The sequence below is a fragment of the Phodopus roborovskii genome, unplaced genomic scaffold, assembly GCF_943737965.1.
Source record: "Phodopus roborovskii unplaced genomic scaffold, PHOROB, whole genome shotgun sequence".
In the NCBI taxonomy this organism is placed as follows: domain Eukaryota; kingdom Metazoa; phylum Chordata; class Mammalia; order Rodentia; family Cricetidae; genus Phodopus; species Phodopus roborovskii.
The window spans coordinates 2,441,348-2,513,064 of NW_026126434.1; the positions used below are offsets into that span (position 1 = coordinate 2,441,348).

Below are 71,717 nucleotides of genomic sequence, written 5' to 3' on the forward strand. Positions count from 1 at the left end.
CCTTGTACCAGGCTTTTTCTTTTGGGACACTACCCAGCTCCCAAATCATGACACAGAGACTTATTATTAGTTTTGCATCCTTGGCCTACCTTAAACTCATTTCTGTCTAGCTCTTTTAATTTAAACCAACCTATTTCTCTTTATCTACCTTTTTGCCCTGGGGATTATTACCTTTCTTACTTCTGTATATCTTAATTTTACTGCTTCTCTGTGCCTGTCTGTCTGTCATCTCTCTGGCTTCTGGCCCCAGGCTTCTCCCTCATTCTCTCCTTCCTCTCTTCTCACTAGAACTTAGATTTCTCCTATTCCTTTTTCTGCCTGCGAGCCCTGCCTATCTTTTCTCTGCCTAGCTATTGGCCATTAAGCTCTTTATCAGACCAATAAAGTGTTTCACCTTCCAGAGAAGGTGAAAACAAATGCAACACATCTTTACATAATTAAACATCATTAAACAAATGGAGCATAAACAAACGCAACACTTCTTTGCCCAGATAAAATACTGTTCCACAACATGACATGGCCATGGTGACCTCACTGCAGGTGTAGTTATTTGCATTTGATAGAGTCAACAAGATCAGTCAACATTTCAACAGGCAGCACTAATTGAACAACCAAAAATAAGGAGTGGCTATAAAGGGGCAAGGCGGAGATGCTGGGCATGGGACAGGGCAGTGAGGGGAGAGTCTCATATGATCAAGATGCATTGTTTACATGTGTGAACTTGTCAAAGAATAAATTAAAGATACTCTACTTTTTAAAAAGGCAGTGGGGCTGGGGAGATGGCTGAGCAATTAAGAGGGACAATTTGCTGCTCTTCCAGAGGACCTGAATTTGGTTCCCAGCACCCATGTCAGGCAACACATAACCATCTGTAACTCCACGTCCAGGGGATCTGTGTTGATTAATTTTTGTTAGCTTGACACCAGCTATAGTCATATGGAAAAAAGGAACTATCTTGGCCAGTTATGTCAACTTGACACAAGATAGAGTCAATTGGGAAAATGACCCCCTATATATGTCTGTAGGAAAATCTGTAATGCCATTTTCTTAATTAGTGATTGATGTGGAAGGGTCTAGCTCATGGCAGGTGGGGTCATCCCTGGACTGGTGGTTTAGGTTTCTATAAGAAAGGAGCAAGGCAGTAAACAGTACTTCTCATGGCTTCTGCTTCAGCTCCTGCCTCCAGATTCCTGCCCTGCTTGAGTTCCTGTCCTGACTTCCTTTAGTGCTAGACTAGCTATGTTGGTAAGTTCTGGGTTTGATTGACTGACCTTGCCTTTATTGGATAAAGTAAATGTGCAATTGATGGGAGATGTCATTATGTAAATATGTTTCTTTTATTGGTTGATGAATAAAGCATTGTTGGCCAATAGGAAAGCTAGGCGGGACTAGGAGACAAGGAGGATTTGGGAAGAGGTAGGATTGAGTCTCAACATGTAGGACCAACAGGGTAGAACTCCTGATCCTCTCTCCGGTAAGATAAGACCACATGGAAATACTTATATTAATAGAAATGGGTTAATATTTAAGACAGAGCTAGCCAGTAAGACATTCTAGTAACAGGCCAACAGCTTTATATCTAATACAGTGTCTCTGTGTATTATTTGGGGCTGGCGCGGCTCTGGGACCAGGCCAGTGGGAAAACCTGCTTATAACAAAATGGTGCTGCAATGTGACTACTAAAAATTTCCACTTAAAAACTTGACAAAAGCTTTAAAAAGGGGTTTTAGAAACAAAAGAGCAGAGACAAGCAAGGCTTCTTAGTAGCAACAGTTTTCTTGGTTGGACTGTTTTGCTAGAGACAAGCAGATATTTGCACAGCTCCTTTAAGGAAGGTTTCCTGACTCAGTATAGAGGTAAAAAACTGCATGGCTTTTAAGAAGCACTGCTAACAATTCAATGGTGTGTATGAGCAGCTGGAGAGAGTAGCTGAGTGTGGTGGTGCATGCCTTTAATTCCAGCACTCGGGAGGCAGAGGCAAACAAATATCTGTGATTTCAAAGTGAACCTGGTACACAGAATTAATTCCAGGACAGGCAAAAGTCCCTGTCTCAACAAATAAAAAATAGAAATAAAAGAAATAGAATAATAAAAAAGCCATGTAAAGATGAAAAGCACAGAGAGAATATGGATACTGTGTGCTATTGTGTTGTCTTTAAATTGCTCAGTTGCTAAAAAGAAATAATTGCTACAATATACTTGATTATTAATGCTGCTAAATTAATCTAATTTATATATTTTAAAAATGTTTTGTTATGACTTCAAAATTTAAGTCCAAGGACAGGTTCCTGGGGAAAAGGATTTCTATTTTCGTTTCCACAGAAAATGAAAAGCTATGGATTCCTTCCAAACTAACATGGTTTGATCAAGCAAGACAGTCTGCAGGACACAGAGAAAAGTGATTGATACTGACAAACTGCCAGTACAGGTGGGCAGTTTAAAGTTTCCTGCTTTGCTGAGGAGTTTGCCAGACACACTATGGCCTATGGGTTGAAGATGGAAGATTACAGAAGAACTTGGGGTGACTGACTAGGTAGTGAGTTGTCTCTGTCATTTTTAGAGTTTATTTCTGTGGTCTTTGAAGGAGTTGAAGACAGATAGTTATGGTTATAGTTTTACTTAGTTAGGATAAATTACACATAGGACTTTAGACTCACAAAGACAGGATAGATGATAGAATATTTTCTTTAAATCTTGCTAAATGTTAATAGACTAAATATTGTTTACTATGGTTCTTATTTGATATATATTTTGTTTTGTTATATATTTTACTATGTTAAAGTTAAAATCCTTTTTATTTTAGACAGAAAAGAGGAGATGATGGGGGATGTCATTGTGTAAATATGTTTCTTTTATTGGTTAATGACTAAACCACTGTTGGCCAGCAAGAAAGCAAAATAGGTGGGACTAGGAGACAAGGAGGTTTTGGGGAGAGGTAGGAGGAGATTCAAAATGTAGGATCAAGAGAACAGAGGTTCCAGCCCTCTCTCCAGTAATATAAAACCACATGGAAATACTTAGATTGATAGAAATATTTAAGACAGAGCTAACCAATAGGAAACATTAGTAACAGGCCAACAGCTTTATATCTAATACAGCGTCTCTGTGTGTTATTTGGGGCTGGTTTGGCAGTGGGACCAGGCAGGCGGGAAAACTGCTTCTAACAAGCAGTGATGATTCATGACCTCATTCTTGGGCCTGCAAATGCCCATACAAACATACACCCATACACATGCAGACATCACATACACACACACACACACACACACACACACACACACACACACACACACTTTGAGGAGACAAGTCCTATTATGTGTGTCTTGAACTCATTATTCTAGCTCAGCCTGCCAGGTGTGATTGGAGATGATTTAGTGGGTTCCATATGCACACTGTTCCCTTCCTAGGACAGGCACAGGACAAGTGGTCGATGGAGAGCAAGTCCTTCCTTGTCTTCCTCCCCCATCCCTTTTCTCTCTGCCTTGATGCACTCCAGGCTGGCCTCAGGTTCCTGGGCCAAGCTTCCCACCTCAGTGTCCCTATAGTAGGAGGTGTGCCCTACCCCCTTTGGATGAAGTTCCTCCATGTGTCTCAGTCTGAGTTTCTCAGAGTCACAATAGCTGTGGCATTGTTGGGAACTAGCAGCCAGCTGACCCCCACGATGGGCAGGCGCTCATGGCCGTGTCATCGCTAAGTCAGCCTTACCTGGCTGCCAGAGGACTCAGTTAAGCATGCACAAGCTCCCTTTTTAAAGCAAGCGTGCCAAGTGCTTGCTTTCTCTGGTTCCTCTCTCTGGTTTCTCTCTTGCCCCCTCCTGCTCTCTCTCTCCTGCTTTCGGTTGGCCACCAGCCACCCCCTCTTTCTCTCCCTTCTCTTAATAAACTCCACGTGGGCGCTGAGTCTCGTGTTTGTGTTTCTTAGGCATAAGCTGCATCAAAAGAACAACAGGCATTATGGTGGGTGGTCCCTCCCTGTTCTCTTCCCCTCCCTTCCCTCAGCATCTCTACTCCATTTTTCCTCTCTCTCTTCTTTAAAGCACATCTTTGCTTGCATCTGGGGTTCGAGTTCAAACACATCAGCTTGTGGGGGGGGGAGGGGAGCATTTAAGATACAAACCACAGCATGGGTTATATCCCATACATCTCCATTTAGGGAAGAAAGAATGGGCAGTGGCTTTGGGAGTCATTTCACCTCCCTTGCCCTCTCTGGAAAGGTACTTTTCTCCCTGCTTCAAGAAATAAGGTGCCTGACCCTTTGACACTTACGTTGATCCACTCTGGAGCTATCCTCTAAAGGTTGTGCCCAAATTCTGAACCCCAAAATCACCAAGAGACCCATTCCAATACAAAAGCCAAGAGTTGTTTATTAGTTAACTCAGTTTCTCCATTTACCCACTTTGGCAGGGAATTTATTGGGGAGTGTCTAAGGGTACACAACAGACTCAGGATTGGTGCACTTCTGGGCTTGGGCAACTTGTCCTGTGTTGGTCAACTGGTTGCTATGGCCTATAGGCCCTCCCAGGGTGGTTGCTATGCTCTGCACACCACTGTCATGCCACTGTTACCGTAAAGCATGTCCAGCTAACTCCTGATTGATCCCTTGACACATGGAGGGTATCTGACCTCCTCTAGTGACTGGGACAGATCCAGCAAGGTTAGAAGGTCCAGCAACGTGTGCTGAGTCAGCATCTTGCTGAGTCTTTTTTGCAGCTGTCATGGCTGCCAAAGCATGGGGCTGGGTGACAGTTCTTGTCACTTTATAAGGCCTTTCTTATAGAAACATCCAGACACCCTAGTCCCTATGGCCTGATTCCAGAACATTCTGTTCAATTGACTAGCTACACAAAAGGATTATAAATATATGTAGGAGATGTCAGGAGAGTCAGGTAGCTGAACGTTGTCATGGTAAATAAGATCTTAGTGAAAAGCTCCTGTAGTAACTGGGGGGTGGTGGTGGAGGTTCTCAGCTCTCTGGGGTGAATGGTTCTCTACAGGGCTTGGAACTGACTCATAATTCAGAGATAAGAGAGAAGGCAGGAGGCTTGGTGGCTTGATACTTTTGCTTCCTCTGGGGTTGGATGGCTTGGAGCCCAACATGGAAGCTGCGCTCTGCACCTTCCTCCAATGACTTCCAGCTACACCCCTCACCCCTAGCTGAAAGCTACTCTATTTTTATATATCTCTTGGGAAGTGGATTCCAAAATTTCCCTATGTCTTCTTGGCAGAGGAGCTGTTGATTTCCAGTAAATCCAGGGTCATGTTTATTTGCATTCACTTTGCATACCCCCATTTTATCCTCCACATCTAAGCCAAGGAATCCAGTTTTTGTGCCTCTTAGATGAAGGTGGCCATGGCCTTCCCTTGACAATAAGAGATCTTATTATCAGAGACCTACCGATCCTTTTCCTGGACCCACTGGGAATGCAGCCAGAGGGGATCTCTGTTGTTTGGTATAGCCTCAAAGAAGGATCAGAGTCACCTGATGGGAGGGAATAGGCGTTGAATTTAGTGAGACAGGAGTTGGAATGAAGGGTGATCTTTAGATTTGGGTAGAAGATTGGAGGGAGCAAGGAAAGGGAAAATTGGGGTCAAGTATGTGGAAGGAAGGGAAAGCTGGGGGGCTGGGGTGGAGGCGATGTGGAAGAGGAAGAAAGGCTGGCTGATGGGGTGGGGGATGACATACGACACTGGAGAGAGCTAGGAAGGAACAAGAGTTGGACACATAGAGGCAGGCTGGTGGGCAACCACTGCATGGCTGCTTCAGAGTGAGGAGAGAACATTGTTTTAGGGAGTCCAAGATCAAAGTGAGGTCTGGTCTGCTGATTGCCCAACAACCATTCCTATCTTCTTCCGTTGAGCAAGCATTGGGTTGTTTTTGGTCATTTGGCTTGGTGGAGATGGATCTTACTAGAGTGCTTACCTAGTTACACACAAACCTCTGGGTTCAACTCCCAGGACCTCATTAAGTGGGAGTGTGGGGGCCGAAGGATCAGAAATTCAAGGGTAGGTATCATTGGACACAAAGCAAGTTCAAGGCCATGGTAGAATACATATTGTGTAGCAGTTCTCTCTGAGGTTAAAACCTTCCACCAGTGGAGAGAAACTTCTTAAGACACAGAATATAGAGGGAAAGTAAAACAGCAGGCTATTTTAGGACAAAGGTGAAACACAGACCACTCTACTCTGCAGGGAAGCTCCATTACGACAGGAGGCAAACAACTCAAACTAGCCTCTGGTGAGACACTTCATCTAGTGACCACACCTCCTACATCTCCCCAAACAGTGCTACCAACTGGGAAACAAGTGTTCAACTGTCTGAGACTATGGGACACTGATAGGGGAAGTCCTTCTGTATATATGTTTCTCTTATTAATTGATGAATAAAACACTGGCCAATGAGGCAGGAAGACAGGCGGGACTAGGACAAGGAGAATTCTGGGAAACGTAGGTAGAAAGGGCCTGCCAGAACAGTTGTCATGTGGGCTGCCAAAGGAGTAACAGGTCTAGACCCTTTTCCGATAAGATAAGACCATGTGGAAATACTTAGATTAATAGAAATGGGTTAGTAATTAAGACAGAGCTAGCCAATAAGAAGTCTTAGCCTTTGGCCAACAGCTTTATAATAATATAGTGTCTGTGTGTTTATTTGAGGCTCAAGGGCCTTGGGACCAGCCAAGAAAGAAAATGTCGGTTACAGGACATTTCTGATTCAAGCCACATTCCACTCCCTGGTCTCCGTATACTCATGGTCACATCATAATACAAAATGAATTTACTCCAACTCCAAAAATCCCCATGTTTGTGAACATTCGCAGGAAAATTTAAAACCCCTAAGTCTCTCTTGAGGCTTAATGCAATCTCTTAATAGTGACCTCCTCCCCCCAAAACCAAAAAAGCAAAGTATATATTTCCAACATTGATGTCACAGAATATACTTTGACATTCCAAAAGGGAGAGCCTGGGGAATAATGAGGAAATACTGTATCAAAGCAAGACTGAAAACCAGTAGGGAAAATATCATATCCCTTATCTCCATGTCCATGTCATGGTTTTGTCATTCCATCATTGCATTGCTGTCTGTAACCTTTCTCTCTCTCTCCCTTCCTCTCTCTCTCTCTCTCCCTCTCCCCCCCCTCTCTCTCCTGGGATGGTTCCACTCCATTTGTGCAAGTCTTCTAGGCAGATTTCTCGTGACTCTGGCATCCCCAACATCTTGAGGTCTCCAACACTATCACCATTTCATGCAAAGGAGTTTCAGGGCCTCCTGTCCTCTTGGGGCTTCATGCAGAGGCATCCCTGTTGCATTTCCTGGCCTCTATGGTTCTCTGAAACCACAGTCCATGACCCCTCAGTACTAAGTGAACAGCACTGACTATCTGGAATCAAGTTCAATATTAGTTAACTTACTGCTATCAGGAGAAAGCAGCATGACTAATAATAGTAAGGTATGTTTCACTGGAACTGTAAGCTACAGTAGACTCCAAAAGTCATATTCACTTATGTTTTGTTTTGTTTTGTTTTAATCACAGCAACAGAAAAGTAAGGAACACAGCAGTTAGCAATGGCTGCTGCTCTTCAGTGTTTGTTATAGGTTGCACAGCTGCACCCAAGGAGGTGAGAAAAATGCTGAGGCCGCTTAGCAGGTCCTCTCCCCTGCTTAACCACCCAGACAGCCTACAGCACTCTACTCCTGCTCCATTCCCCCCTGGCTCTTTCTCTTAAGAGCCAACCGCTTGAACCAGGTGTGGTGGCCTATGCCTTTAATCCCAGATTCCAGAGGCATAGCTAAGTGGATCTCAGTGAATTCCAGTACTGCCAGGTCTACAAACAACACTCAATCTCAAAAATAAATAGGTAGCCAGATGTGATGGCTCCCACCTTTAGTCCCAACACTCGGGAGGCAGAGGCAGGCAGATCTCTATGAATTCAGGTCTAGCCTAGTCTACAGAGCAAATTCCAGGACAGTTTGGGCTACACAGAGAAACCCTGTCTAAAGAGATCCAACTGCTCAATGCTCTGAGACCTCAGGTGGCCCAGCTTGGGATTCCCATTGAAGGCCCTAGCTTTATCCAGACTTCATCTAACAGATGGTATCTCGGGCTCAGCTTTACAATCAGGCTTGTTAACTACATTGTCCTAGATTTACTGTCAACTGGACTTCATCAGCCAAGTGCACCATCTCTAGACACCTGAAGGTTTCAGAACTGGCTTTGTGGGCTGCTAGTTGATGTTAAAGATCTAAGTCCTCACACTTAAGCATCAGCAATGAGGTAGCTGAACCGGGTGTTTGAGCTGTCCCTCACTTGCTCCACCCATAATCCTGTCTGTCTCTGGAGTTTGGCTGAGACAGGTTCCAAGAAGCTAAGGATCCTACAATGGGTGAATGAGGTAGTGGATTTAAAACAGAAACAAGTGGTTTGGGTTCTAGGCAGTCAAACTGGAAAGCACGCAGTGGACCTTTTTGGAGATCTGCTGTCACTGTGCTTTTCTGTGTTTGCCAGAACTCCGGTGCTTGCTAAAGGAGGGCCTCAGGAAAGTCCCTCTCTATGGCTTCCTCCTGGTAAAGCACATCTGGGCTTAGTCAAGCCCTTTCCAAGACTGATGTGCTGTGGTCTTGGTGTCCTGTTGATTTCTCAACTTTCTAAGAACCAACGTGTGAGGATATGGAAGGAGGAGGGTGGAGATGGGGTGGGGAAGTATGTAGAGGTTGGGAGAAAAGTAAGAAAAGGGAAAAGGTGGAAGAGCAACAGAGAGGAGAAGTTCAAGATGACCCATACAATTACTTCAGGGCCCTCCAGGTTCATCCAGGCCAGAGTTACTGGGCCAGCAAGAGGATTGGACCTGGAATGAGGCAATGGTGTTCTTCAGAGTGGCAATTATATGGCTATCAGAGTGCTCTCTTCTCATGTGATATGTCCATTTCTCTACAAAGAGGAGTATAGCCAGGTCTCTCCCTGTGAGCAGGTCATATCTGTTAAGAAGCCAGGCTCTCGGTGCTGTGGCTTCATGTGCTTATGAACAGGATAGCCCACAAATGTGGTGGGAGTTGCTCCAGGTGACTGAAACTTGGTCAGTGTTGTGACTCTTTCTGGGCAGACGTGCACAGGCATTACTCCCTCTAGATGGGGCACCGATGACAGACCAAGCCCAGCTCAGTGAGCAAGTGAGTTCATTGGGGTGGCTTACACGAGAACAAGGTGGCTTGCATCCCTGAACAGCCCACTCCAGCATGGGCAACAGCTCTGCCACCTTCCACAGCTGCATCTCTGGAGCTCCCTGCACAGCTGGCAGGCAGCTGGTGTGGTCTGAGAGTTCTCCACTTCCCAGCTCTGCATCTATAACCCTGGTTAGGGGCCTTGTGAATAGCGAGATTCTTCAGGTGCTCAGAGGTCTACTTCTTGAGCCTGTGAGTTTTGTTTACTTTCTGAGACTTCTTTCTTTTTTCCTTCCTTCCTTCTTTCCTTCCTTCCTTCTCTCATTCTTTCTTTTCTTTATTTTCATTTATTTACCTGAGAGAGGGGTCATGCCCCAGTACATGTGTGGAGGTCAGAGGACAACCTGGCAGAGTCAGGTTCTATCATGTGGGTTTCATGTCAGCCAAGGTCACATAGAGATACATAGAGAAATGCTGCCTCAAAAAAAAAGTACATTTAATTTCAAAATTAATTAGGAAGTTGTCTTTTCTTCATTATATTCTTAAGACAGGGTTTGATGAAATCCTGGAAGATCTAGAACTTACTTTACGCCTCAGCTGACTCCTCCACGCTTACCAGGAACCATCTGCTTCAGTCTCCTAAGTACTACAGTCATAAACATGGACCATTACATCCAGACTGAGGCCAAATTTCTAAAAGAAAATCATCTTATTTTTATTTTTTTATGTATGTGGGCATTTTGCCTGAATGTGCATACATTTCTTGCAGAGGGCATTGGATCTTCTGGAACTGGAATTACAGATGGTTGTGAGCTGCCACAAGGAAGCTGGGAATCAAAGCTAAGCCCTCTGAAAAAACAGCCAGTGCCATTGTGCAGAGCCACCCTTTCATCCCTGGAAGCTAACTTTTAATTTTGTGCAAACTATCCTCTTTTATGGGTATTGTGTGTGTGTAAGCTATGCCATGCCTGGTGTGACTCCAGTTCTCAGTACCCGTGTTGAGTAGCTCACAGCCACTTCGAACTCTATTGCTAGGGCATCTGATACGTTGTGACTTCGTCATCTGCATGCATGGTCTCAGGTGCGCACATGCCCACGCCCATGCAATGCACACTTAGTTTTATGAGACTGAGTATGCAACTCAGTTGACTGTCACAAACAAAGCCCTGGGTTTGACCCAGTACAGCATAAACCAGCCATGGTGGCACACACTTGTGACCCCAGGGATCAGGAGTTGTTTCTTCCAGAACCATTGTTAACCACAGTTAGTTGTCAGTGTTCTGGGACTGTGGTGTTGGTGGGAAAAAGAATGGGAGACATGGCCAGCATCATACATCTGTCTGTCTGTCTGTCTGCCCACAGACATGGTTCTGCAGAATGCTGCAGCCCTGGAATGGTACACTGGGCACAGCCAGCACTGACAGACCTTGTCCTTTAGCTGCCCTCAAGATGAGGAACATCATCTTGGTGTGCCTGTGGAGAGGCTTGTGGGGGAGACATGTACCTCCACAGTGCATACCAAGCTCTAAATTGGCAGAGGAAAGAGCCTGGGTTTCCTGTGTCCTGATCCTAGAGAGTCTAGCTGGGCACACCCCTCACTCCAAGTCATAGGTCATACATGTGGTCATGAAGATACAGGGGTTCTCTGTCTGTCTGTCAGTGTAGGGAGCCGTCCCTGCATTCTCCTTTACAAGATGGTGCCTGCATCCGGCTGGCATTGAGAGTAAACAAATCAGTGCGCAGGTGCAGGGTGATTTTCCCTCCCTTGGCCTCTGCCTCTCCCGTGGCATCATATGGGCCGATGGGCTGCAGCCAATCAGAAGGTGACACGTCCGGGGTGAAGGTTGTAAACCTATATAAGGGTTTTGGATGTTTGGGGTCTCCACTCTGTAAGCTTATGCTCTCCCTCTCAAGATGCATTAAAGCTTTATTGCAGAAGGATCCTGAGTGTGCCGCGTCGTTCTTGCTGGCGAGACGGTAGCGCAGGACATGTCAGTGTGTGTGTGTATCTGTGTCTGTGTGTCTCTCTGTGTGTATATATGTATCGTATCTGTCTGTCATTGTGTGTATCTCTGTGTGTGCGTGCGCGTGCACGTGCGTGCGGTGTGTTTCTCAAACGACTTCCAGGCTGCAGAGGGAACATTACACTAACCCACTCCACCTACATCTCTTAAGGGAAATGGCTGGGCCCCTTCTGTCAGGGACAAGAGTCCTGCAGCTGCCTGGAAAGACATCCTCTCGGACATCACCTCTGCTGCCACCTGCTGCAGGGGTGGTAACCCTGAGGGACAGGCTGATTAACAGTGAATCAGCATTAGGCAAACTGTGGTGTGACAAAGGGAAAGGTGGCTGTGACACTCAAGCAACCTCCTTGGCTCCAAGGTCAAGCACCAAGGGGCAGTAACAACACATGGCCACAAGAGGCTCTATTGAGCAACTTCACACCCCTGGAAGCTGGATTCCTGTTCCTTCCCTGGTCTCTGAAGAACTAGATTCCAAAGCCTCTCTTCCCCGACTTTTTACCCCTTCCCGCACCTCTTGCCCCTGCCCCTCTCTCCACACTACTTTTTCTTTTCTTTTCTTTTCTTTCTTTTTTTTTTTTGCTTTTGTTTATTTGGTTTTTTTTTAACCTCTAAGCTGTTTTAGACACTAACACACTTTTCCCCTTCTTGCAGCCCTTTCCACAGACTGACAGGCCGCCTAAGGGAGGGAAACACACCCGCTTTTCCACTCTGATTACTTTAGATGATTGCAGTGGAGTTCCAAACCATGGCTTCCTGTCTTCTGAGACGAGCGGGCAGACAACTGTCCTTTCTCATCTCTTCTATGTCTCCCATCAGGCACTGTCCTTCAAGTGATCCCAGAGGCCTACAGGCTGCCACAGATACCCAGGCCACCAGTGCCTATCTCCCTAGCCCTCCAACCTCAGGTTATACAACATATCAAGCCTGCCCACTTCACCTACTTCATAGGTCTTCCCTGTGCCTTACCTGTCCGAGCCCCAGACCCACACCTGCTTCAGGAACCCTCCCACAAACAGACACATCTGTCAGGCAAGCTGCAACAAGTTCTAGGGTTTGAAGGGTGTCACACTGCCATGCCCCTAGGCACCTAGAACAAATACTCTAAAGTGAAATTCTCAGTGACCATTTGCTGACCTGCCAGGCAGGGGTCTGTGAGGATGGGAAAGAACATGCACACTAGGGAGCATTTTAGTTGAGTGCCATGTACATATTTGTAGTGGGCTTTTTTGTTTGTTTGTTTCTTCCGTTTTTGTTTGACAGACTCTCACCTGTGTGGAAACCCTCGAAGTAAAGAGATGTGTGATCTTGTAAACTCCACACCTTTCTGTGGAAGGGCTGGTGAGAAGTAAACCATTAATTTGGCTCCAGCAGGAGAGGGAGCCCCTCCCCCAGCCTCCTTGGAACTCTGGGTTAATGATTCTGAGCTTGTTTTCCTCACAGCCTGGTTCTCTCTAATCTCTCTCCTTTCTTAAGAATAACTTGACTTGCTACAGTAGTCCCCCAAATCGGGGTTAAGAGCCTTGTTTGGCGGCAGGAAATGGTTGGTGTGGGCAGGTCTTGAGCCAGCTTCCCTTCTCAGCAGCAAGGTCCTCAACCCCATGCCCACCACTCTCTTCCCACTTAAAGCCTAAGCCTGCTGGCCTTAAAGGTGTCTTTGAGGGTTTGGGTTTGACCCTAGAGACCCACAGCTTATATGAGATCTGAGAATTCATTTCCTGGAGTTGTAGGAAGTTTTCAAGGTTGGATATGGAGAAAATTCTGCTTAGCCTTTCAAGTGTTACAATCGTGGCTGGGGAGATGGGAAACAAGGTCTGCAACTCCAGTGGGAGGTCTGTTCATAGCCACAGTGCAGGCAGGGGTACCCCAAAAGGTGGTCTGGATCCTTCCTAGATAGGGTTAGCTAGCAGCTAGGAGTCTAGTATAGTTCAGAAACCAACTCACAGTTCCCAGCTACACTTGGTCTTCCTAGACCTCACGGCCCTTCTCCCCTGACTTAATCAACAGACAGTGCTCATCCCTCTAGCTTTGTGACAGGGCCTGGTGGCCAGCCCAGTCTGAATCTATTCTCATTCGTCAAACAGGACTCTGTACAAAGAAGTAGGTTGGGTGACCCTGTCTGGCAAAGGTCCCATAGGACTATGAAGTAACTGTTTTCCTCCATCTTTTCCTATTACCTACTCATGGCTTCTTGAATCTTAAGAAAAGATTGCTACATTAAGGAGTCAAGATATGTTTCTGGAAATATTACAGTGAAGACATTCGAGGCACTAACATTGTAAAAATAAACCCCAGTGTACTCACTCTTTAAATACAGCCTGTACGGGTAATTGCCACCAAGTCTGATGGCCTGGGTTTCATTCTCCAGAGCCCACACAGTGAAAGGAGAAAACCAGAACAAAAGTTGTCCTCTGACCTTGACTCGCTGACTATGGCATGTACACACACACACACACACACACACACACACACACACACACACACACTTTTAACATCCCTGAAGGTCTTGAGTCCGTTTTGTTCATATGTCTGCTATTCTCTGATTTTCTCCTTTTCCTACCTACTGCATAGTATAAATTTTCATTTTGTTATTTGACCTGTTTCCAGTGTTTAGACATTAAAGCACTTTGCTAGGAGTATTCTCACATTTGTCTCTTGAAACATAAACACCTGACAGACAGAAATGCGTGTTACTCTCAGGTAGACAGATATGTGCTGAATTGCTAAGTCCAGACAGTCTTAACCAGTCTGATGCCATTCTCCCATCCCTGACTAGATCCAGGGCCCTTATCACTAGACAAGGAGAACACAGCCATAGCTGTGGGGCCCCACTTCCAGGAGAGGGGGTCCTTATCCAGATACAGCCAGGAGTCTCTCGATGACATCACAGAATTCACTATGAGGTCACTCCTGAACTTCCCGGTATGGAAATACCGACAGCCCTTCTCAGGTAGAATGGTTCTTTATTCAAACTGCAGTAAGAAAGCTGGAATTGACTCTAGGGGTTCACCCTGGGCCCTGGGCCCTTTGCAGTTTTGGGCCCTGAGGTGTACTTTAAGGAGCCTCAAAGGTCACTGTCTCCATGACCTCAGATGTCACAGAACCAATGATGTCCAGGCCCTGGCCACTCTCTGTCTCCATGATGGCCTCCACGTTGGTTGTCTCCAGTGTCTTGGCCATGATTTCTATGTCTTGGCTACGCTGTGATGCCAGGCCTTTTGCAGCCAGGTTGGCTCTGATGTTCCTCAGGAACAAGCTGATTCTGCCAACCCTCTTGCTCGTAGATGCAGAGCTGGTGGTGGAGAGGGTCCTGCCTGATTTGTGGGAGCTCCGGGACTCCTTCATGATGGGGACATGGCTGACCCCTTTGTGTGACCTGTTGTGCTTGCTGCCCCTAAGGGTGCCTTTTTCCTTCTTCTCGGCCCGAGTGGATCTGCGGCTGGATGATTTTCGAACCACCTTGTCCCCAGCTGTCTTGTGACTTTCTCCCGTCCTCTGGTGACGGGAGCTCCTGCTGCCAGCCCTGTCCTTTGCCCTCCGCTCCCTTCTTTCTCTCCTTTCCTTATTGACTTCAGTGTTGGCCTCGGGGGCTTTCTGCTGTCCAGTCGGTCCAGCTGTGTGGTTTTCACTCGGCAAGGTCAAGGCAAGAGCTACTGTGGCTGGATCAGTTGCTGTTTCTCCAACAGACTTGCTAGTAGGTTCTATTCTTGCAATCGCCATAGTCATGCTATCTTTTGGGGAGAGGCTGGTGGATGTACTGGAAATATACTCCATGGACTTGCTGGCTGACCCTGCCAAGGCAACCTTCATGCTTTTGGGGGACATCTTGCCAGCACTTGCAATGGCCAAATGGCTTTTGCTCCCTCTTGCGCCCGTGGCAGCGCCCCCTGCTATGGCTGCTTTTGTCTGTCCAGAGCCCAAAGACCTGGTTGCTGCTAAGCTCAAAGCACCCGCTAGGCCACCCACTGCTGCTGCTGTTGTCCCTGTTGCTGGCTCTTTGACCAGGTCTTTTGGTTTTGTTTTGGGGGTGGATACACCAGGCACAGTGGTGGGTTTGTAAGAGTCATGGTGGATTCCCTCACCACCAGCAAAGGCAGCCGAGCCGACCCCACTCACGTCTGTGACCACGGGGAGGCTTCTGACGCTCACCTGGTCTGGGTCCCCTTTTCCTTGGGTATCTGCTGCTATTGCACTTGACTTGTCTTCTTCATCCAGCAGAGGCATGCACACCATGTCCTCTGCTGGGATGGCATAGGTACTGCTGTTACTGTCCACAGGCGGTCTCAAGAGGTAGATCAATTTTTCCCAGTAGGTAAAGAGGTCATCCCGGCCCTCAAGAGGGGGACACAACTGTAGGTAGCAAGAACGGCCAGTAGCAAACTTGAGGCGCAGCTGCTGTTTCTCATGGTTGTGAACAGAGATCCTTACAAACTTCAAAGGAAGGAGCCTAGTGAGCTCCAAGGTCTTCACAGCCTTGCGATTTTTGCCCTTAGTGGTCTGGCCACGTCCGTGTCCAGGAAGCTCTTCACAGCCTGGGGCTGGTCGGGCCAGTAGCATGACATCAGGGAGAGGAAGGATGGGGCTGGTGCATGCGATGCCCACGGTCACCATTCGGACACGGTTGTGTACATCAATCACTTCTCCCCGTTTGGTGATCTGGATGAAGTCACTCTCAAATATTGGTGCGTACTTGAATATATCATACTCTCCTTTGTATAGTTGCCGTTGTAGTTTCCCCATGGCAGTGTTGAACATGCCAACTCCAGAGCCACTCTGGGCTGTGTAATATGGTAACAGAGACTCAGGCTTTGTGGCCATTTTGTGTCAAGAAAGGTACGCTGGCAAGGTGGGATCCCGCGTCTTTCTTGCTCTCCGCAGATGAGGGGAGTAGTGGTGCTCCTGGATCACAGAGGCGGCAGCACTTACGGCAGGTCTCTCAACCCCACCCCGCAGGCCCCCAGTTTGCCTCAGAGCCTCCCAGAGGCCTGGGCTGGGGGTGGGAGCACAGATGATTGACAAGGGGTGCTGTTGGGTACCTGGACTCCAAGCCCAATCTCTCCAAAGGTGTAGAGATGCAGGGTAGACTCCAGGGAGGTTTTCTTCCGGGTGTGAAAACCCTCCGACCTCCACCGGTGATTTTTTTTGAAAGCCCCCTGAAGGTCTACAACTGCAACCCTAGTGGGAGAAGTGACCACTAGGGCCTGAAGCCTGCACAGCCATATTTATCCCCTCCCCCTTTGTGACCTGTCACTGTCACATTCCCCTTTGTCCCATCCTCTAGCTGCCCTGCAAGAGGACAGGGCTGCAGGTAGATGCCAAAATGAAAATATTTCAAACGGGACAATTGTATATGAGTGTTTCTTTCTTTAGCCCAAAGCCTGTGGGAGTTCAAGGGACAGGTAGATTTGAAAGGTCAGAGCTTTTGGTGCCGTTTTATTGAATAACCTGAATGCTGGTATTGATTCTTCCACAAAAACTAAATGTTGATGGTGGTAATCTTTCATGGTAGCTCTGGCCTTCACTAATTAAGATAAAATTAATTCTTACTAGCGCTGTACTATATATGACATTGTCACAAATTACTGGAAGACCCACTGAGGTGTACTATTGCTACTGTTCTTATTTCATAGGGTAAAGAAACCAAATGTCAATCACCTGCATCCACAAACGATACTGTTTGAATCCAGGTCTCGCTGGGCCAGTTAAAGGTTTCCAAACTGATTTATTTTTACTACATCGAGGGAAGCTGTGTTTTGTGTGTGTGTGTGTGTGAGAGAGAGAGAGAGAGAGATGTGTGTGTGTGTGTGAGAGATGTGTGTGTGAGAGAGATGTGTGTGTGAGAGATGTGTGTGTGTGAGAGAGATGTGTGTGTGAGAGAGAGATGTATGTGTGTGAGAGAGATGTGTGTGAGAGAGAGATGTGTGTGAGAGATGTGTGTGTGAGAGAGATGTGTGTGTGAGAGAGAGATATGTATGTGTGTGAGAGAGATGTGTGTGTGAGAGAGATGTGTGTGTGTGAGAGAGATGTGTGTGAGAGATGTGTGTGTGAGAGAGATGTGTGTGAGAGAGATATGTATGTGTGTGAGAGAGATGTGTGTGTGAGAGAGATGTGTGTGTGTGAGAGAGATGTGTATGTGTGTGAGAGAGGTGTGTGTGTGTGAGAGAGATGTGTGTGAGAGAGATGTGTGTGTGAGAGAGATGTGTGTGAGAGATGTGTGTGTGAGAGAGATGTGTGTGAGAGAGATATGTATGTGTGTGAGAGAGATGTGTGTGTGAGAGATGTGTGTGTGTGAGAGAGGTGTGTGTGTGTGAGAGAGATGTGTGTGTGAGAGATGTGTGTGTGAGAGAGATGTGTGTGTGAAAGATGTGTGTGTGAGAGATGTGTGTGTGAGAGATGTGTGTGTGTGAGAGATGTGTGTGTGTGAGAGAGATGTGTGTGTGTGAGAGAGATGTGTGTGTGAGAGATGTGTGTGTGAGAGAGAGATGTGTGTGAGAGATGTGTGTGTGAGAGAGAGATGTGTGTGTGAGAGATGTGTGTGTGTGAGAGAGATGTGTGTGTGAGAGAGAGATATGTATGTGTGTGAGAGAGATGTGTGTGTGAGAGAGATGTGTGTGTGAGAGAGAGGTGTGTGTGTGAGAGAGATGTGTGTGTGAGAGAGAGATGTGTGTGTGAGAGAGATGTGTGTGTGTGAGAGAGGTGTGTGTGTGAGAGAGAGATGTGTGTGTGTGAGAGATGTGTGTGTGAGAGAGATGTGTGTGTGAAAGATGTGTGTGTGAGAGATGTGTGTGTGAGAGATGTGTGTGTGTGAGAGATGTGTGTGTGTGAGAGAGAGGTGTGTGTGTGAGAGAGATGTGTGTGTGAGAGATGTGTGTGTGAGAGAGAGATGTGTGTGTGAGAGATGTGTGTGTGAGAGAGAGATGTGTGTGTGAGAGATGTGTGTGTGTGAGAGAGATGTGTGTGTGAGAGAGAGATATGTATGTGTGTGAGAGAGATGTGTGTGTGAGAGAGATGTGTGTGTGTGAGAGAGATGTGTGTGTGAGAGAGAGGTGTGTGTGTGAGAGAGATGTGTGTGTGAGAGAGAGATGTGTGTGTGAGAGAGATGTGTGTGTGAGAGAGAGATGTGTGTATGAGAGAGATGTGTGTGTGAGAGAGATGTGTGTGTGAGAGAGATGTGTGTGAGAGATATGTATGTGTGTGTGAGATATGTGTATGTGTAAGAGAGATGTGTGTGTGAGAGAGAGATGTGTGTGTGAGAGAGATGTGTGTGTGAGAGAGAGATGTGTGTGTGAGAGAGATGTGTGTGAGAGATATGTATGTGTGTGTGAGATATGTGTATGTGTAAGAGAGATGTGTGTGTGAGAGAGATGTGTGTGTGTGAGAGCGAGGTGTGTGTGTGAGTGAGAGAGAGAGAGAGAAAGAGAGAGAAAGAGAGAAAGAGAGAGAGAGAGATGGAGGACCACTTGAGACATCGGGTGGGCTGAGGTAAATTACCCAGTGGTTTCCCCTTTTGTTTTTGTAGGGGGGGCATTTAATCTCTTATGGACCAACTTTTCCACACTGTGCTCAGTGAAATGAACCATATAGGGGTGGAGAATAGGAAACAGAAGTCCTTGAATTCCAAGAGAGCATCCAAGTCCCCCCACCCCCTAACAGCCCTGCTGTTGGGGAGAGCTTTGGAAATCTGTTTACATCTATCACCATGACTCTGCCTATTGCCACACCCACATAACTAGCCAGACTCAGGATTTCCAAACTTGTCACTTGGACCCTTACTCCAGACATTCATCCATCCCTTAAGGGCAAAGGTTATCTACCACACACACCTGGCTATTAACTGATAAATGGATGAGCAAAATACAGATTCTCGTACAATACACTGTTACTCAGCTGTGAACAGGGATGGAATGTTGATTAGTACCTCAGCATGGGTGGACCTTGGCACTTTACTACGTGAAGGAAGCTAGACACAAAAGGCCACAGGACAGGCAAGCCTGAAGGACACTTGAATAGTTTGCCAAGTGCTGGAGGTGGGACCTGGGGAAGGGACTGCTCCATGGGTGCCAGTCAGTAGTAGCTACACAGTGCCATGCATGTGCTCAAAGCATTTGCATGCTAAATATTGTGACTTAAGTTTTTCCATTCATACACATAACACATACACCCTTAGAACACTTGTTCAAAACCTTGGTGGTTTTAAAAAGTGTAGCCTTCAATCTTAGGTAAATTGGGGGACTTTGATCAGCTTTGGCATCCCCTACTTCCTCACATGTGGAACTCAGCAGTGCTTTTAAGGACTGGGAATGTCCCCAAAGCCCCTGAGTTAAAGGCACTAGGAGTACCTGAGCTGTTGGGAGGAAGGACCCTCTGGGAGGTCTTGTGTCATTGAGGCTGTGCCTGCCTTAAGGAAGGAAGATCTCAGGACCCCTACTCTCCCCTTCTCTTCCACTCTTCGCTTGCTGCTCACCACATACTTCCCACCAGGGTTTGCTGCATTCACACAGGCCAGAGGAACAAGAGGAAACCATCATGAACTGACACTTTGACACTGTGGACCAAAACACTTTCTTCTCAGTTTTCCGTGCATGTGTGTGTGAGTAGTGTTTATACATGTACATGTGGTGGCCCAGGGTCAGTTTTCTCAGAGGCGCCCAGATCCGAAGACATGCTGCTCTGGCTGGCCTGCTTGCTCTGGGGGATGCCCCATCTCTGTCTTTTAAATCTAAAACCACAAGCAGGTCACTGTGTCCATCTGGTGCTTATGCGGTTTCTGAACTCAGGTCCTTACACTCATGTGGCAAGAACTTGAACCACTAAGCCATCTTCCTGGCTCTGTTTTTCTCTTAAAAAATATTTTATTATATTCATGTTTTGTGTGTGTGTGTGTGTGTGTGTGTGTGTGTGTGTTTGTGTGGTTGGGGTGGGTGGGGGCATGTACACATCACAGTGACATGTGGACACAGGATAACTTGTAAGGAGTTCAGTCTCTCAGGTCATCAGACTTGGCAGCAAGAGCCTTCACTCACTGAGCCATCTTACCAGCCCATGTTTCTTTTTTTGTTTATGGCAGGTCTTTTGTTATAGGTAGCTAACACATGGGATAATGCATGAAATGTCTAGCCTATTTTCCTAGTCAGTGATTATTAGCTGTGATTAGCATTCACCCTCACCCATGCTTTGCAGCTCAGTGTGAATTTCTTCAAAAGTACACTCGATGTTTTGAGAAAAGATCTCACCATGCAGCCCTGGCTGGCCTGGGCCTCACTACGTAGACTAGGCTAGGCTTGACCAGAGACCCACCAGGCAGGTACCACCTAGCTTGACCCCCAACAGCAATTTTGGTGAGACCAGAGGCTTCTGGAGTTTAGAGTCACAACCCCAGAAGAAGAAATGCTTAGTGCATAAAGACTGAGGACCAGGGTTAGAAGTCATCTGCCTGGGCTAGGTCTCTATGGGCAACTGTGCGCATGTACACCCCCCCTACACAAACATACATGCATACGCATACTTAAATTGAACTGGAGAGACAGCAGTTAACAGCATTCAGTGCTCTTGGAAAGGATCTGGCCTCCGTTCCTAGCACCTACATGGTGGCTCACAACCCTCTCCAACCCTCTTCTGGCCTCCTCAGGCAATGCATGCATGTGGAGCACAGACATACATGCAGACTGAACACCCATACACATAAAACATACTCTAAGTGCCCTACCTAGTATTCTCCCCATGAACAAAGGAAGCTGTCCCCAAATATGCAACGCTAATCACACCATAATAGAAAGGCAGAGTCGTTATTTCAACAGACTTAGTAGAAACCACTTAAGTTTACCATGTCTTATTCTGATATTTATTATGTTGACAGTCTAGGAATACTGGGATAAATAATTAATATTTTCTCTCACAGAAAATTGTAATGATACTATTGAGTAAGATTAAACACTCTGAGGATTTCACAGAAACATCAGAATTTTAACAGTAGCCAGAGTCCTGGTAGTCAGAGGGAGGTGCCTCCCAGTTGAAATGCTCTGGGCCATCTCAATAACAAAACAATGCCATTAACATCCCACAGTGCAGAAGCCTAGCCCTGCACAGGGCTTCAAACACACTTCTCCACAGGCTGTGGTTTCTGGCTGTGATGAAAGGAAAATGAAGTATCTCTGGCCCTTCTAGCTTAGAAATCACACCTGTCCTGTCACTGCCTGGGAAGGAGAGTCCTACACTTTGGAAGTTGGACTTCCTTTGTGCCTTCTTTCTGTGACATTGCAACAGTTTGCAGCCAATGACCTGCTGTGGTGCCCAGGTTCTTCCTCAGCAGTGGGCACAGGGAAAGGAGGCATCACTCCTGGGGGCAGGCAAGCTCACATGGCCACCCAAATGCTTCTGAGGGACTCCCAAACTCTCAGAAATCAGTTCTGATGAAACTCCTGGGAAAATCAGACAATCATCCAGAGAGCACAACACCTGGCTCTGAATTGAGTGCCCTGTGCACAGTCATTCTGGGACGTAACAGCGAATTTTCTAGAAGCACACCCTGGCCATTGGACAGCCTCAATAATGAGTGTTCTTGCTCCATATTCCCTGGGAGGGATGATGTCAGCTACGGCAGAGGCCATGGTCCCACCCCACATACCAAGGTGGACACTTCTGCATGAATCCCATTAGTGGGTATCCTGCTTTGCATGGGATCCCAGCCAGGGGCCAGCTAGATCATCAGAGAATGGCCAGGATGGTAAGGCCTAAATCCTGGAGCTAGTGCTCTTGCCCTGTGCCACAGTTCACTCCAGGGCAGAGTAGGACAACCCAGTGGTTGCCACAGGCCCTCCTGCCCCAACGGCTCTCGGCTGCTGAGATTCTAGAAGTACACGGGAAGCCAGCTTTCCAATGGCTTCAGGGTTTGGGGTGGAAAAGAGGATTCAATAAGGACTCCCCAGTTGCCCCTATGCCCCTGCCCCTTAGCTCTGCAATGTTCCTTCTTTTATCTGCTGGATAAAGAGGTTCCTCTCATCTTCCGGAGTCCGCCCATTCTGAGCCCGCACGATACACGTGGGCCGGTGCAGGTTGAGCATGTATATCAAGTGCTGTTTCTCGTTTTTCAGCTCCTCTATTTGGGCCTTCAGCTCGGCGTTCACACTCTCCAGTTTCTCTGACTCCTGAGGGACAGTCCACAGACAGAGGCATTATGGAGGGAAGCAAGTGTCGGGGAGGTATGGGGGACCACCTGGAAACCTTGAGGCTCATCAAGCTGGGAGAGGTCTGCTGCGGGAAACCATCCTACCATAAAGATAGGCGGTCAGAACTGGATGGGGTGGTGTGTACCCTGGAGAGGCCTCTGAAATTGGGGGGCATGTGAGAAGAAGCTTGAGATTACTACTGAGCCAGGCTGCCATGCTTGCTGAAGCTGCTGTAGCACCAAGGGCTCAGGGAGGGTCGCTCCAGTCCACTGCCAAGGGCATCTGGGCCCCACAGGGACTGGGGAGCTGAGGAGAATTTCAAACTGGTGGTGTAGCGTTTTCTCTGAATTTCTGATCTCACCGAGATTCATATCCACAGCAGTGGCCTGCCTTGTCTGTGAACCCATGCTATACTCCTAGTGATTTTTTTGTGGGGTAATAGCCTGCCAGGGTGCTCAAAGTGCTGGATAGGTAGGAAGAAAGGAAGTGGGGTTCAGGCCCAGGCAGGAGCACAGTCTAAGTACTGTTTCCGGGTTACCAGAGCAAGCTAGAGAGGAGTAAAAACTTTTCTTAAGAGTCAATGTCAGTAGCAGGGTTTTATTGTTTTGCTTTATTTGGTAAAACTGGTGTGAATAAATTCTTCTTAGTCCGAAAGTCTATGCACTGCTGGGGGTATATGGACCAGTTTGTGCCATTTCCTGCACATGAATGTCAAAGGACAACTCCTGGAGATCGTAGGTTCTGGGCATCAATCCCAGGTGGCCAGGCTTGCATGGCCCCGGATACTTTAGTTTTTAAACCCATAAATCTTCATTCCATCTATACCCTCCATCATGTAACAGATTCACTCCTCCCTCTGCCTACAGCTGACATTTCTGCACCACCCACAACTCCCCTCTGCCAATGACACAAGGCTGATGAGGGCAGGTGTGGGCACTGAGCGGGGGAAGCTTGGCCAACACTCACTTTCTGCAGGCATTCCGTCTTCTCTTTCTTCTTGTTTCGACACTTGGCAGCTGCAATCTTATTTCTTTCCCGCCGCCTCCTTTTCCTTTCATCTTCTTCAGGGGCCACCTATAATACCCAAAAGTCACACATTTAAGCCACCATGAGCCAAAAATATCAAGGCTGCGGGGTTTTTTGGTCTGTTGCTTTTCGATTGTCTTTAACCACTTGTATGTGTATTTTGTATATCTATGTTTGTCTGTGTGTCTTTCTACCACATGCATTCATGGTGCCTACAGAGGCCAGGAGAGAACATTGGATCCCCAGGGCTGGAGTTACAGGTTGCTGTGAGCCAATGTAGATGCTAGGAATGGCATGCTGGGACCTCCAGTCTCCTGGAAGAGCAGGAAGTGCTCTTAACCACTGAGCCTTTTCTCCAGCCTCGTGACCTAGATTTTTGTTTCAACTCCCCACATGTGTGTGCACAGACTCTTGAGAATAAATAACAAAATCTACAATCAAAATTCTATTCATTAAAATAGAATTACATTTAAAATTAGTAAATTAAAATCTAACCTACATTAAAATGCATTTGGAGTTTGAAATAAGAATTTTAATCTTAAATTGATTCTCCAAATGGCATCTATCAACCATCCGATCAAGCAATAGGAAAATTATGAACATTTCTGTCTTTTTCAAGAGCATCAAGGCATACCCTTCCGATGAAGCCTGTGAGCTCCTAGAGAAGAGAGACGAGACCATTACTGGTACTAAAATTAGTAAGCCCACAGATAGATACTATTGGAGAGTAGGACACTGAACCACCTGTTGATTCAGCCAACAAATTACATTGATTTCCTGTGCCTCATTCTGAGTCAATACTGGGGCTCTCAGAGAACAGAGCCCTGTCCAGCTCTGGAGAGTATGGTCCTCCTTGGATGTCCATACAGATCTAAGTCTATGGACTGATGAGCAATGGCCACATACAGCCAATGAACTCTGCATAAGGCCACAGTCCAGCATGGTGGGCTGGCCAATGTCAGACCCTGTCAGCTTCAGGAGGCCACTCCTGACCTATTCCTAGTCTTCTGGGTCAGAAGATATGCTAACTGAGGATTGAGTTAGAGGTCTTGAAATGTAGAGAAGCAAAACTCAAGGGAGAACACTAGAGGAGGAGTTCCTATCTGGCCACAAACCCAGTAAATATAAGAAACACACACACACACACACACACACACACGCGCGCACACACACACACACACACACACACACACACACACGAGCTGTAGCTGCTCATTCACAGGTACACACTCTGCCTGCTCCTTCCTGTATTCTAGTCTTTATTCCATTATCTTCAGACAATAGAATTTAAGCTCTCCAAGGGCAGTGCTTGTGTTGACCCTTATCCCCAGCTTCAGCCTCCTGCACGTGGAATGTGTGTGATAAACGCATGCTGAAAGAAAGGACACGGGCTGGCAGAACCCACCTCTGCTTTTGTGACTGACATCTCCAGGGGTCTGTTGTTAATAGTCACTGACTCCAGCGCAGAAGACATCCGGTGGCAGAGGTGCTTGTTCTGGATGGCGAACCTCAGCTCTTCCTTGACAAAGGGTGTCAGGTTAGCAAAATCCTCAAATACCAGTGACCCAGGAGGTGAGAGGCAGGGGACGATGGCAGATGCGCTGACTTCTGAGGCAGAGACCTGTCCCGGATGTTGAAGCATCATTTTGCTGAAAGAAAAAATTTAAACCCAAACTGCTTCAGGGGTCCTGGGGCATGGGATCTGACCATACCAAAGTATAGCCCACCCCAGCATAAAGTCCCATCAGTCCCTGGGCTTCTGGTTTGTTTCCATTTCATGCCCATGTCTTACCCGTGTCTAGAGAAATGATAGGAATTAAGGGGAACGTATTACTGTAGTTTTGCTAAGTGGACACATTGCCAAACTGCCTCCTAAGTATTCATATGCATACCCAAAGACTAGTGCTATCCTCAACTTTGGTCAGCTTTTTTGTAGCAGAGATTTGCAACTGAGCAAAGTTCTGAGAGTAAGTGGTTGTTATACCTTCTCCCTCCCCTCTCTCTTACACACACACACACACACACACACACACACACACACACACACACACACACACGTTCTTGGCTCAGGAAACAACATGGGGGCTAAAAGGATGTAAGAGCAGGAAGATGGTGAGAGTGCTGGATGTGAGTGGAGCAGAGCTGTGGTTACCTGCAGAGGACCTGTGTGAAACAGCCCATCAGCACTCCAGCATGAGTTAGGGACGGTAGCTTGAGGGCCTGATCCTAACCCAGGAGCTATGAGCATGATCCCTGCTGGTGGAAGGGGTCACTTTATTCAGTAGTGTAGCCACAGGTTACATTGCTCATGTTCTAGTAATAATCCCACACCTGTGCTCAGGCAAGCAATGCTAATTACAGTCAACAGACCATCAAGAAGTTATTTTTTTTTTCATGCTATCCACGTTGTGAGTAAAACAGATTTTTAAAACATGCAGTTCAGAGTGACTAAAAGTTTAAGAGGGTTGATTTTCCAGCTCTTTTCCTAGTAGTCTGGCTGGTATACAGATTATACAAATGTGGCCTCAGCCCCCCAAAGAGAAAAAAACATTAAAAAACAAAAACTAGTGCCTTCTGGAATCCCATTTCTGGTCTCTTTTTCAAAAAGAAACTGGGAAGACACCTGAAATCAAGATAAATATGCTAGCCTGTGGAGGTTAAAGCAGGAAGTCGGGGGCCTTGAATTCCACAACTCTGTATGGACGTTTCTCCCGCAGGAAGCTGGACCTGGGAGTGGGAATGAGGAAGCAGAAGCTGGGTGTGTTTCTTCACCCCAATCCTTGGCAGAGGGTGGTAATGGCGGGAACTCTGGTCCTGCCAGAACAAGGAGCCCTTCTTAACCAGAAGGCTAGCAAAACAAAGGACCTCAGGGCAAGCTTAATCGAGAGGGAGATCTAGACTTCTGGGGGAGAGAGGCTTGGAGTAGGGGCAGAAGGGACCTGGGATGGGCCTGGTCATGAAGGAGCAGACCATTTAGCCCTGTGGGACTCAGTCTTCATCTGGAAATTGGCTAAGAACACCCCAAGCCAGCAAACCATTGCCGATGCTGTCCCAGAGCCGGGCTCAGCACTGGCCCATAATGCCTGCTTACTAGTTGAACAATTGATTAAACAAAGGAGGGGGTGAGGTGGCTGCACCAAATGGCCTCATCATTCTATAGGCCAGCAAACCCACAGGGATGACAAGGGAAAGTCAAGGGCACAGTGACCTGCTGTGGACTTACTGCTATGACTCCCACCCTTCTTGAAGCAGGAGCAGTAAGAAGATGACTGTATTTGCTTCACTGGTCATCAGCCACATCCCAAGGACAGGAAGCCTTCTGGCAAACCTAACATTAAGAGATGGATATCCTTTCTGTCCTGTCTCCTTTGGGCCTTGTGAGGGCCCAGTGCTATAAAACCTGGTCCCATTTCACACACGAGTTTTAGCTGAGATTTAGACCGATCACATTGACATGGCATAGTACTAGGTATGGGGATTTGTTTTGCTGGCTTCAGAACATGGCCTTAATTTATATACTGCATACCCAAATATTATACTTTGCTGAACAACAACAAGGAACAGCAAAAGTCTGGAGTGAAGCACGCGGGAACCCTGGGACAGAAGCAGTGCTGGCAGGGGGCTAAGCAACGATTTGCAGGGAATCCCTGAGCTCTGTTCAAGAAATTGCTAGTTTTTGTTTTTGGCTTTGTATATCAGGTGCACACTTCACTATTGCCTGCATCCAGGTGTAAGTTTAAATGGGCTGTTTTATTCATAAAATTCTCAAACCAGGGTTTAAAAACTTATCAAGATTTGAAGACCCCTCCCCCAGTAGCTTCTTTCTCCTACGAAAAGGTAGGCTGATAACAAGTACCCTGGTTCCCCAAGAGTGGTGGGAGGGGCTTAGGAAATAATTCAAGATGGTGCCCTGGAAAACACGATGACACCTGGAGCTACATTGGGTCTCCAAGGATCTCCCACAGAGGGCTGGCTGTTCTCCTGTGGAGACTCAGTGGGGTCTGTCTGGCCGCCACCTTTGATGTTATATGCTCCTTCCCAGGGTACCTGTCCCTGGAGCTCTAAGGCCTTGGAGAAATTCCAGTCCAGGGGAAGCTGGCCTCCACTAGTCAAAAGAACTCAAGAAATGCATACAATTCTCTCCCAAACTGAAGGTATTAGCTGAATCCTGTAATGGTGTGGCTGGGCACTGTTTCTCTGGCTTCTGAAGTCAGAGGCTTAACTTCCTCCCAAGCATCCTCATTTCCCCTTCCTTTCCAATTTTGCTCAAAACAAAACAACCAGTTAAAGGATGGAATTCAGAGCCACTACCGGCCTGGCCTTCCTGTGCATGACTTGATGGGTCATCTATACTTAGTCATTTGAACCACAGCAGTTGAGTTTGTCTATTTAGCCACCCAGCTAAGTTTTTTAATGAGCCCTTGGGGTTTAGAGTCTGATGTTTAGAGCCCCCCCCCCCATCCTTCTTAGTGTAAAGGCAGGAAGAAACTGAGGAATGTCGGTGGTATGGAATGCTTTTGTGAAAAGCTGGGGGCACAAGCATGTTGTAAAGCTGTTAAGAAAGCCTTTTGATGACCATATGGTTCCATCCTTAAAGATTTTGGAGTCAGCCTAGAGTCAGGCTGTGTCCTCCAGGGAAACGTCTAACACTTCAGCTTATTTTCAGGAGCTGAGGCCCAGAAACACACTCAGCATCCAAGAGAGGAGTGTCTGGGGGCTTTGGGTGAGCTAACTCTCTATACTGATCATAAAACTGTCTTCTGGATTTGCTTCAGGACTCAAATTCTGTTTCTGTTTCTGCTTCATGATGTTCAATGAGAAATTATGTCATATTGTTGGCAATTTCATCATTTTCAAGAAAGTGAAACTTCTCTAATTTATTTAACTGGAAATTCAACTCCTAGATTTTTATCTCCAAGTAGTTACTACGGCTTTGAAATTTCACTTTTGATTTGCACTTCCTTTCACTGAACCATCTGCAAACCAATCTGTAGTAGTTGGGAAAGGGTAGCCACCTTTCCCTGACTCTCCACACCCTGTTCTTTCTCCTGTTTGCAGGCTGGAGGTGCAAGGTTGGTCTTCAGGGTCAGTGACTGGCTCCCGCTCTGTCTGCTACTCACTAGCTGAGCACCCACTCAGGAGCCAGAGGCTTTCTGACCTTCAGTTCCTATCTGAAAATTGTGAATGAGATTGCCAACTCCCTCCCTGGGCTGTGGGGAAGAATACACCACACACATACTTGAAAACATAAGAGATCCATACCCACGAGCACACATTCTAATTCTACCTTCCCCCACGTCAGGGAAACAGATTTGGTTGTCAATTCAGTTTAGTTCTATTCATCAGCCATTGGCGGGAACTCTCAACAATTTCAGGTCAGTCTGCACTACAGTCCTGAGTTCCCAGGACACTGGGTGACTGCCACGCCATTCTGCTGACATCAGCACTTCTCCATTACCATTGCGTTCTTCAGAGATTGTGAGTTTTCACACAAGAAGCTATTTCTCTCTTGGAGTTTCTATAGTGCCATGGCTCCCTCCGTCCCTGGCTGAGTTAACCTTGAGCCAGTTCCTTAAGGAATCCCAGACTCTGGCTAAAGGTACCCAGCCTTAGAACTGTCTAGATCATTTAGTAAACTGAGGTCCAGGAGGGAAAACAACTAGCCTAAACTCACAGAGCTGGAGGGTGGTCTGGTCCACCCAAGCAGCTGAGAGCACCTTCTGCTCACTTTACATCAGTTCAAGAAAGCATCCAACCATAGGCAGAGCTGTCAGCCTGGTAGCAGCTGAGGCCTCATGAGTCCCATAACTGGACCCCTTCACCAGGAGGCTTTGACAGCAGGAAGGGGTCACAGAAGAAACATGTGTCTCCAGCTAATGGGCAACCTCTGAAATCTCAGATACAAACAACAGCAACCGCAGCCCCCAGGCAAGAGCCTGTGTGTGGTAATATTATCCCACAACAAATGCTACATACAAAACATGTGCTCTCTTGGTGACACATGACTGTAATCCCAGCGCTTGGGAACTGAGGCTGGAGGATTGCCATGAGTTTGAAAGGAAGCCTGGGTTACATAGGGAGACCTTGTCTCAAAAAAGCCAAACAAGGGAAGGGGGAGAATAAAAAGTTTAAATACTTGGGCAACTCCTTTAATTCATGAAAAAGCCTATGATCTACATAAAGAAATTAAGCAAAATAAAATGGCTAGGAGGAAAGTTAAAACATGGGAGTTGAAAATGAAAGTGGGGAACTGATCCACAGGAGACAGGTAGGAGGCAGGGATGCAGGGGGAAGCCTTTCCCGTCTCAGAGACACTGGCTGGGAGCCACCATATCAACTCAAGATCCCTTCCTGGCTCCTTTTAGTTCGGTTGTTTCACTCTAAAAACTGAAAATCTGTTAAAGCCTGGCCATATGAACCACACAGCACAGGGCTCTAGCACAGGTAGAGGGGTGCTGGGAATGGTGGACTGTAATCTCAGCACTTGGAAGACTGAGGCAGGAGGGTCACCAGGAGTCTGAGACAGTCTCAATAATACAAAACGACAAACCCCAAGACACACATGTACACACACACACACACACACAGAGAGAGAGAGAGAGAGAGAGAGAGAGAGAGAGAGAGAGAGAGAGAGAGAGAGAGAGAGAGAGGGAGAGAGAGACGCACGCACGTTCACTGGTTCCGCACCCTGCTCCCTCCATCGTTCGATCCGGTCCCCGCAGTTCTTCGACTACACAAAGCAAAACAAAAACAAAAACAAACCCCCCAGTACCGATTAAAAGAACGCCAGAATCACAGCAAGTCACAACAGCGAGAGAGGTTGGTGCTGAGGTCCCAAGCCCAGCTGCACGCCTGAAGTGGGTGCTGAGACCTCTCCGCAGTCCGCCCCGGGACAGCTCGCCGCCTCCAAACTAATTCCAACTCACTTTCGCTCACAGCTCCCTACACTGCCCTGCCGCCCAGAGCTCTGCTCCCGGGAGCGCGAGGCGACCTCCAGCGGCTGTGCCGGGACCTCGGACCGAGCGTTCCTTCCCCATTCATTTCGCTCAGTACCGGGGGCAGCGCCTCCACCAGCCGCGGCCACCGCGCTTCTCTGAGCGGACTTAAAACCCTCTCCGGCTCCGGCTCTGGTTCCGGCCCCGGCGTCCGGATACCAAGAGAGGGACGGAGTGTACTGCGATCCCGAGAATGCGGGTCACCCCCGCGCACCAGCACTCACCACCCACCCAGACGACCTCTCTAGCTTCAGTCTGAGAGCGCGCGATGCGATCTCCTCCGTCCCTGGGCATCTTTCACGACTCAAAAGAGAAAGTTCGTCTTTCGCTTTACTAGAAACTTTCCCCCAGCTCGGAGCGACTGCGGCAAGGAGCAGTTCAGCCGAGCGACTGTGGCGCGGGAGACTAGGACTCGAGTTCTGGGTGGCTCAGGGGTCCCGGGACTGGTCACCAGAGGGGAGATGAGAAGGGAAGAGCGGCTCTCCACCGCGAGACTCTAACGCTCACCTCCAATCTCCGCTCGGGGCGGCCAGGGTCCAGAGAGCGGCCAGAGGCGGGCGGTCTGTTCCGCCGGCGGGCGAGCACCAAGGACTCAGCCGGAGCGCGGGCTGACCGGTCGGCTCCGCGGGGGAAGCACCGTGCCCAGCGCGTCTCGCTGAGTGAGACTGTAGCTGAGAGCGCGTTGCATCACCCCTTTTATAGCCCTCGCGCTAGCAAGGCGCTAGTGTAACTCCAGGTTACCAAACCCAGGCTGACGTAATGCTATTAATAGCTTCCAGGGGGAACTGGCCAGAGGAGGGGTGGAGGAGGGCCGAGGGCGGGGCTAAAGGTGGGTGGAGACCTCTGAGTTCGTGATGCAAGTGCGAGAAGGGGCGGTCACCGAGCGTCTTGAGCGCCTCGCACGCCCGGGACACACACACACCCGCCCTCTCCATATCAGGCCCGGAGTCGCCCGGGCGCACCGCCAGTTGTGCGTATTCGTCGCTGCGTGTTCCAGGCATGAGCCAATAGTGCCCAAGCCAGCGGCATGACTCCACCGCCCTGGCATCTCTCCCTCCGCTAGGTTGGGGAAGGGGGGAGGGGTGCTCGGTAGGCGGGTCCTGGCAGGGGCCCAGACTAGGTGAGGCTGGGTAGCGGGCACGACCTTTCTCAAAAAATGCGTGGTCATTTTTCTAAAACTTCAGGAAGAAGCGCCTTCTCTGGCCATCGGCTTTGCTCAAGGAGGGCAGGGAAGGGGTAGAGGTAACAGTCTTCCTCGGGAAAGAGGTGCTCTAAGTTACCCTCTGGTGAATCCACACCGTTACCCGCCAGTGTGACCTCCGCCGCTAGCAACCGTGGATTAACTCAGTCTCAGTCTCCCAAGCTCGCGCCCCCCCCCCCCCAGGACCTTCGGACTCGCTAGGAACCGGAGCTGCTAGTGACAAGACGTTGTCAGTTTGGTTTTAGGTTTTTAATAACAACCACAGAACATTTGAAATGAACAGGGAATTCTCAGCGAAAGCAAGAGTATAAAAAGAAGAATGATCTGGAGGGATCAGTGGCCACCCAGCGGAGGGCTAAGCTGGGCTGGGAAAAGACGACTCGTCTCTGGGAGTCCTGGCTGGAGGATGCTTTGATCCCCATGAGCCCGGCCTTGGCGGAGGTAGGGGGCGGGGGTCCTCCTGGATGTCAGGAAGTATTTAGAGAAAAACCGTCTCCAGGGTTCTAGTGTCTGGAAGAACAGAGAGCTGTGCTGGGACCCGGCCGCCCGGACTGGACATGTACCGCTATGAGCCGGAACGTGGGGACTCTCTGTCCTAAAAATCTGCTGGCGGGAAAAATTGGACGTAGAGCTCAGCTCGAGTTTCAAGCCGAAGCCTCAGCAGAACTGGGTTTGAACCTTGAAAACAGTTTCCTGGTTCTGATCCAGTACTTCCAAAGTCTCGGCTGAGCGCAAAATCCCGGAGTTTCCATAGCTAACCAAGGGCTAGAAGTGTACACGAATGCGGCTCTGGGCTCGCACACCTGTCTGGGAGGCCTTCGGGCGCACATGTCAAGCAGGACTCCGGGGTGTAAAAACAGAGGCACCTGCTAACACCTGCCTTGGAGGGGAAGACGATCAGAGGGTCACAGTGGTAGTTTGGGGTAAGAAGCAGAGTTATCCATAGCACCTGCCACCTGGATTGTTACGGTAGTAAGGGAAGGTCTCAGTCTCTCTCTTACACACACACACACACACACACACACACACACACACACACACACACAGAGACAGAGAGAGAGAGAGACAGAGAGAGAGAGAGAGGCATTACACCCTAAGGAACTGATGTTCCTTGAGGCAGACACTTCGGGCAGAATCAAATTCTCTGCACCCGGGTTCCTTCAGCCCAAGACAGCCTCACCCTTCACAGGCCCCTGTCCTCCAGGGAGGCCCCCTGAAGTCCCGCCCTCGCCAGCCCGGGGAAGCCTGAGGTAGTTCTATCCCGGGGATCCTCGCAGATCCTGCCAGGATCTGACGCGATTGCAGTAGCGTTGCGCGGGAAGCGCCGGGCCGGTGTTTTGCTTTGGTTTTTGCCTTGGTAACGGCTCTCCGGGCCACACCCTCTATCTCCCACGCCCATACTCTGCTCCACACCTCCACGGCCCGCCCTTCTGCCGACCTGCAGACAGGTAAACCCCGGGCGTGTCGGCACAACCCCGAAGAATGCAATGTGCCTAGGAATGAAAGCCATTTGTGGTCTCCACTTCTCTGTCCGGTCTCGTACAGGCTGTCCCGAAATAAACAGCACCACTGCACAGTGCCACTGTGAACCCCTACAGACATCCTTAACTGTTGGATTAAACTGCGGCTCCATTAATACCCGAGCCAGACCTGTGGCGGTCGGTCCTGTCCTCAAGGTGAAGGCTAAGCCCAGGGTCTTGAGAACCCAAGCAGCAAGGCCAGAAGTCCTCAGAACGTCGAAGGCACCTTGTCATTCCCGTGGTGCCCCCACCCCACCCCCGTCTTTCTGCTATTCTAATCATTAGCTTTCCATCTCCAAACAGCACCTGGGTAGAAACGCTCTGTATTGTTTACAGGACTCCGAGTCTGCCATCCTCCGCCTCCCTCTCCTTCTGAAACCCTAAAGGCGATAAGAATCTTCAGAGAGAAATCCGCTTCCCACTCCCAACTTGAAAGAAATTCCTATCCCAGGCAAACAAACGCCACTTTCTGCCTGCCTCGGTCGCCTTGGCTCCTGCGAAGACTCGTGGGCAGCTGAGAAAAACTTAAAGGGAGAGCCCCCAAGCTCTGGGCCAAAGGAAGTAGTCACTATCTGAGTGCCCTCGTGCCTCGGTTTACCCTGATTTAACGCCACTAGTGTCTAGCGCCACGCAGAGGGGCAAGAAAAACTCAAATCGCTTCCCCACACCCAAATTGCTTCCCGACACAAAGGCACAGGAATGTCTCTCCAGCAGTAAACCGTAGCTATCGTGCTTTCAGGGGTTAATCCCCAGTCAAAGAGGGTTACTCATAAATTTGAATGTTGTGGAGGTTTTTTTGCCAGAGAACCGCCCCGGGGAGCCCGTATGCAGATCAGCTCCGGTCTGTTTTGCTGAGTGAGATAAGAATTGGAGATTTCTTGCTGGGGCATGTACCCAAGGAAGAGGGAAAAATTAAAAGGGGAGGGGAAAAAGCCAGGCAGCTAAAAACAGTCCCCTCGTGGCAACCAAAACTAAACACAAAAACACTGCAAAGAGCCAAAAGCAAAAACAGAAAAGTTCAGAGATATTTAAAGGTTTTTGCAGTTGAGTGGGCGATTCTGTCCCACATTCCTCTGCCTCCCTGACTGTGTTCTTCCGATGGCGAGGCTGTATTTGCTCAGAACTCTGGAAACGAGATGGTGCATCCAGGGCCACTTGAGTTGACCGTCCAGCCTGATTGTGCACGGATTTTGATCACCTTGGGAAGGCAGAAGGGTGGTTTTTCTCCCCAGCCGGTGCTCTTGCCCAAGTTGAATGTGGGAACTACTAATTTAAGTTCCTTGACGTGCATCTCATGAAAAGAGCCTGAGCACACAGTGGGCGCTGGAGTGTGGGAGGCCCTGACTGGATGGCGGATGTTGCACTTAGTGCCTGTGTCCCCCTGGGTCCTCTCTCATTTTATCCTCGCTCATTTCATCCTCAGATTTAAGTGTTTCCCTCGCTGAAGGAAAAAAAGTGACCCACTTGAAATGAGGTACACAGTCTATAACTGTGGAACAGGAAGGCTTTCTGGGGTACCCTCTGTTTCCTTCATCAGAGAGAAGTTGAGGACATTATCTGGCAACACCTAGGATGGCAATCATGAGAGTGGCTGGGATGAGACCCCTCCCCCCAAAGCAACAGGAGTAAATCTTGTTCTCCACCCACAACTAATGAGACACTGGTGCTGGATGATGTTGGTAAAGCTGGGGATTCCAAAAGCCTTCTAATTTTGTCATGTTCTACTCTTGAGAAAGGTAGGCCCTCCTTCAGGGTTTTCCCTTTTTTGTTATGGAGGTCCCTGGACTGGACTAGAAGGGTCCTGAATGCAGACTGTCTTCCCCAAACCCACCCAACTGCTTTGTAGACTTTTGAGAGCTGAAAGAGCTAGCTAGCTCCAGGGAAAGCTATCACATGGAACAGTGACTAACTCATTTTGCAGTCACATTTCTCCAGAAACTATGGCCGAGATGTGCTGTCAGATTTGGTTCTCAGACACAGCCTGTCCTCTCTTTTCTGCTTTACTCTCAACATTTTAACTTAACAAAAACTTAACTCATATGGGTACCCAGCCAGAGGGGAACTCACCATAGCACCAAAGGCAGGGATTGCATCTTTTGAGGAGATCTTGTATATAGACATGAACTTTGGACCACAGGGCCAAATCTAGGTAGTAGCTATTCACATTTTAGAGAACAGATCCTAGGACTCTAGGAATCTGAGATGAAGTCACAGACGCTCCAGTGTTAGCAGGACACAGTAAGTCTGAGAATTGCCCACAGGTTGACCTCTAGCAACTGGGTGACTTTGTAAGTCATAAACATACTACCTCAGTTTGCCAGTCCATGAAATAATTATCCAAAGTTAATGTCCCTTTAAGCACTGATATAAAAATCAGATGATATAACAGATGTGAAAGTGAGGTGAAAATAGTTTTAAAAATATATATGACAGGTTTATAGCTGGACATGGAAGTACATGCTTGTCATCCCAACACATGTGGGACTGAGAGAGAGAAGGCTGAGAGTTTGAGACCACCTTGGGATGTATAGATAGCAGCTGGAGGCCAGCCTAGGCTCCACAGCAGGATTCTGTCTCAAAAGGCAAAAGCAAGCTTTTATTACAATAATACTTTGCCATTATGAGGATTAGGCAAAAGGCAAGAGAGAAAGTTACCTGTAATCTCAGACTATCATTATTTCGTCGTATCTTTACAGCTTTTTCTCCCTCATACACATGATTTTATATTTGTAACCTTTGGACCTCCTCTTTTGCTTATCACCAGATCATGCATGGTGTTTATCGCCATTATTTTTTCCTCTTAAAAATATGTTCCATTTTATTGCAAGACAGAGCACATATTCTGATGTTTTGTAGGTAGTATATGAAACATATGTAGATTAAAATAATAAAATATACTGAGGATTGCCACCCTGTTTAAAACTGTCACCTCCAGTGTTTAGAAGCCTACTTATGGCCCTAATGATGTCATCTGCTCCTGCCTCCCAGTAGGAACCACTGCCCTGACTTATTCCCATAGTCAGTAGGAGCTCGTGGGTGTTGCATAGCTTACTCAGTTGTTACTCTACATTTAGTGTCTAGGGTGCTACCAACATTTTGCTAACATGCTAGACAAACGTTAGTCTTTTTTTTTTTTTAATTTTTTTATGGGAACAGATACCAACTGCTGCTTCACTCAGGTTACTTAAATGGAATTAGGAAAGGGTCTTGATTCTATCTTCAAAGAAAAAACCTGCAGGCGCTTTTCCCATGGAGCATGCCCTTTAACCCTTCCTTGCTCTACTTTTGAGACTCCCTTGATACTCTGACTACCCATTATGGAAAAGGAAATCTAGTCGGCAGTGTGAGAGAAAGAACTATGACGGGCAAGACCACCTGGCACATTTTCTGCTTGCACCTTCTTGCAAAATTCTCACTGTGGCTCAAGCTGTACTGTAGGGCTGGCACCTCTGTTCCAGCGTCGTGACATGGATGGCTACCAGGCTGGCTGTCCCCACCTCCAATCTGTACCTGGGACCAGTGCCAGCAGTGACCAGTGTCATACTGCTTTCCAGAACAACACGACACCAGGTCTAATAGGACCCTGGAAGTCATTTGCTTCCACCTTTCCCAAACATGGACACAGGACTCTGCACAGAGCAAAGGGAGGATCATGCTGGAGTATCTGCTGTACACAACAGATGCTTACTTTCCTATCTTATACAAGTATGGATGTGTTGAATTCGAATGTAAGTCATATGAAAATGTTTAAGGACAAAGAGAAGATATCAAATTATCAACTATGTTCTGGGTTTGGGCTGGACCACTAAAAGTAGGATGCTAGGACCCTGAGGAATTCATTCTTCTTCTTCTTTTATTATTATTATTTTTAGATAATATTAGCAAGATACTTTGGTGAATAATAATAACTGGATTCCTGGCACTCAGAAGGCTGAGGCAGGAGGACCACCATACCACTGTAAGCTTGAGGGCAGCCTGGGATACATAGAGAATCATAGCCCAGCGCCAGCTCCCATCTCAAAGAAAACCAAGCAAAGACAAAAGTCAGCGACTACTATTATCAAGCACCTACTGTGACTCTGGTTACACAATTAGCTCCCTACTTTTCAGCCTGTGGTGGGATGCATGGGGGGCAGCTCAGCTGGAAAAAGTGCAGAACTAAAGGACCTTCAGCCTTTTGGGCTGTTGAGCCTCTTTTTGCTCTCTGCCTGGGGAGGCGCTTTATTTGCCAAGATGGCAGCCAAGCTGAAGGAAGGCTGACTGTGCGACAGAGAAATTGGCTGGGCTTGTAATTCCAGTACCTGAGAGGCTAAGTCAGGGGCATCATAGTGAGTTTGAGGCCAGCTTGGACAACAAGCTGGGACCGTCTTGCAAAACAAAGCAAGGAGGAGGTTTGACAACATCTGCATGGCATCTGGCTAGCAAGGCATGCCATGGGGGTGGCAGAGGGCAGGTACCTGGGGTAGCAGAGAGTGTTTGCACTCAGTAGACGAATTAACAGAGAAACTCACCAGAGTTCAGAGAAGTGTGCGTGTACAGTGTTCAGCCATTAATTAGACATCGTGTGTGTGTGTGTGTGTGTGTGTGTGTGTGTGTGTGTGTGTGTGTTTTGTGGAAGAGGGAACAGAAGAAAATATTTAAGAGCCAGAGGTCAGGGAGGCCTTGGGGGTGAAACTGTCTGCTGAGCATGACTGGACAGCTGCCCCCATGAATTCACAGTGATATGGTTGCCTGCACAAGATCTGTCCCAGATCAAGCCAGTCAGCATTCCAGCAGGGAAGGGCTTACCAGCTCTCACCCCTAACTGAGGAGCTATTGATAGTTGATGGTTGCTGCAGGAGAGAGGCCCAGTTTTATTTAAAGGGTGTAGCCCCTTGTAGATCAACCATGCTCCAGCTGATGGCCACATACTCATGCGTATATGGATATAATAGGATATATAATATAATATAATACACACATATGAAGTTGGAGGCTATGGGGAGTGGATCTGGGAGGAATTAGGGAGAACAGTGAGGATGAATGTAGTTAAAAAAAAAACCAAACATTACATGCAAATATAAAATTGCCAAAGAATTAAAGCCTTATGATAGTGGCACACACCTTTAATCCTAGCACTCTGGAGGCAGAGGCAGGTGGATGTCTGAGAGTCCAAGGCCAGCCTTGTCTACAGAGCTAGTCTGGACAGCCAGGGCTACACAAAGAAACCCTACCTCAATGCCCCTCACACACACACACACATGAGAGAGAGAGAATCAAAGAATGACTAAAAATATTATATTAAAAGTAGAAAGTTCCTATAGTCAAAACTGAATTCAGAGTTCAGACCTTCATTGGGCAGCTCCTGTGGCTCTGGTTGGGTCCTAAATACTTTACTTCTCTTGCATGGGAGGGTAGTGTTTATCTTATACGGTAATTATGAGAATTAAAGAGCAATGCAGCTGATCTTGGTGTGCACACACTTGGGAGGTTGAGGCAGGAAGATCACCAGAGATTGAGACATAGCAAATTCCAGGCCAACTCAACTCAGGCTACATAGAGAGGAATAACAAACCAAACCGACTGTCTGTCTGTCTGTCTGTCTGTCTATCTATCTATCTATCTATCTATCTATCTATCTATCTATCATCTGTCCTATCTCCAGGGTCTCACTATATAGCTCTGACTGTCCTAGAACTCACTCTGTAGATCAGGATGGCCTCAAACTCACAGAGATCCACCTGCCTCTACCTTTAGAGTGCTAGAAATAAAGGCATGCACCACCATGTCTAGTTTGTTTCCCTTTTATGCACTAGTCACATAGACCCCAGGGTTATCTGAAATGTCTACAGACCCCAGAGAGAGAAGTTTCATCTCAGGATATCTCACTGATTGTATGTATGTATGTATGTATGTATGTATGTATGTATGTATGTATGTATGTGTGACCAGGTCATAATTACTATTTACCGAGAACATATTACACACCAGGCACATGGTAATGACTCTTAAAAACACTGGTCTCTTATTTCATGTTCATACTAAGCCTGTCAGATTGGTATTATTTTCTCCATTTTACAGATGAGGAAAGCAAGCTTGGGAAGGTTAGGAAAATTGCTCTTTGGTGGTTGACTCCAATGTAGATCTGACTGACTTTAAGACTTCCCACTTAGCTAAATTCTGCCTGTCCATTGGTCAAAACAGCTTTATTCGTCAACCAATTAAGGTGACACATACTTGCTGCATACAGGACAGCCCATATCATCTCCCCTTTTCTGTCTAAATTAAAATAAAAGTTTTAAGATAGTAAAATTAAATGTAGCATAACAGTTATTGAGCAAGAATTACATTTACAACATTTAGCCTATTTACATATGTCAAAATTTAAAGAAAATACTCTATCAGAGAAGGAAGACAGAGTCAAGGAGATGCCATGTAGCCACCAAGGAGTCAAGATGCCAGGGCATCACCACCAGTAAGCCAAGGCACATGGTGACACACAGATTAATAGAAATGGGTTAATAATTAAGAGAAAGCTAGCCATTGACCAAATGACTGTGACAGATTCTAAGCCTCAGAGGGGTTATTTCATAGCAGCTTTGGAGACCTAATAGGCAGAGAGAAGCCAGTCCACTGGGACCAGACTAGACAGAGAAAATCCTCCCTTTACAGGTTCTCCAGATCCTAGAGAGCTTTGCCTGGATTTATTTTCTCGAACTCTGTGGCATGTGTTAGGAAACAGGACCTTCTCACACAGCATCCTTTAGTGTTAGATGCTTCTGGACTTGACCTTACCAGGAAACCCTTACTCCTGAAATTCCAGAAGATTCCCACTTGAAAAATGCCAGCTTTCTGTGACACTGTCTTCTCTGCCAAATTGGCCATTATTCCCTAATTTGCTTTAACCACAAACATAAGCCTGGCTATTGACTGAGTAAGCCAAGCAGGGCTTTTTAGACTTTTATTCTGTTTCCCAAAATATGAGGAACTGAAGTCATCAGATGATGAACTCGTACTTGAAACTGAGAGTGGAGTGAGTCACTCCCGTGAGTTTAGACCTATCAGTCAGTTCATCAAACCATGTTCCACTGCCAGGCGCTGCTCTCAGCACTGTTCAGACACTCTGTGCCCACAGGGGCAGGGTAGGGACACTCCTTGACCTTGAGGACATTAAAATCTTCAGGTGGCTAATTAGCATATAAAACAGCATCTGGCAGTAAATATTTTAACAGGCACCTACTGTGTTCTGTGCCAGGAGCTCAATGTCACGGTGAAGTAAGGCAGTTCTCCAATACTCATAGCTCATGGGGAGACAGATAGTGACAATCCCATGTAATATGGGCTGACATAGGGCAGAGGGGCTGTGTCCAGGGAAGCCTGCAAGCATTGATGAACAAGTGGCTTATGAATGTCTTCTAGGTAAAGGAGGAGAGGGGGCATCCCAGACAGAGGTGGACAAGTGGTCATGGGTGTTTGGCTCACCTCTCCCAGTCCCATCTCCTTGTCCAGTTCAACACTGCATATGTGCACAGTCGATGAAGGGGAACAAAGACTTATGAAGGTATGGGGCAGGCTTGGAGACGGGAGCTAAGGGCAGAGCTGGTGACAGGCTGTGAAGGAGCAGCAAAGCCTCTGCTAATTAGTCTGAACTGTGTCCCCAGGGACACAGGTGATGCTGGGAGGTAGGGGACACAATAGGGCCTTTCAGTAGCCAATGCATACCCATAGGAAGCATGCTAGCCCAGGCTGTAGGTGGACTGGTTAGCTGCTGCACATCAGGCAGGTGAAGGTGAAAGGTCAGGAAGAAGGGGGAGGTGGCCTCACTTCAATGTCTGTTTCTTGGGAAATAAAAGTTGTCCGAAAAGCAATGCTCTGGCATGTCCTGAAATTTAAAGTGGATTTTTTTTTCCTTTAGATCTTGTCACTGAATACACATTTTAGGATTCCTTCATTAAAGCTGAACTTGGGGGAGGGTTCACTTTACCAGTGCCTGGTGAACACAAAAGAATTCAGGGATTTAGGTGTGGGCATCAGCTTGATGTGACATCAGCTGCCCCATCTCAGGTGATACAAGGTATGAGAAGGAAGCTGAATTGAGACTGTGTAGGCTAGGTGTGAGACTCCAGTCACTTGGGAATAGACAGGGGCATAGCAGGTTGACAAACAGATAGGCTTTGAGAGCCAGCATGTTGGAGACACCAGAGTAACAGAAAGAGAGAGAGAGAGAGAGAGAGAGAGAGAGAGAGAGAGAGAGAGAGCAGGTAGCCAGCTAAATTAGCAAGCATCAAGTCCTGCTCTACCAGTTCACAGCTGGATGCAACATTTCCCGTGAGGCTTGGCATTGCCGTGGCTTGGCAATAGCATTGCCATGACTGTGGCATTGCCGTGGCTGTGGCAAATGAACAATGGGACAGCCACCAAGGAACTAGAGAAGCTAACAGAACTCAGTCTGGCATAATGGAGAACTTGAAAAGGTGGAAATTTATTTAAGTAACAGTCTATAAGGCCTGTTGTTATGTGTAATTTATGTGCCAACAAAAATATAGGAAGACTGTGTTTTGAGCAGGGCTGCATGCCTTTAACTCCAGAGCTTGGGAGGCAGAGTTAAGTGGACCAGCTTGGTCTCCAAAGTGAGTTCTGGGATAGCCAGGACTATACAGAGAAACCCTGTCTCAAAACAAAAACAAAAGACAAACAAACAAAAAAGACATTTTGCTGGCTGTGGTGGTACATGTAAGTACCTGGGAGGCTTAGGCAGAAGGATGAGGAATTCATTGCCAGCTTTGGCTATAAAATGAGTTTGAAGTCAGTGAGGGCTACATGAGACCCTATTTTTCGGGGGAAAAAGATAAAGTTAATTAAAAGTCTATTCTTTGAATGCTCTGCCACTATTGAAAAAGATGTTTGGTGCTGAACATGGCAGCACCTGCCTATAATCTCAGCAGTTGGAAGGCTAAGGCAAGAGGGTTGCTGAGAGTTTGAGGCCAACATGGGCTATATAATGAAAAACAAACAAACAAAAAACAAAAACTGCCAAACCTCCAAAACCACCAAACCCCAAAAACTTACAAATCCTGTTTAAATCCCAGCACTCTGAAAGCCCCAGTGGGAGATGGTCAATTTGACAGCAGCGTGAGTCACAGGGCAAGGTCTTGTCTTAAAACAGCAAAAAGAAAGATAAGCACTTGTTTATAAAGGAAATGTAACTTAGAAAGTGCTGTAGGAATTATACAAGGTTTAAAAGGCAATATATTATAAACAGAATAGCTGGGACTCAATAGAGGTATTAGGGAATAATAAACAAGAAGATTAAAAAAAATGCTCTACTTATTAAGAGACTCTAGTTTGGTTGGTGGAACCATAGATGGGTGATTCTTTTCCTGCTCTACCTATAGATTTCTGCATTGACTCATGTTCTATAGCAGGGGCAAGGTACTCGTGGGTAGAAGGAGACAGAATGTTATGTTAGGATGAGCATAAAAGCAAATGAAACCTGTGCTTTTCAAAGAACACTGTTGCAGATCACCCAGCCCAGTACTGAAGGGTCAGGATCCCATCCAGACAGAATCTTAGCTCAATGAATGCAGGAGCATATCCAAAACGCCTGCCAGGTCTCAGAACGAGAAGGGACATGAGGAGAAAGAGAGCCTTTTCTAAGGTAGGATGTGGAATGGCAAGTCCTCAGAGAACTGGTCCTGCTAACCCTGCTGCCCAGAAGGAAATCCTCGTAGTGCATGTCCACGCTGACACCAGCAAAGGCTCAGGCCCTGCTTCCACACTGAAAAAACAACCTTGGGAATCTCTCCCAGGTTCAGCTTCCCAATGTTAACTGGGATACAACCCCAAAAGGCAACAGGAGTCTCAGCTCTACTGTTTGTTGCCCTGGGACATTGAAATGAAACTAGAAACACCTGCCTTTACAGGGCTGACTCAGGGAAGACATATTGAGATACAAACATAGAAAAGATATTATGAGTTTAGGGACCAGGATACAGCCAGTCTTCTGGCCCTTCCTTCCTCCAGCTACCCTCCTTTTAACCGGTATGCTCTGCTATTCCCAAACTCCTCTCTCTCTCTCTCTCTCTCTCTCTCTCTCTCTCTCTCTCTCTCTCTCTCTCTCTCTCTCTCTCTCCACCTGGCTTATTTCAGGGTATCCTGCTTCCCTAGGCCTAGTCATGGCCAGTCTACTTTTTCCTGTTTCTGCTCTGGACTCTTCTGGGTACCAATGTACATTTTTTCTCTTTTATGCACAATACAAACTTGCCCTGATAACAGATCAGTCGGGTCAGCAATTTCTCTGCTGCACCCCTTTGCATGCAGTGTCATTAGCAAGTTCCAGGCCAACCAGGGCTAAATAGTGAGAACACAAGATACAAACCTGTTTTGATGGTACATGTTTGCAATCTCAATATATAGAGTGCTGAGGCAGGAGAATTATTGTGAATTCAAGGCTAGCCTGAGCGGTATAATGAGTTCCAAGCCTGTTTTATTTATATTGTAAGAGAAGAAAAGGAAGATATGTACATACATATATGTATATATATATATTTATTATAAATGCAATAATTAAACAGCAAAGATACAGCTACAACAATAGTAAGCTACATGGAGAAAAGATACTTGGAATATAGAAAAATACCAGAAAGCAGAAGCATCTATGATTATAAGATTTAAAGTTCCCTACTGTTTGGTTTTGGTATGTTAAGAAGCCCTTTCTGTCCTTGTCATTCCCTGTTGACCACGGGTTCCACAGAACAGACACATGGGGAGAAATATTAAAGTCACAGAGGAGACTTGTATTCTCTCAGTCTCCAATGGGCCTGCCTAGCTGGGTGTGGCATCTCTTCTAATCCTAGACATCTCAGCTGTACAGAGTTGCTCTGAGGAGTACCAGCTACTTAGCCTTCCTGTGCATACTACAAGCTGAGCATGTGGGAGTGTGGGACCACAGCAAGAGCATCTCAGCAGACAGCCCTGGAGAGAGTTTTTCTCTTACATTTGCCCTAAACTACATGACATTCCGAGATAATCCCGGGTCACAAACCCAGTATCATCTCATCCGCATTTTAAAAATAGGAAATGCTGAGGGTTCGGAGCTCAGGTCACTGTGTGGAGCGTGCACTCTGACATTGCAGAACCTTGGCAGTAACTTTCACGCTCCCCACAGTGCACTTCTGCCTTGGCTCCATACACGCCCTGACAGAGCCGAAGGAAACACAAACTGAAAACGAAACCAATGTTCCACCTGAGTCACCGTCTGTTTCTCTTTTATCACCAAAGTGATGAACTCCCACACAATTGAGGCGTGCTCTATTTAAGTCTTAGAAACGTCATCCGGTAATTAAAGCAGGCTATTATTGTACAGTAAACAATCAGAAAACATGTTCTTAGAAACATCTCTCTGATTCACAGATGTTTGGGTGGTGAAGTAAGGGAGATGAAACACTTTGTTACTTTGTTTCCAGCTGGATACGGATAAGGGGACCCTAACCCCACAGCGTTAGGTCAGCGTCCTCGTAGTGGAAAAACGATGAAGATACAGGTCATTTAGCTTGTTATGGTTGTTTGGAATGATCTAGTTTAAAATATATTATTTTCCTAACATTGTAACTGACTTGACATTTGTTTATTCACCCTTTCAAGAGGTATTTATTGACTGTACTCTGTTCTTCCTGTTGGGTGGGGACCACAATCCGCTGGGCTTTAAAATGCCAGCCACTTGGGGCGCATCTGTGTTTCTAGGATCCTCTTCTCTGGCTAGAACTTCCTCCTTCCCGCCACCCCAACTTCTCCAGAGGGAAAACTGCTATTTTTATTTACTGTTCAATCTTCCAATTGCAGGCTGGTCATGGTGGGGAACACCTGTAACCCCAGGAGTTAAGGGCTATCCTTGTCTACATAGTGAATGAAGCAGAGGCCAGCCTGTCTCAACAACAACAAATCAAAGCTATTTCCTGCAGAACATGGTGGAAGTTAGCTATGCCATTTCAGGGACCTACTACAAAATGTAAACAGCTGCCTTTTCAGAGCAGTACCTTGGGGTGTTAAGACAATGTTTGCTTTTGTAAGTGGGTGTAATAGCTTCTTGGCTGTTCAGCATCTCTTCACTCCACCAGCACTGGCACCAATGCTTCCCATTTGGCCTCTGGGAAAGCAGCACACCTCACAATTTTGGTTCATGAGTAGTGGGTGACATCCCAGGATCGGGTGTCTTTGGACCCAGTCAGAGCTCACAAGGTGTTCGGTCCAGTTTTCCTGCTCCTTGGATCTAAGGAGCTAAGAGCTCAGGACTGCAGGGGCAGCTTTATATAGCCAGAGAAAAAGCACAGAGGGCCAGCACCAGGCTGCTCTGGCCACCACACCCACCTTGGGGGTCTCAGTGGTGAGGTCGATGAGTCTGCTCTCTTAAATCTTTAAGTCATTTGAACTGACATTTCCCCATACTTGCCTGTAATAGTCAGAGGGAAGAACATTAAATAACACACACACACACACACACACACAGAGCTCTCATTAGTGGCTTGTGTTTCGCTGTTGGCATATGCAGATCTAGAATCCAGTATTATGGTTCCTGCTCTATGTCTGTCTGTTGCCTCCTCTGGCTCCTGCCGTGTTCATCTGTGATTTTTCTTTTTTCTCTTCCTTTCTCTTTCTATCTTTTTTCTCTATTTCTGTCTTTCTTTCTTTCTCTATTTCTTTCTTCCTTTCTTATGTCTTTTCTTTCTTTTTTTTCCGAGGCAGGGTTTCTCTGTGTAACCGTTCTGGCTGTCTTGGAACTCCCTTGGTAGAGTCCTGTCCTTGAACTCAGAGATCTGCCTGCCTCTGCCTCCTAAGTACTGGCATCAAAGGTGTGCACCACCACTGCCCAGCCAGAATGCTTTCTTAAAGATGTGTCTTAACAGGGGCAGGTGGTTTGTGGGTATAGCTCAGTCCATAGAGAGCTTGCATGATGTGTATAAAGCTTGGTGGTGTTTGTTCTTTAGCACCACATAAATCAAGTGAGGTGATGGTACACTCCTGTTGTCCCAGAACTTGGAAAGTAGAGGAAGGGCCATCCTTAGCTATATAGCAAGTTTGTAACCAGCCCAGGATACATGAGACCTGTCTGAAAAAAAATCAAAGATGTCTGGGAATGAGATACAGAGCATTCCAGACACAGGACACAAATTCTGCAAAGTTGTGGGACATGAAGGAAGATGGCTCTCTTCCGAGAGGGAGAGGACACCTATGTCCCTGGGTAAGAACACATAAGCAAGATGAACCTGGAAAAGTCACTTGAGGTCAGATTATAAATGATCTTTTATGTCTTGCTATGAATTGAAATCTTTTGACAAGCTGGGAGTCTACCAAAGGTCATATCCAGGAGCTGTATGTCTCCAGCTAAGAGAATGACCTTCCCTGACAGAGGAGGGCCCATCCAGGTCAAATGTCTAGAAGTAGCCTTGATCCCCTGCCAGAAATTCCAAACAAACTCTCAGGATGGACACTCCCCTTTACTCTTATTTTAAGCTTGACTGGGAGTTGGGGAAATAAAGGGAAATGTCTGATTCTCTGGACAACTGGGGTCACCTGGTATGGAGTTCAAAACTATGCTACACTCAAACTTTGAATCCACTGTTAAACACCATTGTTCAACCATGTGTAAGAACAAGGAGAGAGCTACTCAGATAATACAAGATCTCTGTATCTACAAGCAGACCCATCACAAAGAGGGCCCTTGATTCTATGTAGTCTTTTCTTCACTGCCTAAGTGGCTGGCACATTTGCCTTAAAGCCAACAGTGAAGTCAGTGAAGACATTACCCAGCCCCTCCAACCTTGCCCTTATCCAGTGCTAAGTCCTAAGACTTTCACCAAGGGGCCCATTAAACTCTTACAGTCACTGGAAGGAGTGCCTGGGAAATGCAATTTCTGAAAGAACAGTACAGATTGCTGCTGTGAAACTCTAGCAACTGTGGCTCCGAGTTTAAACTGAATGCAAGTTTTAAACCTATTTTGTAAATTGGGTATGGTGGACTAGGCCTGCAATCTCCTAAAACTTGGGAGGTTAGAGAAAGGAGGATCAGAAATGGAGGGCTACCCTGGGTTACCTAAGGCTCTGACTCTCCAAACTTTTGTTTTTCTTAAATCCATGAAGAGAAATGCAAGTTCTGTCATTTGTAGGAAATGGAAATCACGGAGAGAATGATTAGGCAAATTAAGTCTCAGAAAGACAAATGTTGCATGTTTTTTTTTTTTCTCATTTGTGGTTTCTAGATTTTGTATAAGTTATATAAAATCATACATGTGCATAGGATAGGAAATAGAAGTGAAACTGTCTAGGGGAACAAAGGGGACTAGCAAGAGAGGACATGGGGAGAAAAGGGAGGGGACAGGGTTTGGGGGATGTGCTCAACTACAACACATACATGGGTGAAAATTTCAAAATATATAATTTGAAAAATGCAAATTAAAAAAAAAAACCTCCCCAGTCATCTTGCTTCTCCTTGTAAGGTTGTCCTGCTGCCCTGACCACAGGAAACACGTGCTCAAAGAGAAACACAGTGTGGGAAGCAAGCTCTCTTTAGTAGTGATTTGGTGACAGCCCATGCCAGGAGTGGCCCGTCTTAACTGTACAGTGGTTCCCAGCTCTAGCCTGACATGATGAGAAAGATCCGCATTCACTGACTTATCTCGTGTCCCACTCCCGAACGATGATGCTCACATGATGCATCAAACTATGACAGTAAGAAGGAGGGTTGGGGGGGGGCTGGGCTCCGTCCATGAGAAATGGAACAGAAATCAAGGTCAACCATGAAGGAGAAATGAACAGGGCCAGTTTCACACTTCTAAGCCCCTGTGTCATTGCAGACTCTGCCAGCAATGGTCTTGTTTTAGACTACAGGAAACAGAATTTTTGTCATTTTTCTTTTCTTTTGGGGGGTTCTGCATACCATGGTGTGTATGTGAGAGAGAGAGAGAGAGAGAGAGAGAGAGAGAGAGAGAGAGATCAATCTGAAGGAGTTGGTTCTCTTACTGTGAGGCTCCCTGGCATCTAACACAGTGCATTAGGCTGGAGGTGGGTGCCTCTACTTGCTCAACCATCCTGCCAACCTCTTCTTGAAGAATTTTCTGGTATCAAGCTCTAGTCTGAAGTAGCTGCAGAAAGGGACATATTGTATCTTATTACTTTTCTTCTTAAGGTTTACCTCAAATTTTCCAGATGGTTAACAAAGGCTGGAATGAAATGAACAGAGCGAAGTGAAGGTCGGAACCATGAAGTAAAAATACTGCAAGACATTGTTATGTTCAGCAACCAGGGAAGTTTCTAAGCATACAGATCCCTACTCTGATGTTTTTAGCTGGGCTTTCCAAGGATGCTTGCTTGCTTGCCTCCTTCCTCCCTTCCTCCCTTCCTTCTTGCCTCTCCTCCCTTTTTCCCTCCCTCCTTCCCTTTCCCTCTTACTTTTTAAAGAGAGGGTTTCATGTAGTTTAGGATAGCCTTGAACTTGCTAAATGTTTGAATTTGACCTTTCCCTACCTCCACGATGCTTGGTTGTAGGTGGCTGTGGAGATGGAAGGCAGGACTTTATCGTGCTAGAAAAGCACTTTACCAACTGAGCCACATGTCCAGTCCCAGAGGGCAGATTTTCCCATTCAGACCACTTTCCTCTGGGGTTTTCCTGTTGTCAAGACTACACATCCTTTGTTGCTCCTTCCCCAGAACAACAATGAGGAAGAATCAAGCTCCTCCGGGTCACCCCTCCAGGAAAGGGGTCACTTGGCTACAGCTTGCAAAGGAAGTCACTGAGGCAGGAACCTGGTCTCAGTGTCCCTTACTCCAAATCCGAGCATCACCAGGTCAGCAGGGGACTGTCCCAATAGGCACCTTGCTTGGAACTCTGCCAAATTAAAGATTATTGTTATTGTGGTTGCTGTTATTAAAACTATGTGCAGGTGTGTGGGCCAGTGGGTACAGGTGTGTGGGCCAGTGGGTACAGGTGTGTGAGCTCACAGTATCAGGAGCCGCTAGGTCACTGGAGCCGGAGTTACAGGTGGTTGGGAGCCACCTGACAAGGGTGTTGGGGTCTGAACTCTCAAAGAACATGCAGTGTTCTTAACTGCTGAGCCATCTCTCTAGCCCTGTCCACTTTGCTGAATTAATAACTCGCCTTTCAGCCCACCCCTTCCACTCTCTACAATGCTGTGGACACTTGTTGTCTGCTGTCACCCCTTCTGTCCTTTCTGCTTTTGTGAGTTATTTTCCATTTTGTTTTGTTTGTTCTGAGACAGAGGCTCCTTCTGCAGTCTCAAACCACTATGTAGCTGAGGATGGCCCAGGCCCACTGCTATCTTCTTGCTTCAGCCTCCTAGGTACTGTGACTATAGATGAGAGCCACCATAACCAGCTCAGACTACAATTTAAAACTTTTTAATACAAAGTATCTGTTTAGCGTTACTTTTATTGTTTTTGTTTTTGACACAGGAACATCTAGTTTTGAATTCATGGCAATCCTTTTACCACAGCCTCCCCAGGTCTGAGATTACAAATGCAACTGCTCAAGGCTGGTATGAGATTAATCTTGATTGTCCACTTGACTGGAGTTAGGATCACTATTGCAACAAACCTTCTGGCACATCTGTGAGGGAGTTTCAAGTTGGGGTAGCTGAAGAGAGAAGAGCCACAGTCCTAGACTAAATAAGGATGTGAGCCAAGTACCCTCTCCTTCCTGAGCACACAAGCACCTTGTTCTCAAGCTGCCTGCCTCCCTTCCATGATGGACTAGATTCTTCAAACCGTGAGACAAAATTAACGCCTCTTCCTCCATTCCCTTTTGTCAGGTATTTTGTCATAGCAGTGGGAAAATAACTAATATGCTGAATTTAATGCCTCATTTTAACTGAAGACACACCGGACTTTAAAGGCTAGGTTTTATTTACTGTTGCCTGTCTTCTGGTGTTGTAATCTACTTGTATGACCGGCATGTGTCTGAACCTCATCTGTGAGTGTCTAAGCACATGGTTGGTCACAAGAGACCCTGTGGATTACATCATGGAAGCAACCTCAACTTCTGCAAAAGTGTACTTACAGCTCAGTTGTTTGGAGGACAAAACAATCTAGTATTTGAGTTCCTTTGTCAAGTTGTTCAAAGCTTGCTTACCTCAGATAGAGGTTATGGATACAAATATTTACTTTTGTGTTCTTTGACTTGTATAAGATCCTATTCAAATATGAACTTACACAAAGACAACTTTTTCTCAGTTTCTAACTTCCACAGTTTTCTACTTTCAAAATCTCAGTTATTTTTGTATTTTTATTTCTTCCTTGCAGAGACAGGTCTCACATAGTCCCTGTGCAACAGAGCCTGGCCTAAGTCATTCTTCTGTCTCCTCTTCTAGTGCTGAGATTACAGCCTTGGGCCACCATACCCAGGCTCCTACCACCTCTCTCAGCAAATCTTTCCTAATTCATTCATTTTACCATGAGAGGGGGAAAAGATGACATTTATGTCAGAATCTGTGAGAGCATTCATTTGTCACAGACAGAAAGTCCCAGCATGCTTTACTGTACCTAGAAGGCTCCTGCCCTCTAGCCCAGGGTCACCACAACAAGAAGCCGATCATGTGAGCCTAAGGATGCCCCTGTGATAGCAGCAGCAGAACAGGGAATCTCAAAACCTCCACAAGCTTCTCACTGCTGTCCTGAATAAAAAGCCACTTGTGAAGGCTCAACCGACATTGCCTGTTTTTTGCCTTGCTGTGAATTCACAGGGAGCATGCTGGCACTCCTGTTATCTTATTTCCACGTGTCTAGGTTTATGTCTGGCTTGGCAAGTTCTCCATGGTGGTTCTGGGCAGGCAAGTCATCTAGGATGACAAATTCATACTCATCTAGTCATTCATATTTTTATTACACTTAAAGAATTTACTTGTGTGTGTGTATGCATATTGTCTTTGCTGTGTGTCCCCCACTGCCCCAGCACTGGAATTACAGGCATGAACCACCACAACCAGCTTTTTATGGGACTCGTGGAGATCCAAACTCAGGTTCTCATTCATTCATTCATTCATTTGCTTCTCAGGTTCAGTTTTCTTTCTTTCTTTCTTTTTTTTTTTTTTTTTTTTTTTTTTTGAGACAGAGTTTCTCTGTAGCTTTGGAACCTGTCCTGGCACTCACTCTGTAGACCAAGCTGGCCTCAGACTCACAGAGATCCATCTGCCTCTGCCTCCTGAGTGCTGGGGTTCAGTTTTCATAGTAATGCCTAATGCCTGCCTAAAATGTGTGTGTGTGGGTTTAACAAATAATGTGGGCATATTTCCAGAGTGCCCCCCTACCCTCACCCCCAAATCTTTCAAGACTTCAGTTTTATGGATCTCATATCACATGACAGAATGTGACCAGGACCTCTGAGTTTTTTTTTTTCTAAAGTCAGAGCTAACACCTATGACTAAAACAGACTCTGTAGGGGAAGCATCAACTTCCTCCTGGAGAGCCGTGTACCAGTGCATCTCCTCTCTCCTCCCTTTCTTCCTTCCCCTCTGTCTTAGAGTTTCTATTGCTGCAGGGAAACACCATGACCAAAAGGCAAGTTGGGGAGGGAAGGGTTTATGTGGCACACACTTCCACATCACAGTTCATCACTGAAGGAAGTCAGGACAGGGACTCAGACAAGGCAGGAGCTGATGCAGAGGCCATGGGGAAGAGTTGTGTACTGACTTGCTTACCCTGGCTTGCTCAGTTCACCTTCTTTATAGAATCCAGGACCAATAGCCCAGGGATGGCACCACCCACCATGGGCTGGGCCCTCCATCATTGATCTCTAAGTGAGAAAATGCCATACAGTTGGATCTCATGGAGGCATTTCCTCAGCTGAGGCTCCTTCCTCTGATGACTCTAGCTTGTGTCAAGTTGACACACAAAACCAGCCAGTACAACCCTCTACTTTCTCTCTCTGCTGGGGATAGAACCAGGGCCTTGCATGTTCCCACAAGGCTGCACTCTGGCCCTTTAATCCACTAATAAGTTATGCAGAGGTCTGGAGAGAAGATTTTCCGTGGTTAAAAGCCCAGTTCCCAGCACCCATATCCACCATTCACATCGGCCTGCAACTCCAAGGTTCTGGCTCTTCTGCTAGCCTCCTTGGGCATCTGTACTTACATAGACATATATTTGTGCACCAAAATAAAAAAATTATAAAGAAGTTATGAAAAGCTTCTGGAGGTTTGGACACAGACTGGCCAAATTTCTCCTAAAAGATAATGTAAAAATGAAAACCACTGTAGTACAGCCAGAAGTCTTAAGGCACACCTGAAATCTTAGGTGAAGCAGGACGATTACCATGAACTGGGCCAGCCAAGGCTACACAGTAGGATCTTTAAAAATCTTATTTATTTATTTATTGGTTGTTTGTGAGCAGGATTGTAAGAATTGCCAAACAATCTCCAGAATGTCCTACTAAGCATGAATTTCAAACCAACAACTAATGATTTTTTTAGCATAGGTATGTTCCATGTAGTATTGGGAATATATTCAAAGTGAGAATACTATGTCTTAATCACATAAAACAAACAGTTTGACTCACTTTTCTTTGATTATTCTAGCAGAGACGCAGATGAGGAGAGCAGCGGCACTGGTTTAAGACAATGCCATTCACAAGAGCCTCTTATTCACTTTGGAAGGTAGTGGACACTTACAAACCACCTTGGGGCTGGGGAAATGGCTCAGTGGAGCTCATTTTCCTAGAAATGCCTGGGGTGGGGGGCCTGGGGGCCTGCCTGTAACTGTAACCTCAGAGCATAGAGAGAGGGATCCCAGAGCAAGCTGGCCGAGAGGAGTCTGGCTATTCTGCAGGGAAGCTATATGAGCTTGATTTGGAGGTCCTGCCTCAGTGAATAAAGTAGAACAGCTGAGGTTGATTCCTGCACCAGCCTGACTCAGCATGCTCACACACACATACACATGCCCCCAAACACACACACACACACACACACACACACACACACACACACTCTAAGCACACACACATGCACACACAGACATACCCCCAAACATACACACACACCCAAACACACACACACACACATATGTACTTGCCTCCAATACACACACACAAGCACACACACACACATGCACACACATGTATACAGACACACATGCACACACATACGCACATACACACACATGCACACATACATCCCCTGCACATGCAAACACACACAATCATGCCAGACACTCTTATCAAAATGTAAAAAAATAATCAAAACTAATATGCTGTTTACAAATTTCTCTACTAAATTTATTGAAAGAGAATTCTCAAAATCTGTGCTGGGAGTGGTGGCTCCTGCCTGTAACCCCAATACTTGGGAAACTGAAGCAGGAGGATTGACATAAATTCAGTCATTTTGGTTTATATGAGTTCCCATGCTACAGAATGAGAGACTACTTCAAAAAAATAAAAAACAAACAAAAAATGTCTTAGCTGAGCTCTTATGAATGCTGTAGAAAACAACGCTGCATCTCCTAGGGAACCTGCCACAATCTCTTCCATAGAAGCCATGTATCCAGCAACTTCAAACATCAAAGTACTGCTCAGTGCTTACTGTTGGTGTTTGTCAGATATTTCATATGAAAAATTAAGCCTTGGAGTTAGGAGAGGAGGGCTGCACCTATAATCCTTCCCTTAGGAGGCTGAGGCAGGGGCATTGCTATCCTGAGGATTGTCTAGGCTACACAGAGAGTTCAAGGCTGGTTTGCACAACTTAGGCCCTGTTTCAAAATAAAGCAACATAAAAGGAGTTGCATGCATAGCTCAGTTGGGAACCTTGTCTGGCATAATAAAGCCCCAAGTTCAAAGCCCAGGACCTCAGTGTGCCACAGAGCTGTAGTATAGACCAAATGGTTTATGCTGCTGTGTCTTTTCTAAACATTAGTATCATAAAGTGTAATGTCCATAGAAACTCTAAAGCCTAAGCATTCACAAGTGGTTTTTGTACTTTAAATACAAAAGATGATGCTGTCATTGGCAAAAACAGTAAATATGACAGCAACCAACAAAACTCCTTTCATGGCCCTGGAGAGCCCGGGGAAGGGAAGTGTGGTGGCACTTGCAATCCCTTCAGGAGGTAGAGGCAGGAGGATTACTGCAAGTTCAAGGTAAGCATGGCTTACACATTGAACTCCAGGTCAGACAGGGTGACATAGTGAGACACTGTCTCCAAAAAACCTGGAGGACAGAGGAATGGGGAGATGGCTCAGTCAATAAAGTATGGTTCCAAAAAGACTTGAGTAACCGAGTTGGGAATCCCTGACACTCCCTGTATGTATGTATCAGGGCACTGATAAACCTTCCTTACTTATCTCCTCTAGCCTGTGCCCGAAAGGCCTTCTAAATAAAGGCTTGCTTCCCAGCATGGCACTGGATAACAGTGGAAGTTTGGGGGAGGGGTGTCACAGTGAGATGTTAATGTGACTGGCTTGGAATCACCTAGGAGACACACAAGCCCTTCTGCCAGTGTTGCTTCCCCTCTGTAGATAGAAGTCCAGCTATGTGCTAGGTGACCTATGCTTTCCAGGGGGACTGGGCATAAAGAGAGCTGGGACAAGGATGAGCCCTAAAGCATAGTGACGCAGTTGACCTCAGCAGCCTTCACTTGCTCATCCCACTGTGAGCTCACACTGTCTTACACATGGAAGGTCAGAACTCATGAAGTCCCTCTCTCTGAGGAGAGGATGGTTCTGTGATGGGTGGGAGATCTGTTGGAGATTCCCAACTTGGGAAGAGACTGTGGAAAAGCTGTCAGGGGCCTACAAGCTAAAATAACTCAATCTACAAGCTATACGCCTCTGGGGTAGGAGGCCACAGATGCATCATGGTGGCTGAGAATAACTCTCTCTGTCATGACCCACACTGTGCAGCAGTGACCTTAAAATGCCATCAGACACCATGGGTCTGGGCTGGGAGATAGAGGACTTGGAGTTGTCCCTGCAAGATGGGAGGACAGAAAGGAGCAGCTCCGGAGACAAAGGACAACAAACATGGCTTCCCTCAGAAACGAGTCTGGGAACTCAAACTCCAAAGTACACAGATAAATCCAACACTCAAAGAAGGGCCACAAAGCCAGTAATTAGATCAGAGTTGTACTTCAGACTGAAACTAGTTTTGTAGATCAGCATAACAAAGAATTAGAATAACTACATTCAAGATGTCAAGAGATAGATGAGAGAAGACATGAGTAAGATAGATGCAAATAACCAGTAGGGCTGGGAGTGTTGCTTAGATGGTAGCATGCTTCCCAGCATGCTCTAGGCCCTGAGTAAATTAGGGGCAATGGTGCACATCTGTAATGTCACCGATTGTCAAGTAGAAGCAAGAGTAACATCCAGGGTTACAAAGTGAATTAGAGGTCAGCTTGAGCTACAAAACAAACAAAAAAGGAAAGAAAGGAAAAAAAAAAAAAAAAAGAATCCTTCAAAAAAGGGCTGCCAGCCTGCCTCCTAAAGAACAAGACAAACACTGATAATATTGAAGTTAGTAATATATTAGCTGGAGGTGTAGCTTGGTCATAGGCCTGATGAGAAAACCCCTGGCCTGGGTGAAGTTGAAGAGGGTTGGTGAAATGGGGAAGGGCAGTGCATGCCACATCAGAACACACACAGACAAGAAGGGAAAACATGAAAAGACAGAGTAAGTTGCCCTGACTCTGTAAATCCATCTACCTGGGCTCATGCAAGCAACCCTAGTTAAATGCAGAGGGTCACAAGGAAAAATAAACACAATAAAAGACACAGAATATCTGTGGGTGGGTACCAGTCACCGTCCAGTAGGAATTCTGAGAGAAAAGAGGAAATGATGACAAGCAATAGTTAAAGAGATGGTGCTGATTCTGTGCAGAGAGAGACAGAGAGATGCAGAGACACACACAAAGAACTTCCAGAATAAAAAATGCCAAATCTACATTTGAGTGCAAAGAAATAAGAAAGGGTGCATACAGAGACATACTGTAGGAAGAGTGCAGGATCCTAAGGATAAAGAAATGGTTAATACATAAGGAAGGATTACCTGCAAAGGAATGAAAATCAGTCAGGTGGCAGCTTTCACTTACACAACAGTAGATTCTAGAAGATGAGCAGTCATGTGTTCAAAGTGCATAATTGTGTGTGTGTCTAGACTCCCCAGACACTTCAAACCCCCAAACAGCAAGAGTTTACTAACCTCAGGCTGTCACTCTAAAAGCTAGAGAAGGGTGTTACGTTTTCATAAACATCAGTAAGTACTGACCATTTTAAAATCCTTTTTTTATTTTTAATTTAAAGGGAAGGCTACAACTCTGAAACAATAATAAGATGTAGAGCAGGGTTCTACTGCAGCCCAGTCATGCTAGAGTCCTTATTACAGCCAAGGAGGGTAGAAATTCTATGTAATCAGATATGTATGTTCAGTAAAATCCAAGCAAAAAACTAAGCAAGCTCACAATACATAAGCAAGGTGTTCAACTTAAGAAATGAGGCAGAGGACCAGAGAGAAACCTGACTGAGAAGAAAAGAATAAATACAAGAGATAAGAGGGAAGGGAAAGCAGGTTATGAAGATCACCAGGGCATGGAGGTCTTTGTTGCTAAGAATCCACTCCTTACAGAAATAAACTCTAAGTGTAGCTGCCGGAGAGAAACTCACACATACAGATAGAAAGAAAATTAAAGCACAGAAGAGAAATGAATTATTCCTTTTATCCTAATAAATACAGGAATCTATAGGTAGATAACTTTTCAGAAAGTAAAAATCTGATAATTTATTCAGATGAAATTAGGAAAACATTTCCAGTGAAAATCAAATGTTCTTCCAGCTGCAAGGGCAGTGAAGCCGAACGGCCTCACCAGATCTTCAACATAAACCCTGCTTCAAGACAAGTGCTGTCCTGAGAACAGGGTAAAAAGGAAGAGGACTGAAAAAAGAAAAGGAAGATGACTTCTCCCAAGTTAATTTTCGAGACAAGGAAGTCAATCAAGCAGGGTTTGTGAAAAACATAACAGCTTACCCTTAGTTTTCAAGCAATTAAAAATGTTAAAGAAAATGAGGAATAGAATTTAACCTCAATGATGAAACTGTAATTCAAAAGTTAAAAACCTGTTTCAACTAGCAGACTAAAAAGAAAAGTTATTTATCCTTTACCTTTTAAGCAACACCTCGGGGTGGGAGTGGGGAAATAAACACAGGAAAGATGTTTAACAGGACTCGGTATTCATTCATGAAGGCATTTTCCTTCACCTGACAAGAGGCCACAATTGAGACTCTGCAGGCAAATATACAAAGTGGGGGTATGCTAGAGACATCTCTGCTAAAGTCGGGAATAATCTACAGAGACTGGCCTTAACTGTATACATTAAAGGTCTTTATTGATGCAGCATAAGTAGAGATGAGGGAAAGAGAAAGAAAAATACCCTCAAAATAAAGAACTCAAAATGTTCAACAAGGAAACACAACCACACCAAGGCCAATGGCCTTCTTGACAGTAATAGCTAGAAATATAAAAGAAGAGTATTTAACCCATAAATTATATTTTAAAGTTTCATATAATTTATTTTTGAATAGTTATAAGGTATGCTGCTTAGGAACAGATTGTTAAAATATGTGTGAAGCCTCTGAAGAAAACCACTGAACAAAAAAAGAAAAACTAAATAAGTAGAAATAATGTGTTTGTTAATTAGGGACCCAATAACATGAGGCAGTCAGTTATCTATATATGACTCAGTGCAAGTTTAGTTTTGAAAGCCTCAAGTGTGTGATTCACAGGTGAGAGCCCAGAGGGGAAGGTTATTTTGATGGGAACCAAGAGAGGAGCAAGAATGGTCTTATTAAATATTTAGACTTAGTAAAGGGACCAGTGGTACAGGTGTAGGAGATCACAAATAGATGCATGGGTCGGGATAAAAGCTCAGTAGTATTGTATACACCAAAGAAGTCACAGAGAGGGGAGGTGGCATCAGCAGGTGACTGGGGAAGTGACAGGTCTGAGACCACTGTGTATCTGCATGGGAGGAAGAAGCAGTGGCTTCCTGCTCATGTCAACCACAGAGATTGAAGTATGAACCTGGGAACTTTATCTACTCGCATCAGATAGGGAAAGATTTCTTATATGGTACAGAAACATTCAAACAATGAAGTAAGAGGATCCATTTGGCTGTCTGAAGATGAAAACTGTATGCATAAAAGGGGTGGAAGAAACCAGGCATGGAAAGGAGGAGTGAATGTGCAAGGCATATAAGTAACCAAACCAAACAAAGCATAAACAAAAACAAGAGGAGGGGGAACATTTTAAGGAGCAGAAACTATATAAGCTTAACTCTTCAATCCTGAACAACACAACTAGTTGTAAAAGTCAATGTGAAAATTAAATATAATAAAAAAATAAAATAAAATCCACAGCAGCTAGAAGATGATTCCAGAAGGCCCACCACGTCAAAGTCATGAAACATTGTCAGATCTATATTACAAGGTGAATCTATAGTTCATATTTTAATAATCTTCAAGGAAAACAAAAATGAAAGTATTCAACCCTAACACTCACAGAAACAACAAAACCCTTAAAGAATAGGAAGAGAGAAAAGAGAAGAGAAAACCCAAACCGAAACCAGAAAAATTCATAGAATTAGTCCAAGGGCTATATTTTAAAATAGATAATAAGACAAAACTAAGTAAGAAAAAAACTGTAGACAATAAAATTGCTAGTAAAGAGAGGAATAAATGGTGGTGTCTTAAATATAAGACAATACTCTATAAAACTATTATAACTTGAAAATCGAAAGGAAATTAATAGCCAAAAGTACATACCTTGTCAAACTAGAAATATAAAACTAAATACAATGTAAGGGACTGAAAATGGAAAGAGGAAGGGATTTCCCTCAAGAAGCATGCAAGGCCTAAACATCACAGAGGGAAAAAAATAAATCCCTCGACTCTTAAAAGAAATCAAGTCACTATCTCTCATGTATAATTATTCCAAAACATTGGAAAATACGATACTTATCTTACTTGTGTTACGGAGGCAATCCTGATATCAAACCTCGAAAAGAAAAGGTTGCTGGATTATAAATATAAGGGAAGAAATGGAAACAGATAACAGGGTGTCAAAGAGATTCATCCAAGCTGAACTACATAAAAACCATTTGAGTCTGTATCATACACAGAGGCTAAGGGTCCTGGGAGGAAGGAGGTTTAGAAAGAAAATGGCCAGTCACACCCAGAGCCCTGGGTTTAGTGCCCAGCACCACAAGAAAACTACAAAGATCAGTGGTATTCTCCACAGACACAGAGAATTCCATCACTTGCATTTATTTGAAAATGATTACACACTGGAAGTAGTCAAAGCCATCCCTTTAAAATGAAGTACCATGTCAGCATCCCTAAAATCAGAAATGTAATGTACGTCACTGTTTATGGACAACTTTAATTATGATATTGAATTTTTAACCAAAGAAATAGAGCATTTCTAAAAAAAAAAAAAAAAAAGTAAATGTCATTATATATTTCTGGAAACTAAAAGGAATAATCCAACTAAAATCATTACATTGGCATGTGAGTGTTTTAGAAAACTGCTAATCTAAGTGTGTGTGTGTGTGTGTGTGTGTGTGTGTGTGTGGTTAAAATATCAAATAGATTTTAAAGGAATTTTTAAAATTTTACTTTTTATGTTAAAAATCTAGCAGATATCGTTATAGGAAATAACTTTCCCCTTCCTTCCTTCCTTTGTTCCTTCCTTTCTTTAGGAAGCACCAGCTGTCCTAAAACCCATCATGCAGCCACATTGACTTTGAACTCACAGAGATCCTCCTGTCCTTGCCTCTTTAATGTACCAACATGCGCCGCTCTATGCTTTTCTATTTGAAAATACTATTCACTGGAAAATATGGTTTTTATTATTATTTATTTTAGAAAATATGATCTTAAGAAAGGTCAAATTGCGATAGCGAAAGTTAATTGTGATGGCACCAGAGATGTCTATGAAATGGCTATGCCTTTTGTGAAAATGTGACAGACTCAGGCAAAACCAGCTCTAGAATGTTATTATTTTTATTAATTAAATTAATTCATTTATTTTACATCCCAACCAAAGTTTTAGTTATTAAACCCTGCAAGTCCAGCAGTTGAAAGGCCAAGGCAGGAGGATTGCCATGACTGCGACCACTCTGGGTTATACAACAAGATTCTGTCTTAAAAGACAAAACAAGCCTAAGATTTTATTGGAGATGGAGGCAGGGGAATAAGAAATTTGATATATATCAAAATTAAGGCCAGTCTGAACTACATAATATTCTGTCCTAAAAGTTAAAATTGAATTAACAACAAAACCCTTAAGTATAAAAATATGTTAAATATGCTTTAATGTACTTTTATGTTATACTATTATATTATGTATAAATATTTTACATGATATACATATAGTATATTTAAGTCTATCTATTAGCCCAAATATATTAATATAACCAATATTAAAATGTAACCATCAAGCCAGGGAATTATTATTATATGTTAAAAATACTAAACTAGACACAGAAGTATTTGTACACATACTTCTATATGTGTAACAATTCTAAATTGCTGCAAATGTCCAGACAGACACAACATATAAAGATTAAATGTAAAATATGTAAACAGAAAATAAAACTTGTTAACAAATAGGGTATTCCTGTGTGTTTACCAAAATTAAAATTTTATTATGAGCCATATAATAATATAATAATAATATAATAATAATAATAATAAGAGTACTCTGGCTTATATTTAAGAAATATACTTACTTTCCTGTAAAAAACATTTAAAAAGAAAGAAAGAAAAGAAAAACTAACAAACAAACAAAAAAAACAAAAAACAAACCAAAAAACCAACAGAAACCAATTGTGTGGGAAAAGGTTCAGCACAGAGATTTGGTTACAAGCATCCCCTGCAGTGTTCTCTGAACAGAGAACCAGACCACCCTGAGTGTTCCACACAGGGATGTATGTGTCAAGTGAGTCACGGTGCAGAGATACTAAACCCACTTAGGACTCTTCCATAGCCTTAAAACTGATGCCCTAGAAGATGCTTACTCCATAACTATTTTTTTCAGACTGAAAGCTATTTTGGTGTGGTGGCTCACACCATGAAACAGTACTCAGAATGGCAAGTTTGAAGCTAGCCTGAGTTACACAGCAAGATCTTGTCCCCAAACTGAATAAAATAAAATTTTAAAATAAAAGGGAGATTAGATAGTGTAACCTGTCACAGAGAGGAAGATTTTGTAAAAAGCTATAGCTGTAATTACAAGACATTGAAACTTGAGTCCATCCTGGCATATAAAACTGTTTGTTTTCCAATTAAAATAATATAATTAATTGTTTGCAACTTCTTTTGACAGAATTAATATTTTATAACTTCCTTTGAATCTTTAAATGTGCATCTGAGTGTGGACATTAGTTTTTATTTTGTCTTTTGTTTTTTGAGAATCTCAGGTTGGCCTTGAACTTAAGATCCTCCTATCCTCCTGCCTCTGCCTAGGAATGCCAGGATTACACATGTGTGTAAAACTTAATCGAACAGCTGTCAACCACTTGGTACAGTTCCTTGAATCACAGTCACGTTTTAGCAGCAGCATGCTTCAGTGACGTCCTAAGACGACTATTATTATTGTTTGCTGATTTTTTCTAGGCCAGGTTTCTCTGTGTGGCTCTGGTTGTCCTGTAAATCATCCTATAGACCAAACTGGCCTTGGACTCAGAGATTGGCCTGTCTGCCTCCCAAGTGCTGGGATTAAGGGTGTGTGCCACCATGTCTGGTTATAATTGTTATTGTTGGTATTATTATTATTACTGATCATCTGCCTATTTTTATACAAGGCCAGGAAAAATAGCTCAGCAGTTAAGAGCATGCACTGCTCTTCAGAAGACTCAAATTCAATTCCCAGCATCCATGTGCCAGTTTAAAAACACCTGTAACTTCAACTCCAAGGATCTGAACCCCTCTTCTGGCTTCCTTGGACGCTGGTACTTACAGGTGAACAAATCCATGCATGGACACACAGACACACAGATATAAGTCAAAAAAGAAAAGAAAGGAATCCAAATTTAGGGGGAGGAGACAGGAGAGAGGACAGAGAATGAACCAGGCCTTGTGACACAACACAGGCATGTAATCTCATCTACTCAGATCCTGAGGCATGAAGATGAATGGCAAGTTCAAAGTCTGCCTATAGTAACCCTGAGCTATGGAATGAATTTAAAATCAGTCCGGGTAATTTAGCAAGATTTTCTCCAAATAAAAACTTTATTTATTTGTTTATTTATTTGGTTTTTCAAGAAAGGGTTTCTCTATGTAACAGTCCTGGCTGTCCTGGAACTAACTCTGTAGACCAGGTTGACCTTGAACTCACTGAGATCTACCTGCCTCTGCCTCCCAAATGCTGGGATTAAAGGCATATGCCACCACCACCCAGCTATAAAAAGTTTTTAAAAGGAGCTGAGAATACAGCTTAATTAGTAGAGTGCTAGTCTGGGATATGTAAAGCCTGAGTTGGATCTCCAGTACCACATAAACTAGGCTCACATCCATAATTGCAGTGTTGGGGCTGTAGACATTGGAGGATCAAGAGTCCAAGGTTATCCTAGTCTGTACCTTGAGTTTGAGGTTAGCCTGGGCTACCTGAGACCATGTCCAAAAACAATTTCTTTTTTAAAGCCTGGAGGATATAGCTCAGGGGCAGAGTATTTTACCTAGCATGTTCAAGGCCTGTGCTCAATACCTAGCATAGCAAAATCAAATAAATAAATAACAGACACTATATATAATATATTATATATGTTTTGTTTCCCAAAGAGTTTTTATTTTACTTTTTTTTTTTTTTTTTTTTTTTTTTTTTGGAGACAGGATCTCATTGTATAGCCTAGGTTGGCCCAGAACTCACAGTAATTCTCCTGTCTCAGCCTCTCAAGTGTTGAATACAGTTGTGAGCCTCTATGCCCAGATAATTGTCAAAGACTTTAAACACATCTTTTCCTAGATCTGGATAAATGAAAAATTAGATTGTAAAGACAGTTTCCCCCTCTGTTTTAACAGCAGAGGCAGTGGTTCCAGAGGGTTAGCTGCCAGCTGAGGTAGGTGGTGCCCCAGGGCACTTCCCTGCCCTCAGCCGAGAGCGGCAGCTGGGGGTGCTCAGTAACATTCTCTGACACCAGCATTACTCATAGCTTGAAAATCGCAGTAATTACGGTAATGTCAGATGAGTCAGCTACTGGGCAGCCCTGCTCTGCTCTGGCCATCTCCTCTAGCCTTGAAAGCCTCAGCACCTGGGGCTTCAAAACAGCAAGAACCAAGATTAAAAGAACCCCCTCCACCGCCACCCTGCCCCGGGAGGGAAGTGAAATCACCCTGTGGTTCCAAGAACAGCTTCAAAAGGAGCTGCCAATCACTGCCACAAGGCAAGGGGAGTTGCGGGGACATCGCTAACCAGGGTGGGGGTTGGGGGGTCATCTACTCGAATGTAGGAAAACAGGAGTGTGGAGTTTCTACAGAGACTCTGTGACTGTCCCAGGGTGGGTGGGGACTAGTCACCCATAGGATGTTATTTCCAGAGTTTTCACATCTGTGGCAAGTGCTCCGCGGAAGTTGGTCCAAGCCCCGTCTCTGGGGGTATTCCTAGGACCTGAGAAGCCACCCCTTACTGAGGGGACTGTACACCCTGGCTGGCTTCCTCAACCTCTTTGCTTTAGCCATGTGCCTATTCCGGTATCAAGCAGAGCAGGCAGCCACTTTCCCTGGGCTATTCCCAGTATCATGTCAGTACTGTCTTCTCTCCTTTAGCTTCCCTGGAATATCAGGAACCAGGAAGGTCTGGACCAGAAGGAAGCTTCCACAGGCTAGCTGGCCATGAACCTTCCCCTGGCCAGCCGACCCACAGGTAACCTTGGTCATCTGCCCCTCAGCCAGCTTTATCTAGCATTCCAGCCAAACCCACAGTACCATTTAATACCTTTTACATTGCCTCAGAAAAGACCCTCAAATACATTCTCTCACCAAGAGAAATGACCATAGTTTATAAATAGGGAACGAGGTTCAGAGAAGGCACACCACTGACCAAGATTGCACAGCAAGCAACAAAAACCTCTAGTCCTACTCTGGCCTGCTCTTTCTACTCTGGCCAAGACACATGTCTTTCACATTGAAAGAACTGGAGAGGAGCAAATCGGGTAGGAAGGAGCGAACCCCAAGCGCACATCTTACTACGGCTGAGGTAGAGACAGAATCTAAAGAGAAATGACAATGACCTGCCCAAGGTGACACAATCATGTCAGCATCAGAACAGGCTTCCAAACATGTTTCCTGCCCTCCCTCTAGTTCTCACATGCTGCAGCAACTCACTTGCTCACTTAGTGCTTAGACTTAGTGCAATGTAGCCATGGGGGGAGTCCCCAAGACCATACAACTGCTGACATGAAGTATTCCACTCCCAAGGCATGGGGAGGGCACACAAGAACAAGGAATGTGAGGGGGGCACTGGGATGAAGGGCTGAATCAAGCCCTGTGGCCTCCCAGAGTGAAATGAATTATTACCACCCCAGGTAGAATCAGACCTAGACCATCACACCAACAGCTGAGCTGCCCGTACCCCTGCCCCTGTTATGGATCCCGTCCAGGGCAGGTAGAGTGTCCCCCAGTCTGGGAATTCTTCAGCATCCTCACCCCGAGTTGCTTTCTTTCCCTACCTTGCAAACCACCACTTCAAGTGCCATGTGATGGCATGAGATTGGTTCACAGGATTTCAGATTTCCCACCCTTTTCAGGACAGCACCCACCCAGCCTGTCATGGATGGTATGTCCTGGCTACAAGATTCCTGAGTATGCTTTTTCTCCCACCGGTTCCCCAAACAAAGAAAATTCAAGACTCACATTTTGGGTTGAGGTGCTGGAAATCCTTGGGACCCTGTTGGAGATCCTGTTTAGAGAAATCTCTCTTCCCTACTCTTGTCTGCTCTGGTCCTACCCAATTTATCCTCAAGGCATGATTGGTTGTCTGGGGTTGACCCCTCCCCTGCCCCCCAAAGCAACTAACAGCTGTTACTCTATTGAGTGGCAATATGATGTCATATTATAGGTGACTAACCCACCGAGGCTTCCTTGCGAGCCATCATCTAAATATGGTGGCCTCTCTCATCCTGACCTTTCTATGGAAGAAGCTGAGTGAGGGGCGAGACACTGACTCTGGGGCTCAAGTGAACAGTTGGCTTTCAGGGGACAGCACCTCTGAGCATCAGATGACAAGCCACCCTTAGTTGCAGATCTCCTTCCCAGAGACATCTTCACTGGGCTGAGTGTGAAGTCAGTAGGACAGAAGACATGATAATCCAAACCAGGAAGAGGGGCTGTGTACATGTCCCAGGGCTATGATAGACTCTTTATGAAGTTCTGCACTTAATTTCATAATGTCCTGAGGAAGCCAGTATGACTCCAGCAGAGTTGGAGAAACTGAGACCAAGGTTACAGAGCTGACCGGTGCTGGGGCTGATTTCATCCCACGTCTGTCTGCAGGACTCCACAGAGCACCATGCTTCACAGAGAGGCACTGATCCATTGCTTGGCTTTTTTGTTTGTTTGGTTTTTTTTTTAATAGAGTTAGTTTGTAGAGCAGTTTTGAGCTTTTATTTTTCTACAAAAATAAATCAGAGAGTATAGAGATTTCTCAAATATCCCTTGTCCACATACAGGGCACAACTACTCTTTTGATCTGTGTTTCCCACTGGAAAGGTCGATTGATAACCCTGCTTGACACACCATCATCACCCACAGTCCATATTTACCTTGATGGTGCACACATTATATGAGTTTGTGTTAAAACAACTTTTGTGTGTGGGTGCTTTTTTTGAGACAGAGTTGCCTTGCTATGTAGCCCATGCTTACTTGAACCCACAATATAGTCTAGGCTAGTCTACAACTATGTAGCCCATGCTTACTTGAACCCACAATGTAGTCTAGGCTAGTCTACAACAATGTAGCCCATGCTTACTTGAACCCACAATGTAGTCTAGGCTAGTCTAGAACTATGTAACCCATGCTTACTTGAGCCTACTATGTAGTCTAGAACTCAAAGAAGAGCAATCCTCTTGCCTCATCTTTCTGAGTGCTGGGATCACAGGGTGTACCACCATGCCTGGCTTAGTTATCCCCCATGACAATGCCACCGAGATTCATTTCATTATGGTCTGGACACACACCCATTATCGCAGTGCTCAGAAAATGGAGACAGGAGGATCAGAAGTTCAAGGCCATCCTTGACTCTATAGCTACATATATTGAGCTTGAGGCCAGACTGGGCTACATGAAACCCTCTCTCTGGAAAAGAGAGAGGGAGAGAGGGAAAGGAAAGCCCCCATGCTTTGACCACTCCCCCCATCAGTCCCTGGCAGCCCCTAGTGTTTTCACTGCCTTTGCCCCTTTCTGGATTGTCACATAGTTGGAATTGGAACTGCATAGTAAATAATCTTCTAAGACTGGCTTCAGTCAAGTACAGACATTTGAGTTCCCACCGTGTCTTCCCAGGGCTAGCTGGCTTGTCTTTTTTCTTAGTACTGAATAATATCCTATTGTCTAGACGTTCCATATTTGTTCATTTATCTACAGGATGATGGGATTCTGAGCTGAGCACGGTGACCCAAACCAGTAATCCCAGCACTCAGGAAGTTGAGACAGGAGGATTTTCATGAGCTAGAGGCCAGCCTGGGATACATATGGAGACTGCTCTATGCTACAGAGACCTTGCTACAATCAACTAATCAGAGCAAACAAGCCCTGGTGAGCTCTTCTAACAAATTCCTGTGATTTGGACCCTGGTACCACGTGGGTCCTCTTCTCTCTTCTGCTGTCCACCCATCACTCAGTATTCACAGAGCACTGTCATAGGTCAATGGACATTGCTGCTGGGTGTGGCGGAACATGCTCACCACCCCAGCATATGGGAGGCTGAGGCAGGAAGATTGTGAGTTCCAGGCCACCCTGAACTGTATCGTGAGACTGTCTTAGATCTGCATACCCTAATAAAGAGCACCGTGGGCTAAAGCATTAGCTCCAGTGTGATGCTGTTGGGAGTGTGAGTATGTGCATATTAGACAGTGTCTCACTGCTTAGGTCAGGCTGATCTGAAACTCACTGTGTAGACCAGGCTGGCCCAGAGCTTCCTGCCTCAGCCTCCTCAATCCTGGACTGATAAGAACCACCACATCAAACTTTTGGGAGGTGATGAAGTTTAGGTTGTGACTGGACAGCAGAGGGAGACCCTGCTGATGGGTTAGTGTCATTATAGAAGGAGGACAGCAAAGACAGTTGAACCTCCATGGACACACCACCAAGGAAAGACCAAGTGAGGAGGCAGCAGGAAGGCAGCCATGCACCAGGGAGCTGGCCCTCACCAGGGGTTGGATCTCCTGCATCTTGACGTGGACTACCCAGACTCCAGAAATGTGAGAAATAAACACCTGTTGTTGGTGTCACTTGGCCCATGGGAGTGTGCAAGAACAGGCTGACCTAGGTTGTTTTCTGTTGCTGTGATAAACACTATGACCAAAAACAACTTGGGGAGGGAACGGTTTATTTCAGCTTACAGGGTTCCTCACTGAGGTATGTTATGGCAGGTACTTGAAGCCGAAACCAGGGGGAGCATGGCTCACTGGCCTGCTCTCTGGTTTACTTCTGCTGATTTTCTTATACAGCCCTGGCCCAGCTGACTAGGCATGGCATTGCCCACTGTGGTCTGGGCCCTCCTACACCAATCATCAGTCAAGACCATTCCTTACAGATATAGTGACAGGTCAATCTGATCAGGGCAACTCTTCACATAAGGTTCCATGGGGCTTTGGGTTGTGTCAAGTTGACAATAGAAACAGACCTAGGTAAGACAAGCATCCATCATGTGTGGCCAGGGTTGGTAAGGCCTTGGAGGACTCAGAAGTTGTTTACACACATTTTTTGTACAGTTATGCCCTCATAGCTCTTCCCTCTTAATACCTGTTTGGAGATGAGGATAGATGTGGGCAGAGAATAAGGCATTGGCTGGAAATATGAAGCCTCTGAGAGCTTCTCTGGGTCAGAGAGGTAGCTCAGTGAGTTAAGGCACTTGCTTCTAAGCCTGCCGAACTGAGATCAGTCCCTAGTATCTTTGACATGGTGGGAGGACAAAACTGGCTTTTACAAGTTGTCCTTTGACCTCTACAAACATGATAACCACAAATAAATGCAATAAAAAGGCAATGATCCAATTACAATTATTATTTATGTGCACCATTTATAAGCATAAAGTTGCTGTTATTATTATAGCAAACCCCTTTCCTTCATTTTAAGACCTAAAAGCTTAAGTTACTTAAAGAACTAGACAGGCTGCAATATAAATTTAGAAAAAAAAAGGTTTCAAATAAATTCCTGGGGGTGCAGTTGTACAATTTACAAAGGGGAGGTAGGAATAAGCAAAGTGCATTTCTGACCCGTGAGATGGAAGTCACATAGGACAAGTGTCCCAACCATTTTAGGAGCTCTGTTTGAAATAGGAACACGGCTTGCCAGCACACCATTGCTAGGGAATTGCCATGTAGTCAGGCTCAGCCATGAACCTTTAAGTTTCACCACGCTGGGATCCAGGGAGTGCTGTTAACTCCTAGCCCATGGATCACTTCCCACTCCCGTGAGAGTGTGTGCCCACTGCTTTGTGCTTGGTGCTTTGTGTCACCAAGTGAGTCACCAACATGGTTGGGAATGGCCCAAGGGTTCCTGCTCCTAGCTTGCTGGTGCTGTTTGCAGGAGATCACAATCCTTCCGCATTAGCTATGGCTTGCATTTATGGCTCTTCCTGACATTTAATGGGGCTTCTGGGATGGGGAGTTGAAAACTGGGATCTCGCAAAATCAAAACCTACGATGACACACAGGATCTTGGTTACTGCAGATTTAAAAACAGCAATGGATCTCATAGTATCACCCCATGGGGGAAAATCACCCTCTGGGTCACCTCTTTGGAAGCTGGGTGTAAGAGAAGGGGAGGGGGAGAGCTGGCAGTCTTGAGGGTCATCTCTGGTTCCTCCTATGATTTCACGCTCATGTTCATGGCCCATGTCCGACCTACTGCTGTTTGCCTGCACATTTGTGCCCATTGGCCTCCCTGGGTCTCTTTTTAAAAGTTGTTTTCAAATCCCCTCGCCCATCTTTTATTTTCTTGGGCTGGCTTACAAAGAACTGGGTTTCATCGTGGCATTTTCATAGATGGGTCATTATAGTTTGTTCCTACTCTTCTTTCGCTGTCCTCTCAGTCGCCCCTCATACCTCTTACTGGTCCCCTTCCTTCCTTCTGCTTCCCCCACCCCGCCCCATTACTCTCTTTCTCTCTTCTCCAGCTCCTTTTACTCCCCTTCATCCCAAGCCCCTCCCTTTTTGTTTTAAAGATTTACTTCAAATTATGTGACCCCTTTGTGTCTCTGTATGGGTGCGTGCTGGTGAATGCAGTATCTGCAGAGGTCAGAACTGTAGGATACCCTGGACCTGGAGAGAGTGCTGTCTGTGAGGAGCCAGATGATCTGGGATTAGAACTCGGGTTCTCTGCAGAACAGTCTTAACTGCTGAAGCACGTCTCCTGCCCCCAGAGTTCCCTTTCTACTTTGATCCCTCTCAAGAAGTGGCTGCCCTGCAGACTCTCCCTGGGCACCTGGAGGCGGGGTGGTGTGGGGGCTTGGGCAGCCTGGGGCTTGCTTTGTGCATCTCTTGAGGTGCACAAAGGTATTTGGTCACAGACCCCGGGCGGGCAGGGCAGAGGTGGCAGAAGCACGAGGGTCAGGAGGGGAGGCGGCCGGGCACTGGGGCACGAAGACTGTCCACGGAGAGGAGTTCCTGTGTGCCTGGCATGTGTAGCCACAAGACAGGTCTGTGGGATTTAGGTGTGTGAGCCACGGCGACACCGGCCGCTGCCCTGCTGGACTCCCTTCCCGGTGCTCGGCTCGGGCCCGGAGCACGGCTCTGCGTGGGGCAGCCCTGTGGCAGTGGCCGGGGTCAGGGCTGCTGAGCTTACACGAGTGAGCGGCTCTGTAGAGCGCGCGGGTCGGCAGTCCAGTCCTCGAACCGGCAGCCGCGGCCCCTTTAAGACTCGGGCGGCCCGGCCTGCCAGCGCGGCTTCTCGGCAGCGCGCTTACGTCACCCTCCGGGGACGCGCCCGCCATGACGTCACGCGCTCCCGGCGAGGGGCGGGGCTGGTGACTCACGCAGCCCGGCCTCCAGTCGCGTGCACGTGAGAGCGCCGCTCGCCCTTTCTAATTTTAGCTGTGAGGTGTCGGGGTCGCGCGGGGTGAGGCGGCCGCGGGGTCGCCACGGGCTCGGGTGGGGGGTCCCGCGGGGACAGATCACGTGAGGTGAGGCAGCAGAGTCCAGCATGGGTGGGGGCGGGTCACGTGAGCTGAGTCCGTGGGGCTCCTGAGGTTGGAATTCGCACCCAAACCCGGCACTGCAGGCTCTGTGTCGGGCCAGACGGGCAGCTGGACAACCGGGTCTGGGGGCCATGCCTTTTCCACCCGAAGCAAGTTCTAGAAAGTTCCTGGTGTGTGAGACTTAGAATTCAGGTTTAGGTAGCGTAGGGGTTGTAATGAAAAGGCTTGGGTACCTCAGTGAGTTCATACTGGACAGCTGAGGAGAGCTTGGCCCGCCTCCCATCTTGTCAAGGGGCTTCCGTCACAGCATCTTCCCTATAGGACACTTTCCTGCAAGTCTGTGAGGAGAAGGGGAGGGCACACACGTGCCTCTGCCATCCAGAGTGCCCAGGCCAGGATGTGTGGTTAGACTGGGAGGGAAGTCAGCTGGTGCACCCGCGTCCACCAGACATGGACCGACCCCCTCCCTACCTCCCCTGGCTCACATGTGAGGATGACTGGACGGCAGGGGTCGAGAGTTGCCATGGTGTAGGACCAAGACTCGGGTACAGGAGTGACATTTCAGCGTTGAAATGAATGCCAGGCACCCTGTAAAATTGACACGCAGCTCGGCATTGGAGAGTTCTAGAAAAAAGCCCCGTGTAGGTGGCAAGTAAGCTGCACTTCCCATGTCCGGTGACCTGCATTCTGTTGTGAGGGATCCCCGGATTACGAATGGATGGTGTCTGTGAGCTGTAAAGGGCCTTTGGCCTTTATGGTATTGGAAAACTTAGTGTTTATGATAAATGGTAACATAGGGACATTTTCTAATGGGTGCTTCAGGTTTTTTCTTTCTAACCTCCTTCCCTTACTTAAAAAGGAAGGTTAGTGTTGGAGGTTTTGACAAGAGAATCCGGGGTGATTTTTTTCTTTTTCCATTTGCTTTCCAAAACTAAGCAGGTTTCTAGTTCACAAGAACTTTTATGAATTGGAAAGTGTTCAGGTGTGAAGCATTTTAGAACTCTATTCCCTGTAACTATCCAGCTTTAACCAGTTTACAAGGCCTGAAGATTGAAATCTCATAATTCTGTTTTTGACTTACCTGTATACCATGAGTCGTCTCATGACCACTGGTTCTCAACCTTCCTGATGCTTCAGCCCTTAAATATAGCCTTTCATGTTGTGGTGACCCCCAAACATAAAATTATTTTTTGTTGCTAATTCATAACTGTAGTTTTGCTACTATTATGAGTTGTAAATATCTGATATGCAGGCTATTTGA

At 46.0% G+C, this 71,717-nt stretch overlaps 2 protein-coding genes across 2 annotated transcripts; both read right to left on the reverse strand.

The window, feature by feature from the left end:
* Positions 1–14,117: 14,117 nt before the first annotated feature.
* On the reverse strand, positions 14,118–15,995 carry Garin4 (golgi associated RAB2 interactor family member 4). Its single transcript, XM_051186623.1, has one exon. It carries the CDS (start codon positions 15,990–15,992, stop codon positions 14,229–14,231), a length of 1,764 nt encoding a protein of 587 aa, XP_051042580.1. The 5' UTR covers positions 15,993–15,995; the 3' UTR covers positions 14,118–14,228.
* Positions 15,996–20,987: 4,992 nt separating this feature from the next.
* Positions 20,988–31,010, reverse strand: Atf3 (activating transcription factor 3). The gene is made up of 4 exons (XM_051186639.1): positions 30,868–31,010; positions 24,771–25,014; positions 23,306–23,413; positions 20,988–22,318 (listed from the first exon to the last, which is right to left on the reverse strand). The coding sequence occupies exons 2-4, from the start codon at positions 25,008–25,010 to the stop codon at positions 22,121–22,123; spliced, it is 546 nt and encodes a 181-aa protein (XP_051042596.1). The 5' UTR covers positions 25,011–25,014; positions 30,868–31,010; the 3' UTR covers positions 20,988–22,120.
* Positions 31,011–71,717: the final 40,707 nt, after the last annotated feature.

Bases quoted from the DNA above. Each gene is read 5' to 3' on its own strand.
- Atf3 (XM_051186639.1), bottom strand. From the start codon at position 25,010: ATGATGCTTCAACATCCGGGACAGGTCTCTGCCTCAGAAGTCAGCGCA. The intron at 23,414-24,770 runs GTGGGTTCTGCC...TGGGTATTATAG, and splicing joins TGTCAGTCACAAAAGCAGAG to GTGGCCCCTGAAGAAGATGA. The intron at 22,319-23,305 runs GTGAGTGTTGGC...ACTGTCCCTCAG, and splicing joins AGACGGAATGCCTGCAGAAA to GAGTCAGAGAAACTGGAGAG.
- Garin4 (XM_051186623.1), bottom strand. From the start codon at position 15,992: ATGGCCACAAAGCCTGAGTCTCTGTTACCATATTACACAGCCCAGAGT.